The sequence below is a fragment of the Pinus tabuliformis genome, chromosome 1_2 (assembly GCF_031772625.1).
Source record: "Pinus tabuliformis cultivar Carrire ecotype Pingquan chromosome 1_2, CPIR1, whole genome shotgun sequence".
NCBI classification, from domain to species: Eukaryota; Viridiplantae; Streptophyta; class Pinopsida; order Pinales; family Pinaceae; genus Pinus; species Pinus tabuliformis.
The window spans coordinates 963,839,814-963,911,902 of NC_142298.1; the positions used below are offsets into that span (position 1 = coordinate 963,839,814).

At 38.7% G+C, this 72,089-nt stretch overlaps 1 long non-coding RNA gene and 2 pseudogenes across 1 annotated transcript; all 3 read right to left on the reverse strand.

The window, feature by feature from the left end:
• Positions 1–2,646: 2,646 nt before the first annotated feature.
• Positions 2,647–3,966, reverse strand: LOC149209190 (uncharacterized). The gene is made up of 2 exons (XR_016252191.1): positions 3,444–3,966; positions 2,647–3,294 (listed from the first exon to the last, which is right to left on the reverse strand). It is a non-coding gene; the product is annotated as an uncharacterized LOC149209190 (long non-coding RNA).
• A 17,683-nt stretch (positions 3,967–21,649) lies between these two features.
• On the reverse strand, positions 21,650–22,054 carry LOC149209191 (FAM10 family protein At4g22670 pseudogene; annotated as a pseudogene).
• A 4,324-nt stretch (positions 22,055–26,378) lies between these two features.
• LOC149209192 (FAM10 family protein At4g22670 pseudogene) lies at positions 26,379–26,783 on the reverse strand (annotated as a pseudogene).
• Between the last annotated feature and the right edge of the window lie 45,306 nt (positions 26,784–72,089).

Below are 72,089 nucleotides of genomic sequence, written 5' to 3' on the forward strand. Positions count from 1 at the left end.
ACTTGAAAACCTCTTCTATTTATAATAAAACGTTGAGGATAGATGGGGGTAATTTGGTTGCTGGAATTCCTTGACGAATTGTTACATAACACAAATAAATTCATATCTCCATGAATACATGTTGGAATCAGATGATCTTTAGATCAATCCTACACCTCTTGATGAGACTGTCCTATTGTGCCACTGCTGCACTATGTCATGGCTGTCCCGTTGTGCCACTACTGCACTATGTCATGGTTGTCTCGTTGTGCTTTGCCATACCATAACAACACCATGAATTTGCTGCACTAAATACTAGTTGTCCCATGTTGTACCATTGTACCATTGCTGTCCCATTGTGCACTATATGCCATTGACCATTGTTGTCTCATTGTTGTACCATATGCTACACCATACTACACCAAGTTGCCTTTACTGTCCCACTGTTGTATCATTACAATACCGTGTAGCATTGTTGTCACATTGCTGCACCATACATCTTGCTGTCCATTCTGCTGCACCATACATCTTGTTGTCCATACTGCTGCACCATTATTGCACCATACATCTTGATGTCATCGATAGTAATACTATGGTCCCTAACCCCATTTCCCTGCTCATTAATCAGATGAGAGGTACTTCCAATGAGTCTTAGACTACATTGGTAGGATGCCTCGATAGGGGAACTGATCATCTGTCCCACAGGATAACTAATCATTCTGGCTCACAGGAGAATGAATCATCCTATCCCAAAGTCACCTCGGGGTATCATAGGGGAAGGCTAAGCTATTCACCCTTTACACATCGCACCATTAAGGGAGGGTGAGTCACCCTATGGTCGTGTGTTGCTCCAGTAAGTACCCCAAGCCCCCCAGATCTCCCAGAGCTCAATGCATGCAACATGCAGGACCCTTATATGAAGGTCTTGTATCATTTTTTACATCTTCATATTTCCAAATTTCCAATTTGAACCATAAAATTTTCTACTATATAGACACTTAAAACATGCTTCTAACAAAGTGAAAAAAATGCAATTAATATCTTAGAGAAATGAACACAAAGCTTGTATAAATGTATATAGAAGTTAGTATGCAAGTACATGTTTGTATCTACAATATTGGTGACAATACCCATGTCTCATAATGTTCGAACTCATCAATAAATGTATACCTTCAATTCGCTAAAAGTGTTTTTCACTAATTTGAAAATTTTAGCCACTTGGAGAAAAATCCATGTAGGGTTATGAAAATGCATGTTGAGGCTAAGATAAAGACCCAATAAATGAGCAAGAAGTAGGAAATGATAGATCATGATGTGGAACACCTTTCCATGAGGTTATATGTCATGATTGAACCCTAAACGTCTCTCTAATAAAAGAGAAAGAGAAAACAATGTGACAAGTGTAAAATAACACTAACAAATTGCAAAAAATAAACCTTGTGCATGGTTGTTGACTTGGCTAGGGAGAGTTGCTCCTGCTATTATATTTGATTATTATCGCCCATGATGCTAACCTATGTAAGCCTCTCATGCATCTTTTGCAAAAATTAGATTTCTAGTTTGTTATATTGGGTTATCACACCATAATTGTCTTGGACCTAATACATCATCATCACTCCAATGATTTTGAATGTTTAAAAAAAAATTCCCTTCTAATACATGCCCCATGTTAACTTTCTCAAAACTATCTTTGAGTTTTCCTCAAACCTATAATTTTGTTAGAAAATCTCTACATGATTGTTTCCATAATTTTTCATATACAATAATCTTTACCAATAATATTATGATTTTTATTATACTTGTGATAATTGCAAGCTATAATATTTTATGATAATACCACATTTACAACCTATATAGTATGGGTGGTTATTGAAAATCATGTTGGAGACTCTGATGACCCTATTGATTTTCACCATTTTTAGATTTTGGCTTTTTATGCAATTTTCACAAGCTTCCAATCATTTTTTAAAATTATAATACATAAATAAAAAAACATAAATTTTATTTTCAATAAACTAAGATAGCCTAAATGAAGCCACAAGTATGAATTTACAGCTTTTGCCGAAGCTCACCTTTTTCATACAGCTGAGTTTTGTGTACCTCAACATCACACTCAATGCTAAGTACATATTATGGTAAAGGTTCATCTATTTTAAGACTTCTGCTTAAGAACTTGGAATTATACTTCCAACTCCTTTCTTTCAATAATAAAATTTCTTTTTCATAAAATTTTAAACAGACAGACAATGCCTTCATCCTTATGAACGAAATTTACAATGCAAAGGGATGCAATTAACGACCAGTTGACCAGAGAATGCAATCCCAGCTCTCAACATGGAAGAACTGTATAAAGCTGGTGTTATGATGCTACTTGTGTTCATGCCATCCCCAGTAACTGCTGCAAATTTATCACCCCCTGGGCAAATGTTCTTTTTGGCTTGATTTTGTTTTGAATGGACACACACTGGAGGAAGCTGATCAATTCCCATCATCCATTGAGGGCAAGGAGTTAAAAGCAGGGACTTGGAGGCTTTACTGTAATTATGAAAGGCAGTTAAATTCTGATATAATTGGAACACTGTCCAACTGGGTCATTGAGAATTCAAAGAATGTATGCTTGCGGAATGGTATTTCATGCAGACAACACATTAGAAGAGTGGTTGCCAATGCCATAATCTTCTTCAATTATAGGGTTGGAAGATACACTTTTCTCCATCTCTTGATAACCTCTCATTATTTGCATTTTGAATCTTTCATATAACATTTGACAGAAAGAATTTCATCACAGTTTGGACAGCTTAAAGCACTACTGGAATGTTAGTGACCTCACCTTTATTTCGCGATACGGCTCTATTCCAAAGGAATTGTCTAATTGCACACACTTTCAATGGATCCAAATTCCATATAACAACTTGTTGAATGGGACCATACCAACAGAATCTGATCGTTAGAGGGACCGCAGCACTGCACGCCTCTAGCTGGTAATATCTTTATGCATTTTTTCTTTGAAACGAAATCACAATCGAAGATTTGAATGTGTACCTGTTCGGATTTGTCTTCTCAGGGATGATTAGTCCAGAGAAATTGCTGAGGAAGAGGAACATGTATTTACCCTCCCAATTTGTTTGCATACAAATTCAATAATGGCAGGCTTTTAAGGCTTCCCATGCTAGTGTTAAACAATTATACTCTGTTCTTTCCACCGGATTTTCCAAATATTGATTGCAAATTCCCAGAACTTGTTATGGTGAATTTATTGTTGTATAAAACCAACACCATAACAAACAAGCTTCAAACTTCCCTTCAAATCAACACCTGCAAGATTATTATAATAACAAACAACTTAATTAGATCTGTAATCTAGGAATATAAAAACTGTGAGATCAGTGAAGAAAAACGAAAACCCAGTGCACAACTTAAAATTCTAAGATCGTTGAACAGGTACAACGTGCCAGGAAATTCACCTGTCAGTGCATTTTCCCATGTACCCATCTGCTTGATACAGTTAGCTCAAGACTCTCGTATAGTGGCCAAGAAGTGATTACAATGATGAAGACTGCTATAGAAGCTGGAAAGGCTGTGACTAGATTTCACTGAGCTGCAAGCTGGATACAGTTGGTCGAGGAACAATGAGCAGAGAAAACTGCCATAGATGCTGAAAAGACTGAGTCCAGATTTCCATTGAGTATCAATAGTAGCTTCCATGCAGATGGCCAAAATTCCGAAAATATTGGCAAAGATGTGATTAAAATGAGCACAGAGAATTGCCACAGATGTTGGAAAAATTGTATTCCGCTTAGATCTGGGACATTTTGCTCAGATCTGGGACACCTTGGTTCTTTGTAACTGTATCTATTTAACTACCATGTAATGAAATATTATGTAAACCATGAAATTTAAAGTTCAAATTCACATGAATCAGACCCACCAAAAAAATATACCTCACAACAAGTTACTTGCTTATATATAAGCTTCAACTTTCAGCTTGCATGTAGATTGGGGAATCACTATTCTCCATTTCACTTGTTTCCAGGAATGAGTCCCTCCTTGTTGTTTTCTATTTGATCTAATCTTGCTCATAGATTTGTCAAGGTTAACTCATGATGACTTCATAAATCTTGCCGGTGAGGCTAATTCTACACAGGTTTAGGAAGGCCAACTGACTCAAAGTGGCAATGGCTTTACGCCATGCTGTCCTTGAAGATACATGCCCATATAACATAAGATCTATTATTTACATAGGTGCCAATGTAATTGTGGTGTCTAGTTGAATGAATCCACAAACACTATCCCAAAATTACAGATATGTGGTTAAAGATGAGATTGATCTAGCCGGATCCAAGCCAAAAAGATGACAGAGAATCAACATGGGTTCAACAAGTCAAAGGAGTTGTAATACTTCCTTTAAGGCCATTCAAAGTATGGACCCTCTCAAACTTCCAAGTTTTTCCCCTTAAAAGTGAGTAGAATTAGACAGTTCCTTTGAAATAAAACCCCACTGCGAACTAAAACTAAGGTCATGTATTCCCAGGAGCACTTTAAGCTACACAAACTATGATGGAATTCTTTCAATGACATTTTTTTTTATAAGTTCCAGATTGCACAATAACTAGAGATTGTGAAGCAATGAGGAAAGGATACCTTCCAATCCTAATTTAGAGAATATTGTGGCAACCAATTTTCTGGTGTGTTGCATACACCAAATACCATTCCAAGGACATGCATTCTCTGAGTTTTCAGAGGTAAATTTGGACATCAATCAAGTTGAATCAGAAGGGCAAAAGAGCCCCCACGTCTCTGATTTCTCACCCCACCCGCGTCTATCGTTCATATGAACGGACTTACTTTCTCCAGCATGCGTTCATTCAAAACAAAAGCAAGTTACAAGAAAACTTCCACCCAGAAGAACATATATAAAATCTTCTTAATGATCTGAATATGGCTTCTCAGAGCGACTAATAGTTGCAACAGTTATGGTGGCTGGAGCCATGGTGGATGCCCGAAAACTTCCTGAAACATTGCGTTCTTTATTTCTTGTGTCCATAAATAGATACAGGTCTGATTAGACCTTTCTAGTGGGTGGAAATATCAAAACAGAATTGATAAGACCGATTTACTGTAGAGGGCTGAACTGGATGGCCAGTAGACTGAATGGTGTCCATAAATAGCTACAGGTATGATTAGACCTTTGTAGTGGGTGGAAATATGAATCCAGATCTGATAAGACTGATTTACTGTAGAGGGCTGAACTAGATAACCATTGAACACATAAAGTCTGGTCAGGTCAAGTCTGGATGCACCAAAGAGAATTGAACTCACACCTCGAAATACTTTATGGAGTTCAACCAACTAAATTATCCATAGCACTGGGTGGTGCCTTTATTTTGCTAAATAGTTCTAGAACACTACCTTTGCATGTTGTATATGTACTTGTATGTTTCTTTGGTAGAGATTTCTCCTCCATGAGAAAGACCGCCCCAAGAATTCCTATCTGCCCTCTTAGATAGAGCAATATCTGCGTGATAGAGATGAGATCTATAATTTTCCCATTTGACATTGAGTTCCATCAGAAGAGCCAAATTTTCAGCATGTGGCCAACTGGAAGAGGAGGAAATGACAAATTGTTGGCAGCCAATATCAACAAGAGTGAACAGCTCATGCCCGTGAAGAAACTGGATGATTGCGGGAGGAAGAATGTGATTCCCAACCAATCCAATGATTGCGTCAAGGCCAATGCGAATTATGTCACCACGTCTAACCATCCATATTATATATCCCTATATCCAAGGCTTAGATTTCGTCAAGCTATTCCAAATGAAAGACACATTATTCTTAACCAAAGCCCCAACTAGGATCCAGTCTTCCAAGGTAGCATGATTGAGATATTTTTTAATGATGATTTTTTGCTAAATACTAAGGCACTTGAAGGTCCTCCATATATTTTTGATGAGAAGTACAAGATTAAAAGTGTGAGTGTGTTTGATGCCCCAACCTCCATCAATGGGCTTGTAAATTGAGTCTAGTTTAGATAGGTGAAGCGTATTTTTGTAACCAGACCCAACCCATAAGGAATCTGCCATGGTGGAGTTGATTTTGTGACTAATTGACATTGGAAAATGAAACAAATGCATCCAGTAGACAATGATACCTTGTAGGACTACCTTTATCATGACTTTCCTATTGTCTAAAGAGAGCCATCTGTTTTCCCATAACCACAGTTTATTTTCAAAATTTTGAATGAGCCAATGCAAAAACCTCTTCTCATAGTTACTGGGCTTCAGCAAAAGGCCTGACTCTAATCCCAAATAGTTCTACAATTTTTTTAGTCTCCCCATCCTCCACACAGTGGAGAAATGATAGATTTTTGGCAGCTAATATCAGCAAGAGTGAACAGTTCATGCCCATGAAGAAACTGGATGATTAGGGGAGCAAGAGTGAATAGCTCATGCTCTAGGGTCCACTTGTTGTGCTTTCCCCTTTGTACATCTTTTTTTTCCCGGCATTTGCCTTTGGCACCTATTCTAAATGACAACAGACAAGTGATGCTATTCTAAATGACAACAAACAAGTGATGTTTTTCATTGACAATGATCTGCCTGATTGTTGTTCACTGTTCAATTTTGCAATTATCTTTAATGTTTGCACCTGTAAACTTTACTGAGATGACAACTAAATTGATTATATAGTTGTTTGCCTTAGTGCCTGTATTTCTGAACTTTACTCTGTTGGTAACTGTAGTAATGCTAGAGTTGTTTCCTTCTTGCCCGTGCTTTTCAGCTTTGTTTGGACAATAACATTACTACATTAACAGCTAGTTTGTAAACTGAGTCTGTCTTAAAGGAATTCATAATAGATCAAATCATGGTGATGGTGCTAAAAATGCTTTGTTTGATCATTTCTCTAATTTGTCTGCATAGGATGAGTGAAATGCTTACTAGAGAGCACGTGTGGATATTAGCCTTGGTCTAAGACTGCAAATTCTACTTTGATTTTTCATTCACACTCTATCTAGTACTAGAGGCATGGTTGGTTGGAGTCATGTATTGAGCTTGGACCCCACACCAACACAAGAGGATATATTTTTATACTTGATGCCCTTCTTTTTCTTAGTCAATCCAATTCCGGGGTGATCTAGATTAATAAAAGTCTTTTTTTTCCTGAAAGAAGGTCCTTTTGACTATTAGCAGCTCAAGACCCAACGATTCATCATTATTAAGGTTTTCCACATCTATATCTACTGATATAAGGGAAGTATCCATTTCTGTATTTTTATATAAGGGAGGAGATGAAGCCAAAGACCTCAGGTCTGGATATTGATTGGAATATTTTCCTTTGGAAATGTGTCAGTGTTGACTTGCCATATGAATGATAATATAATCTACAATATTCTCCATTATGCTATGTCTATGTGTCACGGATTGGGAGTCCATTCCAAGGATTATCTTTCCAAGAGCCATTTGACTAGTGTCCTTTATTCTGCAATTATGGATGGGAGCTTACTAGGCTTCAATAAAAGGCCTGACTCTAATCCCAAATAGTTCTACAATTTTTTTAGTCTCCCCATCCTCCACACAGTGGAGAAATGACAGATTGTTGGCAGCCAATATCAGCAAGAGTGAACAACTCATGCCTGTGAAGAAACTAGATGATTGGGGGAGCAAGAGTGAATAGCTCATGCTCTATTGCTTCGTAGTATTCATTGGAGGTGCCCAGATCAATGGATGGATAACGAGTTGCTTCAATGGTTTCATAAAATCATGTATTGAGCTTGGACCCCACACCAACACAAGAGGATATAATTTTATACTTGATGCCTTCTTTTTCCTAGTCAATCCAATTCTGGGGTAATCCAGATTAATAAACGTCTTTTTTTCCTGAAAGAAGGCCCTTTTGACTGTTAGCAGCTCAAGACCCAACGATTCATCATTATTTAGGTTTTCCACATCTGTATCTATATTGAGATAGGGGAAGTATCCATTTTTGTATTTTTATATAAGGGAGGAGATGAAGCTGAAGACCTCAAGTCTAGATATGGATTGGAATATCTACCTTTGGAAATGTGTCAGTGTTGACCTACCATATGAATGATAATATAATCTACATTATCTCCATTATGCTACGTCTATGTGGCACTGATTGGGAGTCCATTCCAAGGATTATCTTTCCAAGAGCCATTTGACTAGTGTCCTTTATTATGCAATTATGGATGGGAGCCTCCTTAAGCACAAACACATGTAGTTCATTTGAGGGCTCCTGAGGGGTGTGTTCCATATTATATAGAGTAGGAACCTGATTGAAACCAGGAGCCATTCCATTCCTTTTGATACGATCCCCACAAAATCTGAGTGAACATTCCAGTATTAGATGTCTGGTATTATGGCACCCCAAACATCTAATTGGGATTACCTAGTAATCCACTTGTTCTGTGGCTGAGTGAGGATCGTAGAAGATGTCAAGATTTTCTAGCATACCTCCTTTGTAATTGAATTCAATAAAAAACTAGGCAACCCGTTTGTCTAGTTCTCAATATACTGGCCCGTTGTAACAGATACCTCAACGAGTTAAAAATCAATCCATGGACCATTGAAGACTTAGATCCAGCATTCAGTATTGTAATGAGAATATATGAAAGACACCAATCTTATCTATTCATTCATAAGAAACATGTGATAAACACCTTTGGCAACTAGCCTTTAGTTTTTACTAGAGATGCATGAGAATATATGAAATACACCAACCTTATCTTATGCATTCATAAGCAACATCTGACAAACACATTTGGCATCTAGCCTTTAGTTTTTAACAAAGATGCATGAAGCATTATATAAACACAATGCAATCTTTTGGCAAGTCCATTCAAATATGGAACATTACTATGGAAGCCAAGTCAAGCATTGATTTTATACCTTGCATGCACATTTCATGGATTGTTGTAGTAGTGATATAAAAATGGACTAGGTCAGTTATATTATATATGTCAAAGATAGTTTAAGTCGAAGCATGAAACTGCCATTTAAGCTATAAACCTGACTAAATGGTCCAAACCTGAAACTGTGACCCTTCCTTGCAAATTACATGTGCTACCAATTAATCATAGTTAAATGGTTTTAGATTCAATACGAGAGTAATCTTATGGAGGAGCTATTGGGTTTGGAAAGTCACCATAGAGAAAAGGCTAGTGGGTTAATCTCATAAAACAAGGTGTTAACATAGTCTACCGAGAGGTACATTTTGCATCAGGATAACCCCTAGACTGCTATCTTTTTATGAGGAAGCAAAAACATGGAAAATGTTTGGTTAGGTAGGAATACAACTTGTCAATTTGGTCTAGATTGAGTGATTAAAAGAGAAGGTTGTTAGGCTCTCCACCATTTCATGGATTGATATAGTGATGAGACAAAAGAGGCTCTCTCTTGAGACTTGACTAGGTGATTCATAACAGTTGTGGTGTTGGTGCCTTAACTTAACCAGAAAATGCCAAAACTCTTTTGATGCACAAAATTTATTACTGAATCTACCTTAGAGTATGCCATAGTCACTGAATATGACATGCACGGTTTTACCAAGGAGGCCCTAAACTTTTGAACAATGAAACTTTACATTGGTATCATGGCAATAGCTGCATTGGTCTTATTAGCATTACACCACTTTTAATATGGGTCTTCACAATAGAGAATCACCATTACACTTTCTTGATTTGTGTTAAAAAGAAACATAACACGCAATAGATTTCTTTTGGCATGCAATGTTGTTGTTGGTAGTTTTCTTGTATTTGTGCCACATGTAAAGCTAACATGCATTAAATTTCTTTCACCTTGCAATATTTTTATTGGAAACGTGCTTATGTTTGGGCTAGCAACTATGCTAGATTTCTTTTTATTTGCAATATTGTTGTCATCAATTTGGTTGTTTATGATTAAAGGAAATCTAGCAAGTGTTAGATTTCCTTCACCTTGGCAATGTTATTGGAAATGTTGTGCTTGTGTTTGGGCTAGAAGTTGTGCTAGATTTCTTTTGCTATGCAATATTGTTGTTTTCAATTTGGTTGTTTATTATAGAAGGAAATCTAACACGTGTTAAATTTCCTTCACCTTGGTAATGTGCTTTTGTTTGTGTTAAAAGGAAATATAGCATGCACTAGATTTCTTTTGGCATGAGATGTTGTTTTTGGTAGTATGCTTGTATTTATGCTACATGTAAAGCTAGCATGCGTTAAATTTATTTTACCTTGCGACATTGTTATTGGAAATGTGATTGCGTTTTTGATAGAAGTTGTTGGATTTTGTTGGATTTTGTTTTCCCTACAATGTTATTTTTGGCAATGTGCTTTTGTTTGTGCTAGAAGTAAATCAAGCGTATGCTAGATATCCTTCACACTGCAATGTTGTTTTTGGCAATGTGATTGTGTTTATGCTAGAATAAACTATAGAATGTGTAAGATTTCTTTTACTTTGAAATGTTTTTGTGAGTAATATGATTCTATTTACATTAGAAGGAAATTTAGCATGTGGTGGATTTCCTCCACCTTAGAATATTCTTATTGACAATGTGCTTGTTTGTCATAGAAGGAGATCTAGCATGTGCTAGATTTATTTGACTAGGTAATGTTGCTTCTAGCAATATGCTTATGTTTGTAGTAGAAGGAATGATATTGATTGTTAGCTTTCATTTGAGGAAACAATGTTTCATTACATACAATATTACTACCATACTATTTTAATTTTTGCATCTATATTACTTTTTTGTAAGTTGTGTGTTTTTGTGAAAATATAAAGTTGCACTTTACATGGTTCAACCTTTTAGTTACAAGTTACAATTTAATTGTTGTTACAGAAGTGATACAAGCTACAATGGAAAATATAATTTTGGCAAAAGGGGACTATGTTGATCTCCTTAATAATGATCAAGTCATTGGGCTAGGAAAGGTTGAATCTGCAGAGTTTGGAACTTATTATGTTGGAGAAAGGGTTAATGCTGGTTATGTTACAATTTTGATAATTGATGTAACTCCACCAGATTTTATTGATGAGGATGTTAATGAAGGGGACATACATCCATGGAAGATCATGGATTTGAGACACAACATAGGTAAATCAAAATATTGATGCATGTGTTATATATTATTGATAGGATAATAAATTTTTTTTTGAGTAAATAATAACCTTATTTACATTCGTTTATAGGTGAAAATGTTTCTTCCACATTTTCTATTGGAGCCAAGGTAGATCTTCTGCAACATGGAGTGAAGGTGGGCGAGGGCTCCATATTCAATAAAGAGCTTGGGCATAAAGTGCATGGAAAGATGGTAAAGAAAGGATGCATAGTGGTTAAAATCGAGGTGGTGTTAAAACATAATGCTCCTCTACCACATCCAACAGGATTTGAGCATACACTTGGGGGTGCATTAGAATCTTATGAAATTTGGCCAGAATCAGATTTGGAGCCTCACTGTCATGATCATGCCACAAATATTCCCCAAGATAGGGTTAGATTCATATGTACAAAGGTTTCTCTTACACATGAATGCATGGGAAAAAGAATGTGCATCGCCAAAGGAATGCTAGTTAATGTCCACGAGGATGACATTGTTGAGGGTGAAACACTACGTGAAATGGATTTTGGTGTTTTTCTAGAAGAGATAGATGGAAATTGTGAGATATGAAGAATTGGGGATAAGTCTATACATTGTTTGGTTAGATGGCCAATAAATAAGTTGGTGGACAACAAAGGTGTGATATTAAGGGTCAAGGAAAAGTTCAAGGAGCCACCCAAGGAAATGGTGATATGGGATGTTATAGAGGACACAAATCCCTTAAACAATTGGGATGGGTACTTTTGTAATGTAAAAGATAGAAACTCAATTCATATGCATGTAAAAAGGCCATATAAAAGGATTAAATGAGTTATGGCTACAAAAAAAAAAATTGCAAAATGTCAAACAAAAATAGATGAAGAGAAAGAAATTCGAGTTTTGGCAGCAGATGTATGTTGTAGAAAAGATTGTCTTCAACATGTGGATAGGAAGGCCATTGCAGGTGCTAGAAGGGATATGAGACAAATAAATAAAAATGGTATTAGAGAATTTGTCTTGAATTCACTCATGTCAAACACAGTCATGTCAAAGGGCCATGGCCATGGCCTACCACCTATTGCTAGAAATGTAAAGGACATGAGATTTAATGGGAATATTATTTGTAAGAAAGCATGGTATAAGATACACAAAATTCCTCAAAGCACATTCTATAACTACGAGCATTATTTCCAACATGGACAGATTGAAGCTATTCATGGTAACATCAACACATGCAAAGCAAGAGCTCACACAGTGGCAGCCATAGAAATATTGCACAAAATTGTAATGGATAATTCATATTTTTCACCAAACCAAACATGTCAAGTTGAAGAAGATGGAACATCTTCTCCTTTAAGATTTCTTCCTTCGACTTACACACCAAAATTCTTTGTTAAAGGAGATCAATGAGGCTCTTCAAAAGCTCAATTACACATCAATATCACAGTCAACAATGAGCAAGATCTGGAATACTAAGTTTCGAGATGTGGCATTTTCAAAGAACAAAAACTTCAGTAAATGCAGTGAATGTATTGTGTTGAAAGCACAAATGAAGTCAGCAACTAGAAAAGAGTTGGAAGAAAAGGCACAAGGTAGGTTGAAGAAACATAACAAGATTGTTATGTGTGGAAGATATTGCTACTATGCCCATAGAATTATGTCAGAGCGATTTCCAAAGGAGTATTTGAGCATTATCCATGATAAAATGGACAAAACAAAGACTTCAATCCCAAGGCTATGTGTCAAATCAAAATCTATTGTAGCAACAAATTTAGGTTTGTCATTGATAGGTATGCTTACACATGGGCATAAGGCAGGAGGTTTTGGTCATTTCTCCTTACCATTTGTCTGTATGGGATCATAATTTACTATTACATCCCTTGCAAAGTGCTTAAGGGGCCTTGAAGACCCACAAATGGATATGTATGGTGATCTACTTTATGAAAGTGGAATTTCAAGAAACCCACTTACAAATGCATTACTTGACACCTCTATTTACTCAAAATGTCAAGGGTACAAGGATGATTTTATATCTCATGGAAGTTCAAAAAGTCAAAATGTTGATTTTAAACCTCTTCCTCCACATTTGTTGTTACATTTGGACAATGCAGCAAGTGATAATAAGAATCACTATCTTTTCATGTTTCTATCTCTTTTAACTGCACTTGGTGTCTTCATCACTATTGAGGTTGGGTTCTTGCCTGTGGGGCACACCCATGAAGACATAGATGGAACCTACGGAAGAATGTCTTCCAACCTAAAAAGTAAAGATATTTATTCTTTACCTGAAATGATGGATACATATCGCACAATTGAAGAAAATCAAGTGTTTCCACCTACACTTATTGACAAGGTCTATGACTTCAAAAGTTTCCTTAATGGATACATCAAGGAGGGAAAAAATGCACTAGTTGGACATCTTAATGTCCAATACTTCCAATTTCTTGTACTCAATGATGTTCTAGTACTAAGGTACAAAGAATCAATTAGAGATATTGAGTGGTCAGAACCAGTTGAGTTATGGAATATAGATGATGAAGGCCAACCTATAATTCCCATAGGGAAGCCATCTTTATTAGCTTCCAAACAAAATGATGTCTATTTAAAAGAACTAAAGGAAGGGATAACATCATACATAAAAATGTGGAAAGAAACTATTGGGAATGAGGATTCACCAATTATTACAGAGGAATGGAAAAACAAAGTAGTGTATTGGGAAAAAGTTCTTGTTACATTAGATGGAATCTATAATGATCATAGAATAATAGATGGAAGTGATTCATCTTCTGAGGATTTTTGGCCCAGGAAAAGGCACATTGTTGATGTTGATTGTAATGCACTCCAAGTAATCTCAAGTATTATGGATGGAGATTTTGATAATGTGATAGATGAACCAATATATGTTGGACCCAAATGCAACAAGCCAAAACCAACTTTCAATCCGATGATTGATGTTGAGAAAGGAAAGATGTTGCTAGTTAGATCAAGAAATGAGGATGCAGGGGAGATGATTTGGATGGAAAAATCCATCTCAAATATCTTTAGGGATAATGAAAGTGAGAATATTCATGTAAAGGTTGACTTGTGGAAGCTTATGTCAAGGAAATACAATGGAAAAATTTTAGAGCAATATTGGGTACCAAATCTTGATGACACAAAACTTGGCTCTATTCCAATTAATACCATAGTGTGGGCATGGATGCCAAAGAAAGAACATTGCAAGAAGCCCAAGATAAATAAATATGGTGTAGAAGCCATTCTTGATATACTTGAGCTAATATCTTAAGAGTAGGTTTATGATTCGTGAATGTAAATTTTTTTGAAGGATCTATTAATATACATTCAGACACACTTTTCCATATTTGTTGTATATCAAATATTCTCTTCATATTATTTTTGGAGGAGTTTTATATTATTTAATATTTCAATGTAATCATGTGTTATACAAATTAAATGATAATGCCATAAAATATTTAATTTTTCAAAGCTTTATTTGACCAACATGACTTCTCACCATATCAAATATGCATAATCAAATTCAATAATGCACTTGAAAACATCTTCTAAACTTGGTCTATTAAAAAAACAATGGAGTACTTAATTAGTATTCTATTTAATATAAACCATTTAAACACTTAATGAATAAATTCTAGACACTTGATATAATGTTTGAGGTGAGTTTTCCTTATTATAATTGATATAAATCAAATTCTCTATTTTGTTGCCCTCTAATTTATAAAAAAAATATTTTGATCATTGAACAACACAACTAGAATTATAAAATATTTCCTCTTATAGATTTTGAATTGGTGCCAACATTGTACTAGTATAATTAATTTGTATTCAACTTAGGAAAAATAGTTAGTGTCAATTTAAAATGGTCAATAATAGTAATAAAAACAGTATTAGTATATTGTTAAATAACTTTATAGGTAAGATTTTGTTTTTTCGCAAAATCTACTATTCACGAATCAAATTTAATACATAAATATAAATGTTAATGATAATAGAAATAATGTAAGGAATCTAAGTTTTAGATGAATGTTAATATGTTCTTTTCAATATAATATCCTTAAACACTACAGGAATAAAAACTAAACATTTGTAATAAATATCTTAGTCAATTTTCTCTCTTTCCTGTTGTATTTGAAAATAATCAAATTGTACTACTTTGTTACTATTCTAATTCATGATTGATTTTGATCATTAAAATGATTAGTAATTGAGACGAGAGGCTCATTTTACAACCCAATATGGGGGGGAAATAAAAATTATGTTCTAAATAGAAAAGTAAAAAAAATGAATATTTTGTAAAGTAATTAGAAGTATATAAAATGTGTGAATTAGATGTTTAAATCTTATACTTTTCAAAAATATTTCAGCTAGAGATACAGAGAAACTATTTGAAGATTTATGTTAACTAATTTATGTCAATATCAACTTCATATATATCTATATATAAGAAAAAAGTTTTTATGGTTAAAATTTTTATTTGGTCGTATATATACTCTATTTAGCATTCAAAAATACAGTTTCAACAATGAAAAATAACACATTGTATCTTTCACTCAAAATGTTTGCACGTGAAGAAATTTGATCCCTATATCTGCACTTAAAATGGATCTATGATAGTATATATTGGACACATTACTATGGTCATTTGTCATTAAATAACTTTATACTTAATATATAGCTTGAATATTAATCTATTATTCATTAAGTAAGCCTCAAGTTTTTAACATAAAAGTACAAATAATAAATAAAAATAAATTATGCTACTACTCGCATTCAACATTTAATTTGATCCTAAAAAAATATTTTCTCCTCAACTCTAAAATGGTACAAACTTCCTACAATAGTATGTAATGTTGATGGTGATAATGATGATTATCATCCACTAAGACCAAATATGGTATATAAGAAGGTAAAAAGATATTACTAAATGTTATTTCGAATTTTATTGTTATGTTAAAAAAACATTAAAAGAAGTGTTTCAAGATCATCATATTTTCTTTTAGTTAAACAATCAAAAAGGTTGGTAGCATGACAAATATTTTGAAATTTAATTCCAATATGAGTATAAACTGGATGATCTATGAGAGTTTTTTAATCTTCAACCATATTACTAGTGTTGCAAAGGCGATAGACTTTTAAATTGTGCCAACACTTTCTTAGTAATAATTGTAGCTTAACACATACATGATATTTACTATATCTGATTATAATTAAATGGGTTAATTATAGTAACATACACATCATTATTTTCATAAAATAACCTTTATAAACTTATCTTTTAATATAAACCATAAAAAAATATTAAAATAGATAATGTAAGGAATCCAAGATTAAGATGTGAAAGATTTGTTTTAGCAAGTTTATATAATTTTTTTATAAAGTTTATCATGATAATTCTTACACAAAAAATGGCGAGTATCTACATTAAAATTAGTGAACTAAGTGACTTTCTAATTCCTCATTTTGAAAAAAATTAATCTAGTTAAAGTTTTAAATTCTAGATCCACTGAATACTTCCAAATTTAATGAAATATGTGTTCTATGCTCTATGTTGAAAGAAAATCATCCCTCTTTCTTTAGTAGCTAGGATTTTCATTGCAAGAAGAAGATTAAACGATTGTTTATCATCTTAGATTGCATTTTAGGAATTGTATATCTACATCACGCGGTGAACCTGAAAGGAAAATTTCTTAAGCAAGATCAACTATAAAATAAATTCAATGAATCTAAAAACGCTTTGGAACCTAACGCACAACATTTAGAAGTCTAGGCTAGAGACGTGTTCCAGCATCGTAAAATGTGGTAACTGTTGTTTTCATTGTTGGTTGGGTGATTCCTCCACTTTGAGATGGCAAGTGCCAATACGGACTTGTGCTCCCATGTACCATCGAGTATATATTGGGAGACCATAATAGGCTTTATCATTTATCCATAGGAAGTTGTGTATGCCGCCCTATCGATCGCAATGCACTGAACACAGCATTCGGGAAGATTGACTGCCGTACCGTAAAAAGTATTCTGGAGTTTTGCGATTGGTTTGGTAATCCCTCTGTCTAGACTTCCAGAGCAGTACCTTTCATTCCTTTTCAGACTCCTTAAAGGAAAAGGTCCATCTGAGCGCTTGTCACTTCAAGCTCATTAAAAATCGAAGGCGACTAGCATCATCTTTTTTTTTTCTCGACTCTTAAAAATTGAAAAAATAAGTTGTGTCAAAGCGTCTAAAATTTATTTTAAATGGAATAAATATCACCTTTCCTACGTTGATCTTAGGTTGAGGAAAATGGATTCCACCAACCAAGGGGTTCCCCTCGGGGGAAACCCTAGTCCTTTCTCCTCTTGGGGAGATGTTGGTGCACCTCATATGGACACATTGTCACTTCCTGGATTGACGATCGGCTTGCCCATATGGATTTTCTCAACTTTTGTCATTCAGAATACTGTAACTCCTGAGCAATCAAGTCAGCAACTAAATGATACCATAGTTACCCCCCAACCTTCTACTTCGTCCAATTCTTCCTCTCCTCCTTCCTCTTCGCTTGATGAAGCTGGTAAAGTCTAGACTCAAGTAACTGAGAAGAAGAAGGAGAAGAAGAAGAAGAAAGAGAAGAAGAAAAAGGAGCCAAAGGCAAAAAGGGGCAACCAAACATCATCTAGTGAAAATCCACACACTACACCGATCAGGCCTAAATCGCCATGTGTCATTTGCAATGGATACCACTATCATCGAGATTTTCCTTGTATCCCTCGGGTCTTAAGGGACTGGTCTCCTCGTTGGCACAATCCGGTGTCATCAACCTCTGATGATCATGTTGAGAACACACCATCAACTAGTGAAAGTGAAGTCTTCAGACAGAAAGGGAATTGCAGATTTCCTTGTAAACTGTGTGAAGGCGATCACGCCATCCCCCATTGTCCCTTCCTAGACAAGGCTAAAAGAGTTTTGGACGAACGTCCGGTTTCACCATTACGGCTTCCACCAGGATATAAGAAACTCTTGCCAAGTCCATCACTAGTTGAAAATCCGGCTGGCACGCCATTGTGGTCGGCCGAAACATCTATCGTTGAAGATGAACCCTCTGAATCCATATCAGATGAAAGTCAAAAGGTTGAGACGGTAGTTGACCCGGTCTTGCCTTCAGAAGATCCATATTTAGATGATACAATCACTGAAGAAAATAAGAAGGACACCGTTCAAATTCTCTTCGTAAACACAGACTCTGATGAACATACGGATAGTCTACTCGTTCCTTTACCGCAGGAAGGAAGTTTGTTAGAGTCATATTCAGTTGTATATTCGGTCCCATCTCCAAGAAACCTAGTTGTTTCCTTCGACTAGAATTTGCTAGGCAGACCACGTTTACCGGCTAGTGTGCCATTTCGAATTATTGTACAAGCATACAAAATGGTCATGGCCGATACCATCATAGATGAAGGAGCGCCTGTGAGTATCCTTTCCTCAATAGCTTGGGAAGTGCTTGGTTCGCCATCGCTTCTACCTGAGATGAGAAATCTAACAGGCTTCGACAAAGGAACCAGTCGACCATTAGGGATCCTTCCCAATGTGCCCATAACGTTGAGAAGGAAAACCGTTCACATAAACGTAATGGTATTCCTAGGACCCTTGGATTATAATCTACTCCTTGGACGTGACTATATTTATAGCATGGGAGCCATTGTCTCCTCACTCTTTAGAGTAATGTGTTTTCCGCATGAAGGCAGAGTGGTCACGCTCATAGATCAGTTGTCATTTCCTGGCTCATGCATAGCTAATAGTCAGATACCATCCCTGAATGGTCTTTTCACGCAAGGAATGTCTCATCAATCCCCGCTCCGTCCACCTGATGAGCGCGAGTGACTCGGGAGGACGTGACTGAAACCCATGGGGCATGCACCCTAGTCTGCCTCGGCAGGAAAACTTCAGGTATAGGGTAGGTTCCAGCGAAGGATATATGACTAGCTTATGAGATTAGACTGGAATAAGATACCTCTCTCAGAAGGTAGGCCTTTCCCGATAGAACAAATGTTTTGTCTGCAAATTGAGGGGTAACCTGTAAAAGGTAGGCCTTTCTCGATAAAACAAATGTTTTGTCTGCAAATTGAGGGGTAACCTGGGAGACTCTACTTCACTATACCTGGGGGCATGCAAACCTTTTGGCATGCAAGCGAAGAGCGACCATTGATTTTTTAAATTTATAGGTCCTCTAACCCTTTAAACTCGTAGGATTGGTCGTTTCCTAACTTGCATAAAGAAAGGATCCGGAGCAAAGCTTTGTAAGGTGCAAGCTCCATAAAAATGGCATCTTAGATGAGATATCCTTATTATACGACTAGATCGAGCAGTTTTAACGCGGAACTCACGCTCGTTAAAAAATAAACATAAGCAATGAGCAAACGTTTCCCCCAGAGTTTAAGCTCATTAAAAAATGAACCAATTGCTGGTAAATAACCATCGTGAATGCATTATCATCAACCTTTGAAGCCTTGGTCGTGTTCTCATCATCACCTCTGTTATCTCAAAATCAAGCCCTGGAAGGCTGCAACCCAGGTAGACTTCAAGTAACTATTTCACACCAATCTTTTGACTAAGGCTTAGCCTCCTTAGCCTGAGAGGGCTCTCTCAAAGGTTATTGATTTTGACTAATGATTAGATGGCTAACTCTTGTGAAATAACAATGACAAATATAAAGGCTGGACAAACATTAGACAAGTTTCCATTGGGCCTATGGAGTCAAGCATACTTTAGTAAACAATGATGATGCCTTACATAGAAGTCAGGGCATTTAGCATTTAGATGCTCAGAACACAACTCATATAAAACCACAGCTTACAAATGCATACAGGAAATCAGAGCATAATCAATGAATTTTGAGTGATTATGCATTTATACAACTGTAAAAAGAAAACACTAAAGAGAGTATACCATAACACATTCTGAACATGAAAATCCCTTATGAATCCTGAGAAGTAAAACAGCCAACTTATATTACTGAACTCTGTTTTTTACATAAGCCAAAACAGTACTCTGTTTTATAAAATATCCAACCCCCATTACATTGTTGTTTCAGCTATATATAAAATTCTTATTCTAACTGATCGAGATTCCTCCTCCAGCATGAGGGAAATTTGATCACTAACTCTAATGACACTTTATCAGCTATTTAACTAACTAATAAATACTACTGACTGATGACTGGAGTTGAGGAGACCTAAATCAATTAGGACTCTAGCACCGTGTTATGCATGATGGCTTTAATTACAATGGTTCTCGTTCTTTGACATCTTCTCTCCTTCTGGCGGTGGCTGTGATGGGTCTTCAAGGTTCCATGTTTTCCAATCCCCTGAAACATAGGAAACTGCCACCTGTGTACCGGTCTTTAGTTTGCCTTAACTGACAGCTCTCCTTTGGACTGAAATCCATTCAAGCATTTAAAGTTTATGGCATTTTCTGGAGTTTTCTTGACTTTCATCAACAGAATCACACTGATCCTTACAAACCTCATGCCAATCAACATTATATTCAACATCCTGTACACTGGATTGAAGATATACGAGCTGTTCATTGAACTGAAGGTTCTGCATTTCCGGCTTTCTTGAAACTTTGAGGGCATGAACATAGGCCTCGTAATAGGTAGATTTGAACATTTCTTTCCTTAAGTTTTCTAAGATCCCGGTCCGAAACTAATGCCCAAAAAATGTCATGAACCAATCGCTGGAAATACAGAGCAAGGAATTGTTCATCAGAAGTTTTGAATTCTCCCAATCGACTTGGACACCACTTTTTACATCAAAGGAAACACCATAATCCACACCATCGCGACCTGCTCTCATGCCAACATATCTAACGGACCTGTATACTTGAATATCACATAACCTTCTCTGCTTTTGCAGCCCGGAATTATTGCAGGGCTTTTCTACTGAGTATATCGTGCTGTCCGCAGCATTTCTAGCATCGACTAATGCCTTCTTTTCCTGATCTTTTTGTGCATGCATCTCAGCCTCTCTCACCATTTTCTGTATCTTGTCTTCTGTCAGTCCTCCAGATGACCGGATAGTGATATTCTGCTCCTTATTCGTGGGTTTACCTGCCCAGAATTTTACGATTGTGCCAACGTAGAGTTTTGGGATGATTGGGTAGGTGCGATTGTATTTAAAAGAGCTACACCAACATGAGCTTTTTACATTAAAATAATACCGTGAACCAAAACTTTGCAAAAGAATTTGATGCTTAATGCATGCACTACGAGCCATCTGAAGGATTTGCCACACCATGATCTCTGTAAATCTCAAACTCATCAGGACTCCACCGGCATACAAGTTTGAGGTGGAATGTAGCCATTTGAACACCCATAACGCCACACATTTATGCTTGCCATGTGCTTCCATAACAACAGTGTAAAAGTCGAGGTAAAAGCTACTCGAAGACTGGTATATGAACACCTGGAGGTGGTGAGTAAACAGGATTCATTGAAGGACTAGAAACCATCATAGGAGTACCTGGCGTGCCCACACCCCTTGTAGTCAATACACCAGTATGTTTGCAACGGGTAAGGAAAAGAAGTGTTTCTGTAAAAATGTTTAGTCCATTCAAGGCAGCCTCTTCCCAGTGACCAAGAATTGCTCTTGCCATTTGTAACCTTTTGCAGAGTCTGGATTTATCTTGATAGCAGCATTAGCATGAATGGCAGCATTAGGTTTCTTCATCTTCACAAGCACACTAGCTCTAGTAGCATAAATGATCGCGGATGTGGGATTGCATTCAATAGCCTCTGTGAGATGATTTATAGCCTCATACAAATCACCATCTGCCATTGCTTCCATTGCTTTTGACTTTGCCATTTCACCCTTGATGTATGCAGAATCCGGTAATTTGGCGCCGAGCTTTTCAAGATAGTCCCTGAAAAATTTCAGAGCTGGGTCCTGAAGAACGGCGGGATTGCTGTCGCATTGTTTGATAAAGAGCTTCAGTTGATTCACTTTGCTGACGTCCATGACACATTCGTTTCCAAAGCGCCTAAATCCTCCCTCAGTCGATGAAAAAAAACCAAACCATGCATGCATTTAAACTAAACTATCATCAGAACTTGGGAGAAAAAGACAAACTGAAAGAACCTGAGCTTCGGTATTGTTTATTTGATAAATGCCATTCGTCCAAGATGCAAAATTAATTAGCTGCTCTTAACAGGGCAACTAACCTGCTCCCGGACCAAATTAAAGACTCTGAACCAAGATACCGTTCATTTTCCAGCAAACTTGCCTATCATTTTAGCAATGACAGGTGCAATCTTTGGATTTGCCTGATACTTTGCCAAGTTTGCAGGATTCTTCATTAAAGGCCAAAGAGTTAACTTCACTCTGATGAGCTACAACTGATTGTTGAGGCTTGTTAGGTGCAGGTGTACGCATGTCCCATATGAGCAAATGACAATCATCTCCAACAGAGCCAAAAAAATATTCGTGCTTCAAATGTCCTGTAACATCCTCAACTGTAATATTTCCCTTCAGATTCAGAACTGATGACAAGCATACACGCAGGAGCTTGAGAGCATGCCTCCTATAAAATGCATCCACCCCAGAGCTATTTTGCATGACAGTTGCTATGTATTCGAACAAATTCGCAATTTTGTAGCGCAGCCTAAAACATGTTGCGCTGCGAAACTACAAAAAGGCTTTATGCGCTTTGTCCTCAAGCTAGTATGAGAAATTTTGGCATTAGAATTTTCAGTGATAACAGTGGCTCCACTTGGGATAGTGTGTCCTTGTGGTACACTAAGAACTCTCAGGTCCAGTGCCTTATCCTTTATGATAAACAGAAATTTGCTTGACGAACATCCCTTTCCAGCTTCTTGGGCCTTCACCTCGGGCTTAAACTTGATGATCACTGTAGGAGAAAGAAATCTACATCTACTGAAAAATGCTCAGTTGACCTTGAGCTTATTTGCATTTTCCTACCTACCTACCCTATCAGCTGCAAGTTACACTTGTAGCTCAAGCAACATGATATTTCCAATAAAGCCAATCAATTGTCTTTTCTGATATTGGAGGCTCTTCACTGCATTCAACCTCAAAATAACCATGGTAGTGTGACAACCAAACCAACTCATAATATACTTGATCTTCATAATGAAAATGAAAATGAAAGATCGGAGTGCAAAGCTTGTCCATATATTCACTTATAGGGTCAAAGAATACATGATTATGTTGATGATCATCATAACATTCTATATCTTTAGACAACTGATTCTCAACCACACAAGATTCTTTTGATATGCTATCGAACTGCTTTTCTGAAGGCTGCCTACAAACAATGTAATTTTCCTCTTTCTTATGATCATTTATTGTTGTAAGCTGCTGAGAAGTTTGACATAAAAAACCAACCTTTTCCTCTGCCTGAGGTTCGTAAAAGCTATCTTCCAGTACTTCTTCTTGCTGTTTGCAATCAATTTCATACTCTTTATGACCAAAAGACTGGCAAGTTTGTTGCATCTTCTCATTCATATCAGGGGATTGAACATGGTTTTCACAAATAAACCCCTGCTGATCTTCATGCTGCTTTTCATAGGATGTTATACTTTCTTCTTGGTGCTGAAATGCATTGTTATGAAGAGCCTCTAAAATTTCTTCATCCATAAATTCATCACCATCATAACAATCCTCCAAGTACTGAATAAGACTTAAAGAATGTCTACAGCAATCTTTGAGCAACAATAAGGATGGATAACATTCTTTATACATCTCATAGAATTCATCATGAAAACTAGCAAGCGAATATATTGAACCATTTTCCAAATTTTTATACCAAGACCATGCTTTTCCTTCTAACGTGGTCATAAACATCTTCATGAGACAATCTTCAGGGAAATGAACCTTCAGACTACGTACATGCATATGAAACCTAACCAAGTGAAGAGCAGCATTGTCTTTCTTTTCATCTTTGAATATTGGAAGATCATCTAACCAATCAACCTTGGGCATAGGATTTGGAAAACCAGGGATATGAGACCGACTCATAGGAGCATACCTGGCATTCATTCTTGCAGTGAAACTCATCTTGAAACTTCATCAAGCTACTGATCTTCTAGCAGTGGAGTCACCTTCAAATTTCTTATTCGATGTGTGGAGTCGCCAAGGTAGTTTTGCAGCCTCAAAATGATGTCTGAGCTCCTGCTACCTTCAGAAGTTCAGTCTCTTGATTTCGGGAATGAATAATCTTCAGACTCCCGGCAGACGCACCAAAATGTTATCTCAAAATCAAGCCCTGGAAGGTTGCAACCCAGGTAGACTTCAAGTAACTATTTCACACCAATCTTTTGACTAAGGCTTAGCCTCCTTAGCCTAAGAGGGCTCTCTCAAAGGTTATTGATTTTGACTAATTATTAGATGGCTAACTCTTGTGAAATAACAATGACAAATATAAAGGCTGGACAAACATTAGACAAGTTTCCATTGGGCCTATGGAGTCAAGCATACTTCAGTAAACAATGATGATGCCTTACATAGAAGTCAGGGCATTTAGCATTTAGATGCTCAGAACACAACTCATATAAAACCACAGCTTACAAATGCATACAGGAAATCAGAGCATAATCAATGAATTCTGAGTGATTATGCATTTATACAACTGTAAAAAGAAAACACTAAAGAGAGTATACCATAACACATTCTGAACATGAAAATCCCTTATGAATCTTGAGAAGTAAAACAACCAACTTATATTACTGAACTTTGTTTTTTACATAAGCCAAAACAGTACTCTGTTTTATAAAATATCCAACCCCCATTACATTGTTGCTTCAGCTATATATAAAATTCTTATTCTAACTGATCGAGATTCCTCCTCCAGCATGAGGGAAATTCGATCACTAACTCTAATGACACTTTATCAGCTATTTAACTAACTAATAAATACTACTGACTGTTGACTGGAGTTGAGGAGATCTAAATCAAGTAGGACTCTAGCACCGTGTTATGCATGATGGCTTTAATTACAATGGTTCTCGTTCTTTGACATCTGCTCTCCTTCTGGCGGTGGCTGTGATGGGTCTTCAAGGTTCCATGTTTTCCAATCCCCTAAAACATAGGAAACTGCCACCTGTGTACCGGTCTTTAGTTTGCCTTAACTGACAGCTCTCCTTTGGACTGAAATCCATTCAAGCATTTAAAGTTTATGGTGTTTTCTAGAGTTTTCTTGACTTTCATCAACAGAATCACACTGATCCTTACAAACCTCACGCCAATCAACATTATATTCAACATCCTGTACACTGGATTTAAGATATACGAGCTGTTCATTGAACTGAAGGTTCTGCATTTCCGGCTTTCTTGAAACTTTGAGGGCATGAACATAGGCCTCGTAATAGGTAGATTCAAACATTTCTTTCCTTAAGTTTTCTAAGATCCCGGTCTGAAACTAATGCCCAAAAAATGTCATGAACCAATCGCTGGAAACACAGAGCAAGGAATTGTTCATCAGAAGTTTTGAATTCTCCCAATCGACTTGGACACCACTTTTGACATCAAAGGAAACACCATAATCCACACCATCGCGACCTGCTCTCATGCCAACATATCTAACAGACCTGTATACTTGAATATCACATAACCTTCACTGCTTTTGCAGCCCGGAATTATTGCAGGGCTTTTCTACTGAGTATATCGTGCTGTCCGCAGCATTTCTAGCATCGATTAATGCCTTCTTTTCCTGATCTTTTTGCGAATGCATCTCAGCCTCTCTCACCATTTTCTATATCTCCTCTTCTGTCAGTCCTCCAGACGACCGGATAGTGATATTCTGCTCCTTATTCGTGGGTTTACCTGCCCAGAATTTTATGATTGTGCCAACATAGAGTTTTGGGATGATTGGGCAGCTGCGATTGTATTTAAAAGAGCTACACCAACATGAGCTTGTTACATTAAAATAATACCGTGAACCAAAACTTTGCAAAAGAATTTGATGCTTAATGCATGCACTACGAGCCATCTGAAGGATTTGCAACACCATGATCTCTGTAAATCTCAAACTCATCAGGACTCCACCGGCATACAAGTTTGAGGTGGAATGTAGCCATTTGAACACCCATAACACCACGCATTTATGCTTGCCATGTGCTTCCATAACAACAGTGTAAAAGTCGATGTAAAAGCTACTCAAAGACTGGTATACGAACACCTGGAGGTGGTGAGTAAACAGGATTCATTGAAGGACTAGAAACCATCATAGGAGTACCTGGCGTGCCCACACCCCTTGTAGTCAATACACCAGTATGTTTGCAACGGGAAAGGAAAAGAAGTGTTTCTGTAAAAATGTTTAGTCCATTCAAGGCAGCCTCTTCCTAGTGACCAAGCATTGCTCTTGCCATTTGTAACCTTTTGCAGAGTCTGGATTTATCTTGATAGCAACATTAGCATGAATGGCAGCATTAGGTTTCTTCATCTTCACAAGCACACTAGCTCTAGTAGCATAAATGATCGCGGATGTGGGATTGCATTCAATAGCCTCTGTGAGATGATTTACAGCCTCATCCAAATCACCATCTGCCATTGCTTCCATTGCTTTTGACTTTGCCATTTCACCCTTGCTATATGCAGGATCCGGTAATTTGGCGCCGAGCTTTTCAAGATAGTCCCTGAAAAATTTCAGAGCTGGGTCCTGAAGAACGGCGGGATTGCTGTCGCATTGTTTGATAAAAAGCTTTAGTTGATTCACTTTGCTGACGTCCATGACAAATTCGTTTCCAAAGCACCTAAATCCTCCCTCAGTCGATGAAAAAAACCAAACCATGCATGCATTTAAACTAAACTATCATCAAAACTTGGGAGAAAAAGACAAACTGAAAGAACCTGAGCTTCGGTATTGTTTATTTGATAAATGCCATTCGTCCAAGATGCAAAATTAATTAGCTACTCTTAACAGGGCAACTAACCTGCTCCCGGACCAAATTAAAGACTCTGAACCAAGATACCGTTCATTTTCCAGCAAACTTGCCTATCATTTTAGCAATGACAGGTGCAATCCTTGGATTTGCCTGATACTTTGCCAAGTTGCAGGATTCTTCATTAAAGGCCAAAGAGTTAACTTCACTCTGATGAGATACAACTGATTGTTGAGGCTTGTTAGGTGCAGGTGTACGCATGTCTCATATGAGAAAATGACAATCATCTCCAACAGAGCCAAAAAAGTATTCGTGCTTCAAATGTCCTGTAACATCCTCAACTGTAATATTTCCCTTCAGATTCAGAACTGATGACAAGCATACACGCAGGAGCTTGAGAGCATGCCTCCTGTAAAATTCATCCACCGGAGAGCTATTTTGCATGACAGTTGCTATGTATTTGAACAAATTCGCAATTTTGTAGTGCAGCCTAAAACATGTTGCGCTGCGAAACTACAAAAAGGCTTTATGCGCTTTGTCCTCAAGCTAGTATGAGAAATTTTGGCATTAGAATTTTCAGTGATAACAACCTCCACTCTATATTGGCCGATCATTCACCTCCATTTGATTGTTTACCCTTTTGAGGAACACGTGTGAAAAGTGATACAGTTAGCCATCCTTGTGACACTGTCGTGATTGGAAAATTCCAAACCTTACCTGGAATCAGTTGCTATCCAAAATTATCACTCGTTCCTCAAAAAACTAGTCTCCTTTAAGCTCTTTTCATCTGAATCGTAAAAAATGAAAAGATTTCTGAGCAATCGGCCTTTCCATCTCGTTAAAGTGACCGGAAGTGCTATCCCTCCTTTAGATTTTAATCTTTTCAGACCCGAGGGATTATTACACAAAAAGATCGAGCGCTTGTCTTGTTCGGCTTGTTAAAATTACCAAAAATTATCCCTTTCGTATTGTTTTATACTTTTTCAGACCTAAGGGATTATATGACAGAAAAGGGATTGTTGGAGTTTCCTTTACGTCCCTTTCAGACTCTCTAAAATTGAAAAGGACTGAGTTATCTTTGTCGTTAAACTCGTTAAAACCTAATAGCGACAAACTTGTCCTTACAGACAAGAACGAGTTTCACTATCGCTAGGCTCGTTAAAACATAGCGATGGGTTTGCCCAAAGGGTAGATTATAAAACAAGCATATGTTATCCTCCTCAAGCTTGAAAAAAATAAAGAGGTACTGGTCAGCAATGACTGGGGAAAATTGGGAAGAAAACTTGAAAAATTTTGTTGGTAGCAAGTCGCTCTTGAACATGACACTTTCACTCCGCATCCAAGTCAGGTTGGGTTGTTCCATTCACCGGTCACATCACCATTGGTCCATCACACCACCCACATTTGGGGGTTAACGCTACCAATCCATCATGTCAGTGTCACCAGTATGTTCAAGAGAAGTCGCTCAGAGAATTCACCTGTGTCTCATTTGCTGCAATACACTTACGCTCCATCTTTTCATGACTGCCACCCTAAACCTTGTATCGTCAGATCGTTTTCACCTCCATTAAAATCATTTGCTCCGTTCTGTGTCATAGATGTGGGATTCATTAAGGCCCTCTTATGACAGATCACTTCTTGTCGACATTAGCTCATTATCTAGGAAGTCGATTTAGGAACAACCCTTTCAGTACTTTGAAGCTTGCATGCCTCAATGGCAAGCTTCTCACTTCCGGCGACAGGTTTACATCACTGGCCTTCGACCGAAAGATTTTGCATGGTTTTCGATGCCAAGTCCCTTTTTCACACCATGCAAATTTTACTGCAGTACCTTGAGGGTCATCATCATTATCGGTGATTCCTCTCATGCCTGTTAACAGCTTGCATCATTGGCTGGTAATCAGGCAATGACTTTCCATGTTCGACTCCAGAACATCTCTCACATGGATTGACTTGTACTTCAAGTGAAGATCGAACGAGATTGAAGACCCCGGATCTAGTTTCATCCATCCGGGCTGCGATATATATTCATGGAAATAAAGACATCAAATGTACATCATTGCTACACAGATAATCATCCAACCTAAGGGATGATGGCTCTACTAGGATCATCAGTCTGCACTCAGACAATTGTCTGTCCTACATACATGAAAATGAATTTATAAAGCTGAGCATGGGAATGCCCGACTCAACCAGGAAATGAAAAATATTATGAAGATAATGTATTGTATTGTATCTTATTATAGGTTGCCTTCCAGCTCGAAAAACTTCGGATCCTCATGATAAAGCATTTCACTCGACATCAAAAATTAAGTAACGACCTCATGCTTTAGGGGGCAACTGTTATAGACATTTTTGGGCACTACAACCCCAATCCTAAATGTTCATAAACCAAGGGTTCCTAAGTCCCTAAAAGTGTTGTTCCAACCCATAAAAGAACAAGGTCAGCTGATCACATCATCTCCCAGAAGTTCTCCATGAAAAACTACTCAGAACTGGTCAAAACTAGACCATCTCACCTGCTCCATGGACAACGTGCGATGCATCCCACCTAAATACACATAGAGGGTGCGATGCATACTAAAAAGCCCTTCTATGGGGTGCGATGGGTGAGAATGGACAGATGGCAGAGGCAGTTTGTGAGGTGGAAAATCATGGAATCTTCCAGAAACTTCTCCTGTGACACTTGCCTCCCTGAATTTGCCCAGGGATGAGTAAGAGATCATCATTCTCCAAGTGGAATCAAGAACTATCAGAGAGAGGACACTAATCAAACCCCAGAAGATGACTCACCCCCTTGCAAACATCTATATATGGATCCCTCATCCTAGAGATCCAGAGGCTGGAATTTTGTATCTTGTGAGGAAGTGTTGTTGGTTTCTTGCTGTAACATCATAGTGTTGGGTGATCTAAGATTTTCATGAGGTGAAGAAGGGCTTCCTGTTGAGACGATGATGCTGGGTTAGAACAAGTGGTTATAATCCTCTCTGCTTTTTCTTGATATCAATAAAGCTATTCAAGTTTTCCTCCATATTCTTGCATATTTTATGATATATGTTTGTGTGTGGTCAATATACATCTGGTCCTATATTGTTTATGATAGTAGATCTCTGTTCTCAGATAGCATTGTGCTACTTTGATTCCACAGGTGCTCTTTGAAGCTGGGCTAACGAGGAAGCGAGTGGTGAAGATCTATCAGAAGGGAGAGGAATCAAGTGAGGAACCAAGCGCAAGATTGAGGTTGGTGTCCTCGTTCGCCTCTTATCTATTTATCATAAAGGAATACAAAAGTAGCTTTACTTTGTTTGTTTCTAAGGTAGCTACCATCCTTAGTGGGACTAGCAGTTCTGCATAGACACTAGATTTCCTGGTAACACAAAGGTCGACCTGGTAGTATTTCATTTCCTGACTGCTCGGAGCTCCATGCTGAGAAATTAATTCTTTGGTGACCTGTACATTGTTTCCTGAGTCCCATACCTCCATTTATCTCACTAAAGATGTGTATCGAAGCATAAATATGGCTTGTATCACTTCAAGGCAGACCCAACACTCTTTCCTACTAATTGTGGTCCTTTCTGCCTTGAGTGAGTGATATTTCATATTTTCCATTACTCCTTAGGCATACTCCTTTGTTCCTGCAGTCAATCTTGCAACTACCGACCGATATGCCTTTAACTCAATGTACCATGCTTATCGGAGAAATTCCATATCGTAATCTTAATAGTGGTGTAGCATTCTAATCTTTCAATTTTTGACCTCTGATATGACGAGCTCCTTCTGCTTAGCCCTTCCCTCATTTCTCACCATAGGACTGAGGGTCCAATGTAGGCATTGAGTCCTTCTGCGGTTTGGGGTATGACTGCAAGCTTCTCTACTCTTTTGCATTCTTTTGACATCACTTGGCATCATTCGAACAATTTTGATGTAAGTGATAACAGTATGTATAATTTTGACAATTAAGATTATAACTTTAAAAAGGAAAAGTTAGAAGATACTCTAAAGCTTAAGGACATTCTAGTTCAATAATTAAAGGACAAACAAAAGAGTCATGATATAATAGAGGATGAAAATGAAGTCTTGAAAATAGAATTATAAAAAAGGCAAGGAAATACTAGTTTGGATGCATATGATGGAGATATCATCTCTTTCAAAACTCAACACGAAGAAGAAATAAGAAAAGAGGAGTTTCTTATGAACCAAGTAGTTGAATGGGAAGAGATATTCCAAGAGTTAGAGGCATAAATTGTATCTCTAAGAACAAATCTCCTGAAGATCATGTCCAAGATGGATTTACACCTCATATTTACTAAGGGTTCAGAAGAATTAGATGATATCCTCAGCTTTTAAAGACCATAAACACATAAATATGGTCCAGGATATAAAGAATTTCAGTAGATTTTGAAAGTAGAATCGAGCTCCAAGTCCCTTAGAAACAAGAAGCCTCAAGGTGACGCAAAATCTCTCAAAGGAAGAGCTAGTAAGGATGAAAGGGTGACAAAAAGAAGGAAAATAAAAAAGATGACAACCCATACAAGAACAAGAATGCACTTTAGAGAAGACCTACCAATTATCAAACAAGGCAATAGAATCTCAATAGATCTACCAAACCTCGGTAGAATCATTACTTCATGAACCCAAGGTTATTATATAGAAATTATTTTACGTGTCAAAACTTTGGTTATAAAGTTGTTAACTGCAAAGTCATTAAAGTTGAAAGAGATGAAAATTATATATCTATAAAATTCTCTACTACACAAAGAAACACATTCTCATGCTTATGAATGATATTAAGTGTTATTTCCTCCACAAGTATGGGCAAAAATCTAATGATTTCAGGAGTGAATTTTTTTATCCTACTAAAAAAAATAAGTTTGAACAACTAGCTCCCAAAAAGAACATAAAATGGTGGAAAAAAAATATAGGAAATGAAGAATGTGGTGTTCTACTATATGCAAATGAAAGAGAGGATGATTGCTAGTTGGACAATAGTTACTCAAATAACATGACTAGAGACAAGAGTAGGTTATTATTTCTGAATGAAAATAGAAAAGGCAGTGTTATGTTTGGAAACAATTCCCCAATAGAAATCAAAGGGAAGGTAACAATCAACCTAGATAAGAAGAATAAGGCTCATTGCATCTATCTGGACAACATCAAACACAATCTTCTCAACATTGGCTAGATTTGTGATAAGGACTACAATGTCATTTTTTCATCGAAGGATTGTGAAATTAGAATGGTATCGAATGAAAATTTAGTTGAGAAAGAAATTTGAACTCCCAACAAAATATATGTATTTTATGATTCTAGGGAAAAGTGTTATGTGAGAAAAACTAATGAAACAAGGCTTTGGCATAAAAGGATGGGTGATGTTAAATTTGATAGTTTGGTGAAGGTTATCAAAATAGAGGTAGTAAGGGGCTTACCAAAGCTATCAAAATGAGACAGTTTATTATGTAAGTATTTTTAGTGTGGTAAACAGACAAGGGTACAATTCAAAACTAAGGAGTATTCCACATCCTAACCTCTATAATTGGTTCATACATACAATTGTGGTCCCATACAATTGTGGTCCAACCGAGAAAGATGTCTAAGAGGTGAAAGGTATATTTTTTTCATTGATGACTTCAGTAAAGCCACATTGATCATGCTATTGAAAGAGGAATAAGAAGAATTGAGAATATTTAAGATATTTAGAGCACATGTTGATAATGAAAAGGATCTAGAGATCAAATAAATGAGATCATACAGAGGTGGTGATGTCGCTTCAAGGGAGTTTGAATATTTTCTCGGGAACATGGTATGCCTAGATGGATGAAGGAAAAGTGGCAAACATATTCTAGGGTGAAGGCACTCATTAAAATTGTTGTCTACTTGGAAAAGAAAACTAATCTAAGACCAAACATGATAACACCCCCTTTGAACTATGGAAATGAAGATGAGCCTCAGTGAAGCACCTCAAAGTGTTCAAAAACAAGTGTTATATCAAGAGCAATGACAAAAATCTTGGTAAGCTTGATTCTTGTACAAATGAAGGAATTTTCCTTGGGTACATATTCAAAAGAAAATGAAACTAGCATTATACAAAAAGGACTAAGAGGATTGAATAATGCATAGATGTTAGAGTGGATGAATATGTACACCATATAACAAAGCCTCAGGAGAAATCAGATGTGGATGGTAATTTTGTGTACAAAAATGAAGGAACTAAAGAGATGGAGGAAGAAGATGATGAAGATTTATAAGAAGATAAAAATGAGGATTTACAAAAATCCTCTCATAAATACAAAACTCCATTGAGATATGTGTAGAAGAAAACTATTGAGAGTTAGAAAATTCGAAGTAAATATTTTTTTGTGCAAGTTAGAAGAAGATTTAAGGGCAATCCCATACAAGAAAAAATTGCATTGTTCTCAAAGATAGAGCCCAAGAATTTCAGCTAGGAAAGTGAAGAGAACTGTTGGATTAAGGAAATGGACAAAGAACTAGATTAGATAGAGAAGAAAAATATGTGGGAATTGGTTCTAAGGCTGAAGGATAAGAATGTCATTGGCACAAAAAGGGTGTTCAAGAATAAACCAAATGAAGATGATCATGTTGTTATGAACAAGGCCGGATTGGTATATAAAGGATATGCTGAAGTAAAAAGTACAGATTTTGAGGAAACCTTTTCCTTTGTAGCCAAACTTGAAGCCATTAGAATTCTTTTGGTATTTTCTAGTTACAAGAACTTTAAAGGGTTCAAAAGAGGAAAAACATAGAACAATTTATATATTAAATCTGAAAATAACAGTTTGCTAATTATTGTTTCATATATAGATAACATCATATTTGGAAGTGATTTGGAGCACAAGTGACATAAATCCACTGAGGCAATGTAAAAGGAATTTGAGATGTTTGTTCTAAAAGAGCTATCATACTTTCCTGGGTTGCAAATAACTCAATTAGCCAAAGGTATTTTCTTCTCCTTATCAAAATACTTAAAACAAACTTTGAAAAAGTTTGCAATGGATGATTGTAAGCCCGTGTGTACACCTATGGTGATTGGTTGTAAACCAAGAAAAGAATATGAGTCCTCCACTGTCAATCAAATGACAAATAGATCCATAATTGGAAGTTCATTATACCTAACTACTTCTAGGCCAGATATCATGCATGCAGTTTGACTAGATTTTCAAGCAAACCCAAAAGAAAGTCATGTTAATGCAGTTACAAGGATATTCAATTATCTTCAAGGTACAATATAATATGTTCTATTGTGTGAAATAGGCACAATTTTTTTTTAAAGGCCTACACTGATGTTGATTGGGCTAGTAGTGTTGATGATAAGAAGAATACCATTGGAGCATCATTCTTTTGTGCTAACTTTCTAGTGTCATGCTTACAGCAGCTTCAATGGGGGAGTAATACCATACCACGTGTTCATATTGGAGGATATATATTGTGGAAAAAATGGCATAATATATTGAACATATAATAGGGTGTAAAGGGTTGTTTATATTGGCAAGTATAAAAAAATGGAGCTCAACATTAATGAGAAAATATTAAGGGGTATAAATTTTTTTAATGAAAACATGGATACCTACAATATCTAGTGAAAGTAGTGGTTTTCTAAATTGAGAAGATGGGGTTCATATTGGTAGGGGGTTAAATAATGTGATTGTTAGATGTATTTTCCAATTTGTATTCAAATTAAGGGTATTGTTTAGTATGCCATTGATCCAAGTCGATATTGGTGGCCACCTGCCAATTCCACTTGCACCCCCACCATTGTTTCTTTCAGTTTTTCAATTTCCTTAATTATAACATAGTTTACTATTTTTAGCAGTTTTTCAGGTCCTGAATTTCTGGAGCCATTTTAAGGCCCTAAATGATGTTTTTGGGAAAACTGGGAGCAATATGGGTCCATGGATCAATGTTTCTCTTCCCAAAGTTGTAGTTCTTAGATAGATCTTTCTAACGAGATATTGTGCGCATCAAATGGAGATTGTATACCAAAGTTACGACCTCGGGAAGTTGATGTACCTATTTACCCAAACGGGGCCCATAGTTTGGTGTTTCATCTTCTAGGGTTAGATTTTTGGATGTTTAGGGTTTTCCATTATTTATAAACAATAAATAGGCCTTTAACCCTCATTGTAACATAGTTCAAAGGCATGTAGCTGCCACATCTCTTCTCATAGATAAGCTACCATCGCCCTAGCTGGTTTATTTCAATTGTTGTTTGTAAGCATATTTTAGTATTTTACATTAATGAAATGAAGTATTATTTCCACTGCATCTTTGTGTTTATGGTTATCTCTATAATTTGTTGCGTTCCTGTTTAAATCTGGATCAGTGGTATCAGGGTGTTCTGCTTTTTCTCTATTTTTCTTTGCATGTCCCCAACGAGGTCGAGATATAAGGAGTTAGGACTTGAACTGGTTGAACCTTTGCAAGACCAACCTTGCAAATCCCGATGGCCTCCCATGGCAGATGAAAAGAAAGATGAGGGGGAAGGAGATCCTATCAAAATCTTGCTTGAAGAAGCCCTCGAGTGACAAAGGAACGCGATGATGGATAACTTTGCCCAGATCCTTCAACGGCTACCCAGGGGTGACACATCGACTTCCAATGGCTACTCTGGAAATGCCACACCATTTAAGGTACAAGTTAATTTTGAAATCCCCTTATTCAAGGGTTAGATAGATGCAGATTTCATCGATAAATGGTTAAATCTGCTAGAGGGTTATTTTTCTATTCATGATTTCTCAGTTGAAAAAAGATTATTTTCACTCTTCTCAAAGTAGCCCCCCATGTCATGGACTGGTGGGAAACCTACTGCTAGCTGAAGGATAAAAGTATAGGATGACTATTTTCTACCACACCCACTTGGAACTCATTCCGAGATGCCATTAAGGAGTAGTACTACCCTCTCGGAAGCTATAAGGACAAATACATAAAGTGGACCATGTTGTGGCAAGGAAGGGACCAAGACGTGCCGGAGTTTACCAATATTTTCCATACCCTTCACACAAAGTTAGGTATCAAGATCAAAACATCATTTGGTACTCAAATACAACAACTTCGTACACAAGTACATCCAGGAAAAAATAGAATTCTTGAACATCCCCTTGCTCAGAACGGCATACCGATATGTCATCAAGGTCAAGCAAAAGTTTAAACAAAAGAAGCGAGACTTTGGATCTATGAATCCTAAGCAAGGAAAAGGTGCCCCCAAACTACAGAACAAAGGACAAAGCCAAGGCGGGGCTACCCAAGACAACTCGCCAAAGCTGCAAGAAAAGAACAACACTGTGAAGCCGGAAAAGGACACTGGAAAGTGGTGTGAGTTCCATAAGAGCTCCACTCACAAGACAAGTGAGTGTTGGGCCAAGCAGTCACTAGTGGCTGAGCTAAAGGTTTCAGAATTAGATGCATGTTCCAACTCTGAGTCAGAACCTAACAAGGGGAATGACAAAGGTAAGAAAATTATCGATGCAGATCCCAACGCCATTTTTTCAACCACAAAGATCCAGAAGGAGGAACCCAAAGATCTAGAGGAGGAGGAGTGTCTCTTCCACTCCCAGATTTGGATAAAGGGCTCCTTGCTACAATTCATTGTCTACAGTGGGAGCCAAAAGAACCTCATTTCGGTATAGATCGTGAAGCGGTTGGGCTTACTAACCACAACACATCCAAAACCGTACACCATTGGCTGGCTTCACTAAGGACACGATCTTTTCATGAGCCAACAGTGTTGCCTTCCATACAACATCAAGCCCTTCACAGAAGAGGTATTATGTGACATTGCTCCCCTTGAATTTTGTGATGTATTGTTAGGACAACCATACTTGTGGAAGCGGCATGCTGTGTATGAATTAAGGCCCCGTGATTTTGTTGTTACTTTGGGAAATAAGTTGTATAGGATACTGGAGGTAGCGCTGCCTACCGCCATCTCTTTGATTACTGCAAAACAATGCAGTAAGCTTGTTTCCAAAATGGGGAAATTTGTTTTCTTGATGATACACCCTCAAGGAAAGAAGTGTTAGAAAATTATATATTACATAGCAATGAAACACATAAAATATTGCAGAAATATAAACACAAAAAATGCATAAAACAAGAGAGACACAGATATAAGTGGTTCACCCAATTTGGGCTACATCCACAGAGAAACAACCAGTCCTTCTTTTATTATATTATCCAACAAACTTAAGAGATACAACTTACAACAAATCCACTATAACTCCCTCTTCTCTCTCAATCTCCTCTCTTTTCCTCACTCTAAATAAAGAGATACATAGACGCAATACAATGCCCTCATATATAGTGAGGGGTTGCCTTCTAGGGCAAAAAATAACCCTAAATTAAACATAAATTCTACTATCAGATCATCCGCTTAATGAACGACCCAGATTGACTAGAAATTACTATACTTTTACAAGGAAATTTTACATCTATTTTTAGCTTCGGGGGCGCTACCCCCGAACCCCTGTCGTGGGACCGCTGGCCCCTGGACCCCCCAGCCAGGGGGAATTAGCCCCCTCGAACCCCGCGGGGGGCACAAGTCCCCCCCATGTGGAGGGGTGTACAATCTTCCTAGGGTATACATCCGAATGAGACCTTTGAATACAGAAGATAATCAAGCTCCACACCCAACAAGAAGAAGACAGTGGCCATGACCTCTAGACAGGGCCCCTCCACACAACAACTACAGATGGACAAGGTCGTGGAGGAGTACAAGGACATCCTCACCTCCCCCGCAGGGGTTCCTCTGCATTGTTAGGTCAAGCACTCCATCAATCTGACTCCAGGTGCACTGCTTCCTAATGGACCAATCTATTAGTGCTCCGTTCTGGAGAATGATGAAATCAAGAGGCAGATTCAGGATCTCTTGCAGAAAGGTCACATCCATCCAAGCTCATTGCCCTATGGGAGCTTGATTGTGTTGGTACAAAAGAAGGATGGGACTTGGAGACTCTGTATTGACTATTGGGCATTGAACAAGATCACTGTCTGTAATAGGTACCCGGTCCCATGGATTGATGAACTCTTGGACCAACTAAAGGGGAAAAGATATTTCAGCAAGAGTGATTTGAAGTCAGGATATCACCAGGTACCAATTGAACCCTCTGATGTGTGGAAGAATTCCTTCAAAGCCAGGGAGGTCCTTTTCGAATGGTTGATTATGCCTTTTGGATTGACGAATGCTCATGCAACTTTCATGAGGCTAATGGATGACATCTTGTGGCCATTCACCAACTCATTTGTAGTGGTACACCGCGTGGAGGGGTGTACAATCTTCCTGGGGTATACATCTGGCTGAGACCTTTGAATACAGAGGATAATCAAGCTCCACACCCAACAATCTCCCACTTGGAGACTGATTATAGCAACTACACCACTGGTTCATTTGCTAGATAATGACTTCACTTTGGACCTGGTTGCTTCTCATCTTCTTTATCATACTTGAAGACTAATTGAAACTGAGAAGATTCTCAGTTTCTCCCTAGCTACAACTTTTGTTAACATATCTACAGGATTCTAGCTAGTGTGTATCTTTTCCAGCTTCAACTGTCCATCTTCCATTGCTGACCGTATGAAATGGTACTTGAGCTATATATGCTTAGTCTTGGAATGAAATGTAGAGTTATTTGCAAGATGTATGGCACTCTAACTATCACTATATAGCCTACCCAACTCCTACTTCTTACCCAATTCATCTAGAAACCTTTGTAACCAAATCATTTATTTACTAGCCTCTGTAGCAGCAACATACTCTACTTCTGTTGTTGAAAGTGAACAACACTTTTGATTTTTGAAACCCAATTGACAATTGTTCCACCTACAGTAAATACATATCCTATAGTGCTCCTCCTGTTATCTTTGTCACCTACCATATCTGCATCAACATATCCCTGTAGAGCAATGTTTGAACCACCAAAGCATAATGCTTGATGTGTGGTACTTCTCAAATACCTGAGAATCCACTTCACCGCCATCCAATGTTCTTTTCTTGGATTGTTCATGCACCTACTTACAACTCCCATTGCATGTGCAATATCAGGCCTTGTGCAAACCATTGCGTACATTAAGCTTCCAACTACTGATGCATATGGAACTTTAGACATATGAGCCATTTCTTCCTAAGCCTTGGGACGCACCTCCTTGATTAATTTGAAATGGTTAGCCAGAGGTATACCAACTGGTTTTGCATTCTGCATATTAAACCTTTTCAACACCTTTTCTATGTACTCACTTTGAGACAACGTTAATTTTCGATTCTTCCTATCTCTAGTTATTGTCATACCAAGGATTTTTTTTGTAGCACCCAAATCCTTCATTGCAAATGTGTTTGCCAATTTCCTTTTGAGAACATTTATTTCCTAAATGTTAGAACCTGCAACAAGCATGTAATCTACATACAATAACAATATAATATAGTTGCCATCATTTTGCCTTTTGAGATAAACACAATGGTCAAAGTGACATCTAGTATAACCTTTTTCAGACATAAACCTGTCAAATTTTAGATACCACTGCCTTGGAGCCCGTTTTAAGCCATACAAGCTCTTCTTCAACCTACACACTAGTTTCTCCTTCCTTTTTACCTCATATCCCGGTGGCTACTTGTTACAGGGAAAAGTGTCTACTTAGAACTGCTTATCCCACTAAGGTGTGACAGCTGCCTTAGAAACAAACAGAGTAAAGCTACTTTCGTTTTTCCGTTATGAATTATAGATAGACAGGAACAGAAAGACCAACCTCTGTCTTGCGCTAATCTCCTGATTTGATTCCTCTCTTCCTTGATAGTCTTTCGCTACTTGTTCCCTTGCATGCCCAGTTTCACAAAGTACCTGTAAGATCACAGTAGCATAGCACTATACAAAGACATGGATCTATAATCATAAACAATCTAGGATCAGATGTAAATTGACCATACAAATGCAGCAAATATCAATGACACAAGAGTATGGAGGAAAACTTGAATAGATTTTATTGATAAACAAGAAAGATCCAAGAGGAGTTACAACCAGTTGTTCTGACCCAGCATCAACCTCTCAGCAAGGAAGCCCCTCTTCACCTCATACAAAGCTTAGATCACCCAACAATCTGATGTTTGTCTCAAGAAACCAACAACAATTCCTTATAATATGCAAAATTCCAGCCTCCGGATCTCTGGGATGAGGGATCCATATATAGATATCTATAATGGAGATGAGTCAGCTTATGATTTGATTAGTGTCTTCCCTCTGATAGTTCTTGCTTCCACTTGGAGATTGATGATCTCTTACTCATCCTTGGTCGAATTCAGAGAGGCAAGTGTCACAGGAGAAGTTTCTGGAAGCTTCCATTGCCTCTCCACCTTGTGGAATGACACTGCCATTTGTCATTTCTCGCCCATCACACCCCATAGAAGGGCTTTTTGAAATGCAACGCACCCACACAGTGTGCTTAGGTGAGATGAAACGCACTTGGCCAGTGGAGCAGCTGAAATGATCCTGTTTTGACTAATTATGAGCATTTTTTCATGGAGAACTTCTGGGAGAAGCTGTAATCTGTTGACCTTGTTCCTTTAGGGGTTAGAACAACACTTTTAGGGACTTAGGAGCCCTTGGTTTATGGACATTTCATGCTTGGGGTTGTAGTGCCCAAAAATGTCTATAATAGTTGCCCCCTAAAGCATGAGGTCGTTAATCTTTTGATGTCGGGTGAAATGCTTTATCATGAGGATCTGAAGTGCTTTCAAGCTGGGAGGAGACCTGTAATAAGATACAATACAATACATTATCTTCGTAATATTTTCATGATCTAGCTGAGGCGGGCATTCCCATGCTCAACTTTATAAATTCATTTTCATGTACATAGGACAGACAATCATCTGAGTGTAGACTGATGATTCTGATAGAGACATCATCCCTTTGATTGGATGATTATCTGTGCAGCAATGATGTACATTTGATGTTTTTATTTTCCTGAATGTATATCGCAGCCCGAATGGATGAAACTAGATTCGGGGTCTTTAATCTCGTTCGATCTTCACTTGAAGTACAAGTCTATCCATGTGAGAAATGTTCTGAAGTCGAACATGGAAAGACATCGCTTGATTGCCAGCCAATGATATAAGCTGTTAACAAGCGCGAGAGGAATCACCGATAATGATAATGACCCTCAAGGTACTGCAGTACAATTCACATGGTGTGAATAAAGGACTTGGCATCGAACACCATGCAAAATCTTTCGGTCGAAGGTCATTGATGTAAACCTGTCGTCGGAAGTGAGAAACTTGCCATTGAGGCATGCAAGCTTCAAAGTACTGAATGGGGTGTTCCTAGATCAACTTCTTGGATAATGAGCTGATGTCGACAAGAAGTGGTCCGTCATAGGAGGGCCTTAATGAATCCCACATCAATGACACGGAACAGAGCAAATGATTTTAATGGAGGTGAAAATTATCTGGTGATATAAGGTTCAGGGTGGTGGTCATGAAAGAATGGAGTATAAATGTATTGTAGTGGGTGAGACACAGGTGAATTCTCTGAATGACTTCTTTTGAACATATCGGCGACACTGACGTGATGGATTGGTAGCATTAACCCCAAATGTGGATGGTATGATGGGACCATGGTGATGTGACCGGTGAATGAAACAACCCAACCCGACTTGGATGCGGAGTGAAAGTGTCATATTCAAGAGCGACTTGCTACCAACAAAGTTTTTTCAAGTTTTCTTCCCAATTTTTCCCCAGTCATTTCTGACCAGTACCTCTTTATTTTTATCAAGATTGAGGAGGATAACATATGCTTGTTCTATAATTTTCCCTTCGGGAAAACCCATCGCTATGTTTTAACGAACCTAGCGATAGTGAAACTCGTTCTCGTCTATAGACAAGTTTGTCGCTATTAAAATTTTAACGAGTTTAACGACAAAGATAACTCAGTCCTTTTTTATTTTAGAGAGTCTGAAAAGGAACGTAAAGGAAACTCCAAAATTCCTTTTTCGTCATCTAATCCCTCAAGTCCTAAAAAGTATAAAACAATACAGAAGAAATGAATTTTCGATACTTTTAATGAGTCGAACAAAACAAGCGCTCGATATTTTTGTGTAATAATCCCTCAGGTCCAAAAAGATTAAAATTTAGAGGAGGTATAGCACTTCCGGTCCCTTTAACGAGCTGGAGAGGCCAATGGCTCGACAATCTTTTCATATTTTACGAGTCAGTTGAAAAGAGCTTAAAGGAGACTCGTCTTTTGAGGAACGAGTGATAAAATGGGTAGCAACTGATTCCAGGTAAGGTTTGGAATTTTCCAATCACGGCAGTGTTACAAGGATGGCTAGTGAGATCACTCTTCGCAGTTGTTCCTCAAAATGGGTAACCAATCAAATGGAGGTGAATGATCGGCCAATGCAAAAGTGGAGGTGATGGTGTAAACACGACCAAGGCTTTATTGGCTGAAGTACTACATTCATGATGGTTATTTACCGGGGAATAGTTCATTTTTTAATGAGCTTAAACGCGGGGGGGGAACATTTGCTCATGGCTTATGTTTATTTTTTAACGAGCTTGAACTATGTGCTAAAACTGCTCGATTAATCCAGTCGTGTGATAAGAATGTATCATATATAAACGGCAATTTTTAGAGTTTTGCCCCACATCCTTTCTTTATGCAAGTTAGGAAACGACCAATCCAAAAAACAGATAAATGATCGCTCTTTGCTTGCATGCCAAAAGGTTTGCATGCCCCCAGGTATAAAACAGAGCTTCAAGGTTACCTCTTCTTCTTTCCTTTAAAACATTTGTTTTACCGGGAGAGGTCTACCTCTTACAGGTTACCAAAGATTGTTCTATTTACGGCGTAAACAAAACACTTCTTCGGCGATGTCTACCGAAATAGACAAAGGTGAGTGGAGGAGGCTACTTCACTCACGTAACTTTGACAAGAGAATCTTGTTCTAGAATAACCCCCTCTTCCAATCATGGACGGGAGTATAGACTAGTCATATTCTCTCGCGGAAACCTACCCTATACCCGAAGTTTTCCTGCTGAAGCAGACCAGGGTGCATGGACCCTGGGTTTCAGTCATGTCCCCCGAATCACTCGCACTCATCAGGCGGGCGGACTGGAGATTGAGACATTTCTTGCGTGAAAAGACCATTTAGGGATGGTATATGACTATTTTCTATGTGTGAACTGGGGAATGAAAGCTGGTCTACGAGCTTGACCACTCTTCCTTCGTGCGGAAAACACATTACTCTAAAGAGTGAGGAGACAATCGCTCCCATGCAATAAATATAGTCTCGTCCAAGGAGTAGATTATAATCTAGGGGTCCTTGAACTACCATTACGTTCATTTGAACGGTTTTCCCCCTCAATGTTATGGGCACATTGGGAAGGATCCCTAACGGTCGACTGGTTCCTTTATCAAATCCTGTTAGATTTCTCATCTCAGGAAAAAGCGATGGTGAACCAAGCGCTTTCCAAGCAGTCGAGGAAAGGATACTCACAGAAGCCCCTTCATCTATGATGGTACCGGCCATAACCATTCTATATATTTGAACAATGATTCGGAATGGTATACTAGCTAGTAAACGGGGTCTGCCTAGTTGATTCCAATCAAAGGATACAACAAGGTTGCTTGGAGGTGGGACCAAATAGACGGCCAGGTATGACTCTGACGAACTTCCTTCCTGCGGTAAAGGAACGGGTAAATTTCCCCCATGTTCATTGGAGTCTGTGCTTATGAAAAGAATTTGGATGGTGTCATCCTTGTTCTCTTCGGTAACTATATCATCTGAAGATGGAACCTTTGAAGGCAAGACCGGGTCAACTACCGCCTCGACCTTTTGACTTTTGTCTGGTATGGGTTCAGGTGGTTTGTCTTCAATGATAGATGCTTCAGCCGACCACCTGAGCGGGCCAGCCGGATTTTCAACTAGTGACGGACTCGGCAAAAGTTTTTTATATCTAGGAGGAAGTCGTAGCGGTGAAACTGGACGATCATCCAAAACTCTTTTAGCCTCGTCTAAGAAGAGACAACGATGGACGACGTGTTCGCCTTCACATAGTTTACAAGGAAATCGATATTTTCCTTTTTGTCCTGGGGCTTCACTTTCACTAGTCGACGGTGTGTTTTCAACATGATCACCAGAGGTTGACGACACCGGGTTGTGCAAACGAGGAGACCAATCCCTTAAGATCCAAGGGATGCAAGGACAATCTCTATGATAGTGGTCTCCTTTGCAAATGACACATGGCGATTTAGGCCTGGTCGGTGCAGTGTGTGGATTTTCGTTAGACGACGCTCATTTGCCCCCATTCGCTTTTGGCTCCTTCTTCTTCTTCTCTTTCTTCTTCTTTTCCTTCTTCTTCTCGGGTACTTGACTTTTGGCTTTACCAGCCTCATCAAGCGAAGAGGAAGGAGGAGAGAAAGAATTAGAGGAAGTAGAAGGTTGGTGGGTAACTCTGGACTCGTCTAGTTGTTGATTTGATTGTTCAGGAATTGTGGTGTTCTGAACGACAGAGGTTGAGAAGAGCCATACAGGCAAGCCGATTGTTAGTCCTGGAAGCGACAACGTGGCCATATGGGGTGCACCAACATCTCCCCAAGAGGAGAAGGGACTAGGATTTCCTCCAAGGGGAATTCCTTGGTTGGTGGACTCCATTTTCTCAACCCAAGATCAACGTAGGAAAGGGTAATGAATATTCTGTTTAAAATAAATTTTAGACGCTTTGACACAACTTGTTTTTTCAATTTTTAAGAGTCGAGAAAAAACAAAAGATGACTCTAGTCTCCTTCGATTTTTAATGAGCCTGAAGTGACAAGTGCTCAAATGGACCTTTTATGTTAAGGAGTCTGAAAAGGAACGAAAGGGACTGCTCTGGAAATCTAGGTAGAGGGATTACCAAACCAATCGCAAAACTGCAGAATACTTTTTACGGTACGGTAGTCAATCTTCCCGAATGCTATGTTCAGTGCATTGCGATCGATAGGGCGGCAGACACGGCTTCCTATGGATAAAGGATTAAGCCTATTGGGGTCTCCCAAAACATACTCGACGGTACATGGGAGCATAAGTCCATACTGGCACTTATCATCTCAAAGTGGAGGAATCACCCAACCATCAGTGAGAACAACAGTTACCAGGCTTTACAACGCCGAAATACGTCTCTAGCCTAGACTTCTAAATGTTGTGCGTTAAGTTCCAAAGCGTTGTTAGATTCATTGAATTTATTTTATAGTTGATCTTGTTTATGAAGTTTGCCTTTCAGGTTCACCGCGAGATGTAGATGTAATTCCTAAAATGAAATCTAAGATGATAAACAATCTTTTTATCTTCTTTGTGCAATGAAAATCCTAGCTACTAAGGAAAGAAAGACAGAATCTTTTCACAAAGAGCAAAGAGCACACTCTAAATGCACTTTCCTAAATCAAACCAATCAGACTGTCTATATGAAAATGCACATGCATGTATTTGTTTTCGACTTTCTTAGTATATGAATGATAAAAAGAAAGTTGATGCACAAATCTGAATTTCTTTTCAAGCGACAAATATCAACAAGTTTCTTTTCGAAATCAAAAAATGGAGACGATCACAACACCTTATGATTTTGAAATGAATACTTGTTTTCGACACTAGAAAAATTACAAATTCAGACCAAAAACAATAGTAACAGGATAATCGACCATCAACAGCAATCAAACTCTTTCCTATGATTGAAGTCGGCACTTGCGACAGTTTCAAATCAAAGGACGACAGTACGATTACGCTACTTTTGCAAAGGAGAACTGAAAATGACCTAACAAACACACAAAAACATTTATAGTTCTTTCGTACAAAGGAGGCGGAATAACAGCAAGGAAAAGGGGTTTCAAACAGACATATACTGATCACAGGCAGCAAAATTCAGGAATAGAACTGGAAAGAATGAATCACAGAAACCAAAACTGCACAAAGCCTAGTCTGATCAGCGCACCTGTAACACAGGGAATTTGAAATGCAGCGCACCTTCTCCACTCGGGAAGTGCGCTAAAGTTCAGATTCTCTGAACAGTACCTACGTTGGGCCAGAAACGAGACTGTGTTTGGGTTCCAGGTCACAGTTTGCAGTTCAGTTCATGGGTTTTGGCCAAGAAAAAGGTAATCAGTAACTCAACAATCAGGGGTAGATCTAAGGAGGATCTAAGAGCTATCACAAGGGTAATCAGAGAGTTTGTGAATCAGTTGTTTAAATCATAAACAGATCTTGTAGATGGACTGAAATAGCATTTATCTACTTTGCATTTGCTATGGCAAATGCAGTTCGAATGCTACCTGTGAGTTTATGAAATAGACAACAAGGAAGATAAACAAACAAACTAATTCATCCCCAGTGGAGTCGCCATTTTGTTACAGGGAAAAGTGTCTACTCAGAACTGCTTATCCCACTAAGGTGTGACAGCTGCCTTAGAAACAAACAGAGTAAAGCTACTTTCGTTTTTCCTTTATGAATTATAGATAGAGAGGAACAGAAAGACCAACCTCTGTCTTGCGCTAATCTCCTGATTTGATTCCTCTCTTCCGTGATAGTCTTTCGCTACTTGTTCCCTTGCATGCCCAGCTTCACAAAGTACCTATAAGATCATAGTAGCATAGCACCATACAAAGACATGGATCTATAATCATAAACAATCTAGGATCAGATGTAAATTGACCATACAAATGCATCAAATATCAATGACACAAGAGTATGGAGGAAAACTTGAATAGATTTTATTGATAAACAAGAAAGAGCCAAGAGGAGTTACAACTAGTTGTTCTGACCCAGCATCAACCTCTCAGAAAGGAAGCCCCTCTTCACCTCATACAAAGCTTAGATCACCCAAAAATCTGATGTTTGTCTCAAGAAACCAACAACAATTCCTTACAATATGCAAAATTCCAGCCTCCGGATATCTGGGATGAGGGATCCATATATAGATATCTGTAATGGAGATGAGTCAGCTTATGATTTGATTAGTGTCATCCCTTTGATATTTCTTGCTTCCACTTGGAGATTGATGATCTCTTACTCATCCTTGGTCGAATTCAGAGAGGCAAGTGTCACAGGAGAAGTTTCTGGAAGCTTCTATTACCTCTCCACCTCGCGGAATGACACTACCATTTGTCATTTCTCGCCCATCGCACCCCATAGAAGGGATTTTTGAAATGCAACGCACCCACACAGTGTACTTAGGTGAGATGCAACACACTTGGCCAGTGGAACAACTGAAATGATCATGTTTTGACCAATTCTGAGCAGTTTTTCATGGAGAACTTCTGGGAGAAGCTATAATCTATTGACCTTGTTCCTTTAAGGGTTAGAACAACACTTTTAGGGACTTAGGAGCCCTTGGTTTATGGACATTTCATGCTTGGGGTTGTAGTGCCCAAAAATGTCTATAACACTACTACATATGTGTCTCTTCCTCCAAATCCCCATGGGGAAAGGTTGTCTTTACATCTACCTGCTCAAGATGTAAATATTCAGTAGCTACTAGACTTAGAATAGTTATGATTGAAGTCATTTTCACAATAGGAGAAAATATCTCATCAAAGTCTATACCCTTTTTCTGTGCAAACCCTTTCACCACAAGTCTAGCTTTATACCTTTTTCTACCTCCATCGTCTTCCTTCAACTTGTAAACCCATTTATTTTGTAATGTTGTTTTACCTGCAGGCAACCTAAATAAGTTCCAAGTCTGGTTATGTGCTAAGGAGTCCATCTCTTCTTTCATGGATTGCTCCCACTTCTTCTTGGTTTCTACTTGCACTGCTTCTTCATAAAATTCTAGTTCACCAGAATCAGTCAACAATACATAATATAATAAAGGAGAGCATCGTTCAGGGGGTCTACTTATCCTAGTGGATATTCTAACACCACTTTCAAGTGTTTGAGGTGCTTGTTGTTTTTGTGGTTGTTGTTCTAGCTGTTGATCATTATGATTTTCAGGCACCATCACTTTTCCTGTGATATCGTCAAGCGCTGTGTATTCTTTGTTTTCTTTGTCTTGTTTCTTTTCCTGCAACTAATTCTTATACAAGACCTTTTCATTGAATATTACATCTCTACTCCTAATGATTTTGTGATTTTCATAATCATATAAGCGATAACCAAAATCATTAACACCATATCCAATAAAGGTACATTTCTTTGATTTTGCCTCAAGCTTTGTTCTATTTTCTTTATTAATGTGGACAAAGGCTTCACAACCAAAAGTTTTAAAAATAATTAGTTTACCTTTTTACCTGTCCATGCCTCCTCTAGAATACCACCACCCAAGGAACTTGAAGGCCCTCTGTTTATTAGATAAACAGTAGTGTCTACAACATCTTCCCAAAATTGTAAAGGCAATCATGCATGCAATCTCATGCACCTTGCACGCTCCATGATTGTCCTGTTCATCCTTTCTGACACACCATTTTCTTGTGGTGTTCTTCGAATTGTCTTCTCTGTATGAATTCCATTCTCTGAACAGTACCTATCAAACTCTTTGCTGCAATATTCACCTCCATTATCTGATCTAACACACTTCAACCTTTTCCCTGTCTCATTTTCAACCAAAGCTTTCCATTTCTTGAATGTATCAAATACATCATATTTATTTCAAATACAATAAATCCAAGTTTTTCTGGTTGCATCATGTTATAGACATTTTTGTGCCTTACAGCATGAAGCATGAAATGTCCATAATCAAAGGGATCCAAAGTCCCTAAACATGTTGTTCTTACCCCTAGAGGAACAAGGTCAGCAAACCACAGCACTTCAAATCAGTTCTCCACCTGAAAACGCTCAAAAACAAGGCAATTCTGGATCATGTCAACTGCTACACTGGCTACCTGCACTGAATGTCAACTGCTACACTGGCTACCTGCACTGAATGTCAACTGCTACACTGGCTACCTGCGCTGAATGTCAACTCCAACACTAGCTACCTGCGCTGAACGTGTTTGGACAAGTGGCAGGCTCATTTCTCAAGGTGTCAATGCCCAGGAAGCTTCCAAAATGACACTTGGATCAGGGAATTCGCCCAGTGATGAGTAAGAGGTTCTTAAACTCCAAGTGGAAGCAAGGATCTCCAAGTGGACTCAAGAACTGAAGTATAACTGAAGTGGGAGAGGACACTAGTCAGCTTGAAGCCAGCCTCAAGATGACTCATCCTTTCTCCAAATCTCCTATATATAGAGCTCTTCTATGAGGTCTAGGGAGGCTGGAATTTTGTGCAAAGCAAGGAAGTGCTGTTGGTTTACAGTTAGAGCTATTGGGTGATTGCTTTTATAGAGGAGAAGAGGAGATTTCTTGCTGCTGGGGAGGTGCTGCTGGATTGGAGCCATTTATGGTTGTAACCTTCTCAGAACCTTTTTCTTCTATCAATAAAGCTTTTGATGTTCTCCTATATACTTGTATTGCAATGATGTATTGTTTTTATCTGTATATTTGATTCATCCTAATCCATGCATCAGTTATGAGTACATGTTTCTTGTAGTTTCCCTCTCTTGTTTTTGCAGGATCTTTGTGTAGCTGGGCCGGCAAAGGGAGCAAAGAGCTGGGAACAAGAGGCAAAGAGAGAAGACAGGATCGACAAAAGCGAAAGACATCGGTTGGTCATTCTTTTCTTCCTTCTCTGTACTTTCATAAAGGAAAACTATCAAAGCTTTACTTTCAGTTGTTGCTAAGGAACTATCACCCTTAGAGTCGGGATAGGGTCATTCCGAGTCAGATACTTTTCCCCACAACAAACTGGCGACTCCGCTGGGGAACCCTAGTATCTTGTTGGTTTATTGTGTTTCTTGCTATTCATCTCATAAACAAGGAGAGCACCAAATCGAACTGCAATTGAGTCCTTCAATTGCAAAGTAGAGGGCAGCTGCTCTGGCTCAGTTTCTGAGCAAGTTTATGATTTGAAGAGCTGATCCACAAGGACTCTTGTGCTCTTTGTGATAGCTTTTCATCCTCTTGATCATCCCTTAGCTTGTACTTGACCTATAGCTTTTTATTTCAGCAAAAACAGTGAATTTTTGAGTTTTTTATGACCCGGAAACCCTTGTAAACGCAACTCTCGTGTCTCAGTGCAGGCTGCCCAAAGGCAGTCTGCATTTCAGCGCAGGTACTCCCTTCGGGAACTGCGCTGAAAGTCAGTTTGACAGACCAGAGCCTGCGCTGGACCAGTTAGCCAGTGTCTTGCTGAGGTTTCCTACTGAGTCTTGGCCCTGTTTTCACTGTTGTTTTGCTGCTGATTACTTGTCATTTGTACTTGCTGTAAACCAACTTTCCTTGACATTATTCCGCCTCAGTTGTGTGATGAAACTGTGATTTTTCTTTCAATATTTCTTGTTTCAGTTACAGTTTCCCATTGTGAAAAGCAAACCAGTATAGCTGTGGCCTCTTAGATCTTGAACTGTAAAAGTGTCGTCGTGATCTTAAGAGCTAGTTTTATTACTGTTCATGGCTGTTTGAGTTTGTTTGTTTTTCATTTTATGGTTTGAATTCATACATTTTTAGTGTCGAAACAAGTACCTGTAAGGCATCTTTTGATTTTAGACAAAACTTGTTTGTTTACGCTTCAAATTGAATTCGAAAATTATACGACAGTTTCCTTTTGTCTACATCAACATTAAGGGAAAAGAAAAGAAATACATGCATCTTGCATTTGCATTTTTTGATAAGTTTGCGTGATTGATCTAGGGGAAAGTGCATTAGTTTGTGCTTTGTGCTCTGTGTGGAAAGATAATGTTTTTCTCTCCCCTCAGTAGTTAGGATTTTCAAAGCTAAAAAGATTGTAAAGCTTGCTTATCATTTTAGCTGCATTTAGGAATTTGTACCAATACATCTCGTGGTGATCCTGAAAGAAAAACTGCTAAGCAAGATCAACTTAAAATATATTGAATGAATCTAAAAACGCTTTGTAACATAACGCTCACAATAGAGGTCTAGGTAGAGACGTGTTCCGGCGTCGTTAAACGTAGTGACTGTCGATCTCTACGAAGGTGGGTGATTCCTCCTGAGAGTCGGTGGCACTAATACGGACTTGTGCTCCCACGTACCGTCGAGTATATATTGGGAGACCCCTATAGGCATATATCCTTTATCCTTAGGAAGCCGTGTCGACCGCCTTACTGATCGCAATGCAGTGAACACAGCATTCACGAAGATTGACCACACGTACCGTAAAACGTATTCCATGGTTTTGCGAAAGGTTTGGCACACCCTCTGACTAGATCTCCAGAGAAGTTTCTTTTGGCCTTTTTCAAACTCTATAATTGAAAAAGTCCAACCGAGCATTTGTCACTTCGGGCTCGTTAATACATCGAAGGAGACTAGAGTCATCTTTAGCTTTTTTCTCGACTCTTAAAAAATGAAAAAGCAAGTTGTGTCTAAAGCGTCGTTAATAAATTCATTTTAAGCGGAATAATCATCACCTTTCCCTCGTTGATCTTCGAAGTTAGTCTACCACAAGTGTAAGTTCTTGTAGAATCGCGAGAAAATCTCTTGGATAGACTAGATATGTCTGAACAACCGTCGACATCCAGGACTGTGTCATCCGACACAGCAGCGGCAGAGCCTCCTGCTGCTATCCCAACAATGTTCGATGGTATACCATCTATCCCGGCAAGTTATCAACAACAAGCCGGAGTCCCATCAGGGACGATGACATGGTTAGTTCCTATTTCTTCATCCGGATTATCATCTGGTATTTCTTATGTTGAAACTCAACAAATCAATCCAACGTGTCTTCAAAGGCCAATCTGCCCTTTAAGTACTGGATTGCCACCATATGGAGGACAGTATGCCTTTTCATTGTTCCCCCCTGGAGAACAACCATATGGGAGTTTACAACAAAATTCAGGTCAAACTGGAATTACATCCAGCGGTTGGGTACCAATACTGCCTCAACAACCAGGAGTTGTATATTCTATGCAACCAGTCCACCCTGTGTCGAATGTTGCCACTATACATGGTATGGTGATTGCGTCGCAAGTACAAGCGCTGCCTACTGTATGTCAACCCCAAGTTTCTCAGGTTGCCATACAACAGCCTCTTGTCTCGACATCTCAATCGCAACCTCAGGTTAGTGCCTCCTTATCTGGAGCGACTCAGGATCAAACAAGTACTGTGACTCCTCATCTTGGTCAATCATCTAGTATTGGGCATCAGCAAATGGTCCAACAACCAGAGCTGGTTAGAACTCAACAACTGCAATTCCAGCAATCATATCAAGGACCTGAGCAACAAGTCTTTGTAAGTAATGGGCAACCATACTATAATGGTTATACCCATCAACCTTGTCAAAGTTGCCAACATTATGCTGGTATGCAAAGACCCACTGCTCAGGCGATTCCATCTTATCCTGGATATGCTTCGCCTAACCTGAATCAACAGTTGCCCTTTGTAGCAACTCTAGAAGTACCAGATCTAAACCGGCTGACGAATGATCCAATTGCTTATGCCCCTTGGTGGCCAGCGATTCCACACAAACTTCCATCAGACATTCCTAAATTTAATGGAAATCCAGGTGAAGACCCGTCGAATCACGTGATGACATTCCATCTATGGTGTTCATCAAACACCCTGAATGATGATTCGATAAGACTTCGCCTTTTTCAGAGGACGTTAACGGGTCCAGCGGCAAAATGGTATATTGAATTGCCTAGAGCTTCGTTTGACAACTTCAATACCTTAGCTACAACCTTTTTTAACCCATTTTCAATTACCGATAAGGTATGAAACGGGAACAGAACTCCTTACCAACTTCAAACAGACAACGGCCACTCATATATCTGATCATATACATGAATGGCGACGTCGTCGTAGGATGGTAAAAACATATGTTCCCGATCAGCTATTAGCTGAATGGTTTATAAAGTCATTACTTCCGGCCATAACAGAAGATGTGGCCAAGGGGGGAGTCGTAACAGAAGAGCAAGTTATAGCTCGTGCGCAATATCTAGACTTGGTTTATACTCAGTCTGGCACGCTCTACGACAAAATACCTGACGCCCCTAGACCGGAATTCTCAATTCCTCCTCCTCCTAAATCAAACAATGACTCTCACGCCGGCGATGACGTGATTGGCAAGCACAAAATTTACAGTCAAAATGCAAATGAAAAACTTCTTGCCTCAGAAGTAAATGCCATGTCGACCGACAAGGGCAAACAACTGAAGCAACCAGGGGGCAAGAAGAAAAAGACAGGAAGAAAAAGGAAACCCCCGGCAGGGTGTCATATATGCGATGAGGATCATTGGACGAAATATTGTCCACATATAGCTGAAGTTAAGAAACTCTTCAAGAGTTCAAAAACCCCAGCAGTATTGACTGATCCATTTCCTAATCCAAGTCAAAATCTGGTTGCTAATCAAAATGCTTCCGGATCCCAAGTGCTTATGTTGTCTACCTCGAAGCAACAGAATAATGCTTTGACAAGGAGTAAAGATTACGGGAATCCAAAGTTGTCGAACAACAAGGTTAATGAACGACCTAGTAGTTCAACAACAACTTTGACCGAAGTTGTGCCACCCATCGTTCCTGAGCCAATGATAAAGTTGCCAAAGGGAGTAGTACACAAATCGACATGTAATCCTCGTGCCAAAATAGCACAGAATTATAATATAATAGAGGACCTGGCCCAATCGCCGTCCGCTATGTCGACGCTTGAGGTACCACAAAATTGCCCCTCCCAAGAGCAAACTTTATTACCAGCAATAGGTGGGATTGGCCCAATGGATTCCAATCTTGTGGCCTTTGATCATAAAGGATATGACCCTAAGTTACCAGCTCAACTAGCTTTCCTTATTCAAGTGAAAGCCCTCAACAAAACTGTTCATCGAACAATTATTGATGAGGGGGCATCTACATGTCTTATGTCGATGAGTTGCTGGAAAGATTTAGGCTCACCACCCTTGTCGAAATCGTCAACGACGTTAAAAGCATTTGATGGACGATCATACACTCCATAGGGGATTTTGAGTAACTTGCAAGTTGAACTGGGGGGCAAAACAGTAGGAATTGATGTTGAAGTAATTGATGGAAACCTCGATTACAACATCCTACTTGGAAGACCATGGATCTATGCCATGGCCACAGTTGTGTCGACCTACTTCAGGAAGATTGCATTCCCCTTCCAAGGAGGAATTACAATCGTCGACCAACAAACTTTTCTCCACAATAGTTCACAAGTTACAAGAAGCATTCCAATGATCCATGAAAGGAATCATTTGCTCCAAAATATCGGAGTAGGTCTCCTAAAAGACCCTGCCTTAATGGGTACTTTCGCCCTACCGCCTCCAAATAATCTGGCGGGAGTGACCACGGTGGAAACCTACAAAATGAAATCTAATCCAATCTTCTGGTTGGATTCGGAAGATTCCTAAATATTTTGTCGACATGGATCATTCCCGAGGACGATTCTTATCTTGTGTCAACCTCGTTAAAAAATGAAAACAAGGACCCGAGGACGGTTCTTATCTTGTGTCAACCTCGTTAAAAAATGAAACAATCCCCTTTCAAAACTCAAAGGTAAACCTTCATTCCAACCACCAAATTGAATGCAATGAAGCTTGGGGGGCACCCTCCTTTGACATGCGTTATTATGATGCTGGGGGCATGCAAAACAAAACGAGCAGTTTTAGCATAAAGTTCATGCTCGTTAAAAAATAAACGCAAGGTTCGAGCAGTTTTGTACAGAGTTCATGCTCGTTAAAAAATAAACACAAGTTGTGAGCAATCTTTCCCTACAGTTCAAGCTCATCCAGAAAAAATGAACCGGTAAACAACCTCGAGAAATGTAACCTTTGAAAGCCCTTGGTCATGTTTATATGCCATCACCTCCATCTGTTCATTTGGCCAATCGTTCACCTCCATATGTTTTTTTACCCATTTTGAGGAATAGCTGCGAAGAGTGATTTCACTTAGCCATCCTTGTGACACTGCCGTGATTGGAGAATTCCAACCTGTACCTGGAATCTGCTGCTATCCCTGTTTATCACTCGTTCCTCAAAAGACGAGTCTTCTTTGAGCTCTTTTCTCCTGACTCGTAAAATATGAAAAGTTTGCCGAGTTTTGGCCTTCCAGCTCGTTAAACGACCGGAAGAGCTATCCCTCCTCTAGATTTTAATCTTTTTGGACCTGAGGGATTATTGCACAAAAAGATCGAGCGCTTGTTTTGTTCGGCTCGTTAAAGCAATCGAAAATTCATCCCTTCTGTATTGTTTTATACTTTTTCGGACTTAAGGGATTAGATGACGAAAAAGGAATTCTGGAGTTGACTTTATGTACCTTTTTAGACTCTCTAAAAATGAAAAGGACCGAGTTTTCCTTGTCGTTAGACTCGTTAAAATGATTAAATAGCGACAAACTTGTCTTTAGACGAGAACGAGTTTCCCTATCACTAAGCTCGTTAAATCATAGCGATGGGCTTGCCCGAAGGGCAGGTTATAGAACAAGCATATGTTATCCTCCTCAAGCTTGACAAAAATAAAGAGGTACTGGTCAGAAATGACTGGGGAAAAATTGGGAGAACATCAAAGCTTAATGGTAGCAAGTCGCTCTTGAACATGACACTTTTCTTCCTTACCACATCGGGTTGGGTTGTTTCATTCACCGGTCTCATCACCATGGTCTTCGCCAAACCATCCACATTTTGGGGTAATGCTACCGATCCATCGCATCAGTGTCGTTATATGTTCAAGAGAGGTCATTCTGAAAGTGTCAACCGTGTCCCATCCACTGCCATACATTATCCTTCATCCATTCATGATCGCCACCCTGAATCATATGTCACAGTTTGTTTTCACCTCCACTAAAATCATTAGCTCCGTTCCGTGTCATTGATGTGGGATTCATTAAGGCCCTCCTTTGACGGATCGCTTCTTGTCGACTTCAGCTCATTATCCAAGAAGTTGATCTAGGAACAACCCCATCAGTACTTTGAAGCTTGCATGCCTCAATGGCAAGTTTCTCACTTCCGGCAACAGGTATACATCAATGACCTTCGACCAGAAGATTTTGCGTGGCGTTCGACGCCAGGTCCTTTATTCACGCCACGTGAACTGTATTGCAGTACCTTGAGGGTCATTATCATTATCGGTGATTCCTCTCACGCTTGTTAACGGTTTTCATCACTGACCGGTAATCAAGCGATGTCTTTCCATGTTCGACTTCAGTGCAATTCTCACATGGATCGACTTGTACTTAGAGTGAAGATCGAGCGAGTTTGAAGACCCCGGATCTAGTTTCATCCATCCAGGCTGCGAAATATATTCAGGAAATATAAAAACATTTGTCATGTACATCATTGCAACAGATGATCATCCTATTCAAAGGATGATAATTTCAGCAGAGAATTATCAGTCTACCATCAGACGATCGTCTGTTCTATGTACCAAAATGTATTTATAAAGCTGAGCATGGGAATGCCCGCCTCAGCTAGATCATGAAAACAGAATGAAAAATAATGTATTGTATTGTATCGTATTACAGGGCACTCCTCAGCACTGGAATGAACTTCGGACCCTCTAGATAAAGCATTTCACCCGATAAACGGCCTCATACTTTAGGGGGCAACTGTTATAGACATTTTTGTGCCTTACAGCATGAAGCATGAAATGTCCATAATCAAAGGGATCCAAAGTCCCTAAACATGTTGTTCTTACCCCTAGAGGAACAAGGTCAGCAAACCACAGCACTTCAAATCAGTTCTCCACCTGAAAACGCTCAAAAACAAGGCAATTCTGGATCATGTCAACTGCTACACTGGCTACCTGCACTGAATGTCAACTGCTACACTGGCTACCTGCACTGAATGTCAACTGCTACACTGGCTACCTGCGCTGAATGTCAACTCCAACACTAGCTACCTGCGCTGAACGTGTTTGGACAAGTGGCAGGCTCATTTCTCAAGGTGTCAATGCCCAGGAAGCTTCCAAAATGACACTTGGATCAGGGAATTCGCCCAGTGATGAGTAAGAGGTTCTTAAACTCCAAGTGGAAGCAAGGATCTCCAAGTGGACTCAAGAACTGAGGTATAACTGAAGTGGGAGAGGACACTAGTCAGCTTGAAGCCAGCCTCAAGATGACTCATCCTTTCTCCAAATCTCCTATATATAGAGCTCTTCTATGAGGTCTAGGGAGGCTGGAATTTTGTGCAAAGCAAGGAAGTGCTGTTGGTTTACAGTTAGAGCTATTGGGTGATTGCTTTTATAGAGGAGAAGAGGAGATTTCTTGCTGCTGGGGAGGTGCTGCTGGATTGGAGCCATTTATGGTTGTAACCTTCTCAGAACCTTTTTCTTCTATCAATAAAGCTTTTGATGTTCTCCTATACACTTGTATTGCAATGATGTATTGTTTTTATCTGTATATTTGATTCATCCTAATCCATGCATCAGTTATGAGTACATGTTTCTTGTAGTTTCCCTCTCTTGTTTTTGCGGGATCTTTGTGTAGCTGGGCCGGCAAAGGGAGCAAAGAGCTGGGAACAAGAGGCAAAGAGAGAAGACAGGATCGACAAAAGCGAAAGACATCGGTTGGTCATTCTTTTCTTCCTTCTCTGTACTTTCATAAAGGAAAACTATCAAAGCTTTACTTTCAGTTGTTGCTAAGGAACTATCACCCTTAGAGTCGGGATAGGGTCATTCCGAGTCGGATACTTTTCCCCACAACACATCATCAATAAAAGTAACATAATAATGAGAGCCACCAAGAGATGATACCTGAGCAGGTCCCCATACGTCTGTATGCATAAGCTCTATTTTTTCGCTCTTCTTTTCTTTCCCAACTCTAAGGAATCTGACTCTCTTTTGTTTTCCATAAACACAATTTTCATAGAATTTTAAATCAACATGCTTCAAACCTGGCAACAAATTTCTTGAGTGAAGAATCTACATCCCCTTTTCATTCATGTGCTCGAGCCTATGATGCCACAATACCGTATCTCCTCCTGTAGAGGTTAAAGCATTAACAAAATTATAAATACCATTGCATAAATACAATGTACCAACCTTTCCTCCTTTCGCTATTACCAAGGATCCTTTAGTGACCTTCCAGGTTTTATCTATGAAAGTACTTACGCAACCTTCACCTCCCAACTGCCCTATTGAAATCATATTTTTCTTCAGATCTGGAACATGCATTACCTCCTTCAATAGCCATTGATTTCCATTATGTTCTTTTATGAAAATTGTACCCATTCCAACGATTTTACAGGGTTTATCATCACCCAGTTGAACCAGTCCAAAATCTCCTTGAACATAATAATGAAAATGTTTCTTATCAGGTGTGGCATGGAATGAGGCCCCTGAATCTACCACCCAAGCATCAATAATATTTTCTAATGAAGGAATCAAAGCATCTTGCAACACATCACCTGTTACATTCGCTTCATGATTAGTTTCTTGCTGCGCGTCTCCTTCTTTTCCCTTCCAAGACTTGTAATCTTTCTTTAGGTGTCCTTTCTTCCCACATTTCCAGCACACTATCCCTGATCTGGACTTGGATCTACCTTTTCTTGAATTACTGTGATATCTTGGTCTCTTTCCTCTTTCCATTTATCTTCCCCTAGTCTCTGCAGTCAAAGCATTGCCTAATATCTCACCAGAGCTTTTCCGTTGCATTTCCTCGCTAAGGATTGCACCGACAATATCATCAAACTTTGAAGTACTAGATCTAGAGACAGAGTTACTAATGGCCATAACTAATCCATTCCAACTTTCTGGAAATGAGAACAGAAATAACAGAGCCCTAACTTCATCATCAAAATTTACCCCATATAACTTAACTGACTTGTAACTATATTAAAATCATTTAAATGGTTTGCAACAGATCCACCTTCTGACATCCTCATATTAAATAAATGTTTCATAAGAAATACCTTATTTGAGGCCGAGGTTTTTTCATATAGTTTGGCCAATTGCGACATTAAACCCTCTGTTGTCATTTCCTTTGAAATATTAAACGCTACCGACACTGCTAGGCATGGCGATATTGTTCCAAGTGCCTTTTTGTCGAGAATATCCCATTCTGTGTCTGTCATACTCATCGACTTGTTTGTCTTTCTGCTCAATTGTAGGTACAGATCTCTCTGATACAGATAATCTTCCATTTGCATCTTCCACACCTGGTAGTTTTGACTGTTGAATTTTTTGACCCTAAACCTACCATCTTCCGCCATTGCTCCCACTTGAACCAAGAACCCTTCTCTCATGAGAGTTTATCAACCAAATAGACCTTCAGCTCTAATACCAGTTGTTAAAAAATTATATACTACAAAGTAATGGAACACATAAAATATTTCAGAAATATAAACGTAGAAAACGCATAAAACAAGAGAGACACAGATATACGTGGTTCACCTAGTTTGGGCTATGTCCACAGAGAAACAACCAATCCTTCTTTTATTATATTATCCAACAAACTGAAGAGATACAACCTACAGCAGATCCGTTGTAACTCCCTCTTCACTCTCAATCTCCTCTCTTTTCCTCACTCCGAATATAGAGATACATAGACGCAATACAATTCCCTCATATATAGTGAGGGGCTGCCTTCTAGGGCCAAAAACCCTAAAGTAAACATAACTTCTATCATCAGATAATCCGCCTAATGAACGGCCCAGATTGACTAGAAATTACTATACTTTTACAAGGCAATTTCACATCTATTTTTAGCTTTGGGGGCGCTACCCCTGAACCCCTGCCAGGGGACCGCTAGCCCCCAGACCCCCCCAGTCGGGGGGGATTGGCACCTCCAAACCCTCGCGGGGGGGACAAGTCCCCCCCGCATGGAGGGGTGTACAATCTTCCTGGGGTATACATCCGGCTGAGACCTTTGAATACAGAAGATAATCAGGCTCCACACCCAATAAGAAGGATACGGTAGCCACGACCTCTAGACAAGGCCCTTCCACATGACAACTACAGATGGACAAGATTATGGAGGAGTACAAGGACATCTTCACCTCCCCCGCAGGGGTTCCTCTGCACTATCAGGTCAAGCGCTCCATTAATATAACCCCAGGTGTGCCACTTCCTAATGGAACAATCTATCAGTGCTCCATTTTGGATAATGATGAAATCAAGAGGCAGATTCAGGAGCTCCTGCAGAAAGGTCACATCCGTCCAAGTTCATCACCCTGTGGGAGCTCGATCGTGTTGGTACAGAAGAAGGATGGGACTTGGAGACTCTGTATTGACTATCGGGTGCTGAACAAGATCGTTTTCCGTAATAGGTATCTGGTCCCACGGATTGATGACCTCTTCGACCAACTAAAGGGAACAAAATATTTTAGCAAGATCGATTTGAAGTCAGGATATCACCAGGTACCAATCGAACCCTCCGATGTGTGGAAAACTTCCTTCAAAGCCAAAGAGGGCCTTTTCGAATGGTTGGTTATGCCTTTTATATTGATGAATGCTCCTGCAACCTTCATGAGGCTAATGGATAACATCTTGCGGCCATTCACCAACTCATTTGTAGTGGTATACTTGGATGACATCCTGATCTTCAGCCAGAGTGAGCACCTCCACCACATTCGACAGGTTCTCCAAACACTACGGCAACACAAGTTATGTGCCAATAGAAATGCACTTTTGACATGACCCAGGTTTAGTATCTGGGATACATTATTGATGAAAAAGGGGTGCATGTGGATCCATCCAAGATCTAATTCATTCGAGATTGGCCATTTCCAACCACTCTAACAGAGCTCCACATCTTTCTAGGTCTTGCCAACTTCTACCGCAGGTTCGTGTTGGGATTTTCTCATATCACTTGGCCCTTGAGTCAAGTCACCAAGGGAGGAGTGAAAGAAAAATCCATTTGGTCTAAATCTCAACAAAAGGAATTCACAAAGTTGAAAGATCGCATCTACATGACACCAATGCTCGCATTACCAGACTTGCAAAAACCATTTGAGGTCGAGACAGATGCCTCTGACTATGCTCTTGGGGCAATCCTTACTCAACACGAGTATCCAGTGGCATATCACAGTGAGACAATTCCAGACACAGTCTGGAAGTATACCACTTATGACAAAGAGATGTATTCCATTATGCAGGCCTGTCAGCAATGGAAGCATTACATTTTGGGGAAGTGTTGATGCCCCGAAAATCGTTGCAACAACATTGGGGGATAACCACCCGGTCCGGACCTTAGTACAACTCCTTTTCCGTTTGGAATGGTGGCTCCGACTGGGGATAATGGGACCAGTTTCCCAGTAATGGATAAATGGGATGAATGAATGATTGTTTAACTAATCTAATGATAGGCGAATAACTAAATCTATCAGCAAAAATAAAAGACTATTATTTATCCCGGGAACTACTGTATTTTTCTTAGTGTAGCGCTTGATGATCTATGTTTTCAAACAGGCATATAGATGACTCCATCTGACAGACATAGACATTAATTCATTCAAGGATTACTTCACTTAAATAGTTAAGCAAAGCGATTAAAGCAATAATACTACACTCATCATTTATATCATCAACACATATATGATTAAAAGAAAAGCATACCATAAACATCCAATAGTGGAAAGAATACAAAACTGCTGTTAAAATGCATACATATATCCGATAATAGCAAAGGAAATCAAATAACAATTCATATGAAAAGAATGGACTCAGACATAGATAATAGTACCATATGAGCTGATCAAACACTCCCAATATCAATCGCTATCTGTGATTCTTCCTTCAACGCAGATATGCTTTCAAACAAAGACAATAGTGCACATTTACATAAAAGCTGCCATGTTGAAATTAGAATAACTGGTCCAGTTTTATAAAAGAATATGGCTGAAGCACAATAGTGTGACTTCAGTCTTTAAGTCAAGTACAAAACTTTACGACCCTTTCCAAAACAATGAAAGGGTCTATAAATACCTAATTAAGATAACTATCTATGAAACTGAAATCCTACTAAACTGGTATCAATCAATTTTGATCATATTTTTCCTCAGCGATCTGGCAGTCGGCGGCATGAATCATCAAGTAGGCTGCTTGCCTTTAAATCTGAGCTGACTTGTAGCAAGAATTGGCTCCACTTCGGGTGGTCTTTTGAGGTGAGCGCTGAGCTGGGCGGTGTATGTGGCATCCTGAATATCAGGGATAATATACCCGATTGCATCTGTAAGGCACTTGAGGGCAGCTCTTTGTGTGTGTGGTTTTACCAAGAAAAACCAATATGTGTCCCAGGTTAAACTGTTAATTCCAGCGATTAATCTTCCTTTTTCCTCTAAATTTGGATAACATGATTGCTCCAATGTTTTTACTGCTGTCAATTTTCCTGGTGTACATTGGGTAATCATATTTGACAAGTAGAGGGTGTTATTAACTAATTCAACCAAATTGCTTGAAGTTGATTTGCATCTTGAAACCGCCCTCTCTGCTTTCATTAACTGGGACTGCCATTCTGTAAAGAGTATATCTTTATATGACTCTAAGATTCTTGGTAAATTAGCCGCTTTTCCTTGATCAGTATCTTGCCAGTCGAGAAATGCAGCTATCGTTTCTTCGGCCTAATCCAATTCAGTCCTAGCCTTGTCTACTTTATTACTTATGGATGTCGTTAATTCACATAGAGGCTCTGCCTGGGCGATTTGTTGACATAGAAGCTTAATTTGGGCTATCAATGCAATATTTATCTCTAGTGCTTCTATTCTGAATTCAGCCACTTGTGGAACACCCTTTGTCTTTTCAATCTGCGCTGATAGTTGAGCAATTTTCTCGTCTTTTGATTTCAACATTTTCTCATTCGCCACCTTCAGTTGTGCTAAAGCCTCTGACAATTCCTTTTGCTTCTGGATTGTGCTTTGGTTGACCCGCTGTTTCTCTGCCTGCAATTTTTGAGTTAGTTGATTGTTTAATTGCTGTTGCGTCAACAACTACTGTTCTGCCTGCTCCGTTTTTTGTTTTGCTTCATTTAACTGTGCCTGCAATGAGAAGATTTCTTGGTCCTTTGTTTTTAACAAAAGGCTTACCTCTGATGCCTTGTCTATTTTCGCCGCTGAATAGGCTCCAACGTATTGAGACAGTTTTTCCAGGTCATCAGAGGGGTCAAATTCCTCCTTCCAAACCACATTGCCCATGGCTGTCTACTCTGGGAAAAGGGAAGGTTGATCAGTCCTTCTTCTTTTCCTCTGTCGTTTTACTACAGCTTTATGCCTCGGGCTGTAGAAGACATCCAAGGGAGGAATGTCTTCTACCTACAAAATGATTTGATTGGAGGGGTATTTTGGTATAACTTCTACCTATTTTGAAATGGGTGGGCCACTGGTTCCACTTTGAACCTGTTGTGAAGTGGTTTCATGTGTGTCTGTTGCTCTTGAAGACTCAGTGTTCTTTGAACATTCCAGACCGCTGATAATAGAATCAAATTGCTTCCATTCCTGGAGAAATTTGGGATCAATATGTGTATCCACATTTATTTCAATGCTGGTCTGCTTCTGCTCTTTCATCTGGGTCTCTTCCTGCACTTTCTCCTTCTCTTTAGTCTGAGTTTCCTCCTGCGTTTTTCCTTGTTCTTTTTTTGTAAGCGGAGGTTGCTTTGACTGCTCCCGTTCAGGCTCGCTTGTCGATGTTGTGGGGGTTGTTGCTAATAGATCTAGAGGCAGAGTTTGCAACCTCTCCTCTCTAAGCCTATTGAATTCAACTAACCCTTCATCTTGATATCTCGTTCGGGCGAATCTCTTAACTTGCGATATTGACTTAGCTGAGGAGAACAGGTCATCAAACATATCTTCTTTATGATCAAATTTTGACAATTTGGCCTGTTCTAGTGCATTATAGGCAACTTTGTTTGGATCAAATTGCCTATTGGGAAGAGTTGCTAGAGTTAATGATTGAATCTTTGTAGCTTCTTTTTCTGCATGTTTGAGATCATGCAAGGTATAGACACCGCATCTCAAAGGAAAAGAGGGCCAGCCTTGCTTCTTATTTTTCTTGAGAGTCTGTGTAACACTCTCAGCAATGATTTGGTAAGCGATTTCCCTCGCCAGCAGTTTATCAGGTATGTATAAAGGGAGGACATGAGGTTTGGCTTGGCTACCGAAAACTCTTATATAGGTAAATTTCTCCTCCTCGAACCATCTCCCTACTGCTGTTAAATCAATTTCTGCTTGGTAGGAAATCTTGGGAAGAGGTTTATCGAAAATGGAATAATAAATAGGCAACATAAAGCCATTACAAACTTGGTATAGATGATGTTTATAAGAAGATTTCCATAATTTCTGATGATATATATGAATAGGCATGGGGTCTTGCGATGTCCACCTCCAGCCGAGTACAGAGAATTCAGAGTTAAAACACAGGGTATCTAGAATATAGGCACTGTAGTACAATGGGGGAATTATCCTTTCAGAAATACGGGTCTTGCCTCTAAACTCAAGCACAACTGTTGCTAATTTGTCTGAGAGAATAGTGGCCCAATCCATTATTATGCTATTGCATGCCACTTCCATTAAAGGAACCATTTCTATAGTGAAATTAGAAGAGTCATGCAATCCCCACAATCTACACATCATTATTCCAGCGTAGCAATAAGGAGAAGCCAGGGAATCAACCGAGTACTTACCGGAAGATTCATGTTTGTGCTTTGCCAGATTTTGTCTCCAATCCTGGATGGGTTCGGATTCAACTTCGTTATCATCTCGGAATTTCTCTAGGAATGCCTTAATGTATTTCTTCTCTGGCTCAGGCAAATGATACATTTGCCTTAAATCATCAACCTTAAATGACCCGAAAATTCTCCCATCTCTGGTGCTGAAAGTTCTGTCCATGATAGGAATCTCCTCAATTGCCCACCGCACCACATCTGTATATGGGAGGATTTGTTCCCTAGCTGCTATCCGATGAAGGAAGGAGTCAGCTAAGTCCTTTAGAGTACCCTCAGATTTCTGGGTTGAATCCACAGTAGCTTGGACTGTTGTCACTTCAGGCTCTTCGGCTTCAATCAAGTTGTAGGAACTTTGCCAAGTAGTCCTGCTGAGACCAGCGCATGTTGTATCAGATATCAGTCCCTTCTTCTTATTTGTTGGGTCAGCGATGGCTTGTGTTGTGGATGGCGCAGCAGCAGTGGCTGTAGTTTTCTTGGACTTCTTCCCCATTCTGTTTGAGTTTTCTTCTTTGGAAGAATTCTGCATAGAAGCGAAATAAATGTAACACAGAGAAATGATAATGAAAATCCAATATGGGAAAGATATATTGATCATAGCGTGCTGAGAGATTAACTCTAAAAAATGGCTGCGGATACAATCCATGGGAAGATCTTACAATCACATTAAATGGCCGTTTAAAACCTGCCAATCCTTAAATGCCCATTATATCATTATTCAGCCGAATGACCCATTTAAGCATGCTGTGGATGTTTTGGCGGTTGAGTGTAGGTGAATCATTGTTTAACAGATCAAGCTTTAAATATGATTCGATCGTAATATCCCTCCACTTTAACGGCTTTTTGAAATCTGCGCTTTATCGCAATCGGCCATCGGGGAGAGCTTAACCTCTTATATTGACACCATTTGAAATCCCCGACCGCCGATAGCGATATCGCATCGCATCGGGAGAATAGGCATTACATGTGACATGGATAGCATATCGCCGATTTGCCGATAGCGATATCGCATCGCATCGGGCTGCATTACCTGGGCACCTTAACAATATGCATAGAGTATTGCCGATTGCCGATTACGATATCGCATCGCATCGGGGTGAATGGCTTGGGGCGCTTTAAGAATGCATATAGAGTATTGCCGATAGCCGACAGCGATATCGCATCGGTGGAAACCAACGTGCCATTTATTTATGTTCCCTATGTCATTGTGATATGCGATCTTGCGATCGCTTTATCGCAATGATAAAATATTGATTTATTTAATCAAAGATCAAAAATGGGATTATTGAAAAAGGTTTTTATAATGTTTTCATTTGGTTTTCGGACCTTTTTGAACAATACAATATTGATACCAATCAAACTCTTAAGGGACCCATTTCATATGAAAACTTTGTGAATAAAAATGATATGAAATGGGGGGTTGTTGTAGAGCACAACAATTGGCGATTCGCTGGAAGAACCAGTTATCTCTGAAAAGTATAGAAATACTTACACTTTCTCAAAATAGAGTTCTAATCAAAGGGGAAAATTCTAATATAACTAGGTATATATGCATTCCAAGTAAAATGAACCTATTTTTGCTAATTTCCTCTCTTTTTAAGAAAATAGATACATTCTAAGTTTTAAATAGGCCTCTATTGGTTTATAATGATAAAGCAGAAACCTTTCCAAATTAGCTTTTATAGTGAACTCTTCTGTGATAGGTAGAGCCTCTGCTGCCAGCAAACGTTTATAGTTTCGACAGGGATACCTTTTAACCATGCTATTGTCCATTGTTCCATCCAATTAAGAGTGTGATTAACAGAATGAATTCAAAACATGTTTTCATATTTTGTATTTCTTTTCCTTTTTCTGTTATTAATAAGATAAAAAGCCATTGTCCTGGTTTGGTGGCCAGTTATTGACAATGCCAATCACTGGTAGTAATCTAACCAAACAAGTTGGCTCGTGATGACACCCCTTGTCTTATAATTCTAAGCCATTACCCTGTTATGGTATGCAGTATTGGTAATGTCGGTTAAACTATTTCCCGATGATCATGGTAAGCAGGATTGTAATAAGACCTCTTATCTTTTATATCAAATATTTTTAGAATTACACTCTGAGTAATCATAAACTTTAGTGAATGGGATGGACAATTTTCTCCTTAATAGTAAATGGATGACAGGGTAAGAGTTGAAGATTCTGAAGTTGGATTAGCTTCTATCTTGATATTGATAACCTTTAGAGACCAATTTGAAAACAGAAAATGATTTATAATACTTCTAAATTTTGAGAGGAGTTCACAAAACTTGAAGTGTGGTTTCAGAATACAATGATACCTAATTTCCAAGAAATTATCCCTTTTGGTTAAGAGCTCTATTATTTAAAAGCAAATATCCATACTACTTATGTTGAGCAACCTTCAAATCCAGCAAAGGTCAATGGGAAATACCTTACAACTTTATTTTCTAAAGATTCTACAAACTACAAAACTCTATTAAACTAAAAAGGAGAAGGGGTTACCTTCTCAATTAAAGAATTTCTTCAAGATAAGGCCATTAACAGGGAGATAATCTCTCGAACCTGATAAATCTTGCAATATAAAGGTCGAATGGCCTATCTTTTCACAGATCTGAAATGGTCCAAGCCACATCTTCTGGAACTTGGTGTGTTTTCCCTTGTCCTCATGGGCTTTGTCCCATTTCAGAACTAAATCACCGACTTGGAATTGTTTTGAACCGGATGAGACTGAATTAAAAGCTGCTTTGATGATTTGCTGATGTTTGGCATGAATAACCCTAGATTTTTCTCTTTCCTCTTCTAGTTTTAGAATTTGATCATGTCTAAGCTGAATAGAAGAAGAAGGAGTTTCCTCAATGAACTGAACTAGGGCTAGAGAACGAAGAACAAGATTTGTAGGTAGTACTGCTTCTTTTCCATACACAAGGTTGAACGGAGAAGATCCTATAGAAGCTTTTTGTGTTATCCTATCAGCCCATAATGCAAACATTAAGGATTTGTGCCAGTTTTTATGATTCTGTTCGATAGTTCGCTTAATGATTTTAATCAGATTTTTATTAGTAGACTCTGCTAAACCATTACCTTGGGGATAGTAATTAGCAGAATATTTCAATTTAAATCCTCTTTTAATAGCGAAATCAAACATAGCATTGCCTGATAAATAAGATGCATTATCAAAGACGAGAGCATTTGGGACACCAAACCTAGTAATGATGAATTGATCTATGAATTCAATGATTGCTTTAGAATTTGCTGTCTTCAAAGGAATTGCCTCAACCCACTTAGTAAAATAATCGGTAGCAGTAAGGATATACTTATGTTGTTTGGAAGAAGGTGGAGTAATCTCCCCAATGATGTCCAATCCCCATTGCTCAAATGGCTATTCAATGTTGACTGGTTGCAGAGGGAAAGCTGGTTTTCGTTGTCTTCCACTAGAAGTTTGACAATTGCGGCATTTCCTTACATACTCGTGGGCATCTCTAAACAGAGTGGGCCAATAGTATCCAGCATGAATAATTTTTTGAGCTGTTGTTTCAGCCCCAAAATGTCCTCCTGCTGGTCCATCATGTAATTCCTGCAAAACCTTTTGTGCTTCAGGTTTCTCAAGGCATCTTAATAGGATTGAATCATAATTCTGCCTAAAAACCACATCATCAATAATCGCAAAATTTTTCGCTTTTAACCTAATGGCCCTTTTGTTTTTGTAAGACAGGTTAGGAGGTGCATATCCATTTTTCAAATAAAAGATTAAATCTGCATATTGTGACTCAGAATCAGTAATACTTATCTGGTTGATTTCTTCAGTTTGATTTGCATCACCTGATTCTGGAATGTTGGATGCTCCTGCCAATAACCTGCAAAAACCTTGGCCCATAACAATCTTTGCTGGCTTAATTTCTAAGTCATATTCTTGAAGCGCTGTGACCCAATTTGCCCTTTTTTCACCTAGTTCTCTTTGGATTAATAGTTTCCTAACTGCAGGGAAAGGAACTATAAATTTTGTGTGGGTTTTCAAAAGGAAGGGTCTATAATGTTTGACTGCTTTAAATACAGCAAAGGCTTGTTTTTCTACTTCGGAGTAATTCAATTCAGCACCCTGAAGATTTGAACTAAAGAATGAAATGGGTGCTTCCAGATTGTGATCATTTAGTTGCGTGAGTACTGCGGCATAAGACAGGTTGGATGTGATAGTATACAATTTAAAATGATTAGAAAAATTGGGAGTATTTAAGGATGGGGCATTGATTATTGATTGCTTGATTAGATCAAACGCTTCTTTTTCCGCTGATCCCCACTTAAAGACTGAATTTTTCTTAATCATTATTTGAAGTGGTAAAATAATTTGAGAAAAATCTGGAACAAATATTTTAACAAAATTGATCTGGCCTAAAAATGACTGCATGGATTTTTTATTATGTGGGAAAGGGATTTCAGAGATTTCTTTGATCCGATCAGGATCAATATAAATGCCATCCTTTGACACAATAAAGCCCAAGAGCTTCCCTTGATCAAGAGAAAAGAAAGACTTTTTAGGGTTAAGAGAAATGCCATATCTTTTGCAACGCTCAAAGATTTGATTTAGATCATGCAAATGATTATATCTCTCCTTAGAGAATACAGTAATATCATCTAGATAGACGACTACTGTTCTATTAATCAACCCTTTAAAGACTATATCCATAGCTCTTTGGAATGTTGCTCCTGCATTTATAAGTCCAAAAGGCATTTTCTGATATGCATATGTTCCCCATTTTGTTCTGAATGTGGTTTTAAGCTAGTCATCAGGATGAACCAGGACTTGGTTATATCCTGAGAAACCATCTAGAAAGGACATCAATTCAGAGCCTGCTACTGATTGGAGTATTTGCTCCATAGTAGGTAATGGGAAATTATCTTTCAAGCTCGCTTTGTTTAAATTTCTGAAATCAATACAAATCCGAATGTTGCCATTTTTCTTTCTGACTGGCACCATATTAGAGACCCAGTTTGAGTGTCGGACAGGAAAAATAATCTTGGCTTTCAAGAGTTTGTTAAGTTCGGATTTTATCTGACCCTCTAAGTTTGGATGTATTTTTCTTAACTTCTGCTGAATTGGTTTTTGATCGGGAAGCATTGGAATAGTATGCTGGATAATGGATGTATCATATGTCTTCAAATCATCGTATTTTCAAGCAAAGACCTGTTTATTTTTCCTTAACAGTCTAATGAATGCCTCCTTTTCTTCCAAGGAAAGTCATAGTCTTAAGTTAATGTTTTGAGGAGTTTGCTCAGTGCCCAGATTTATCAATTCAAACCTAAGGGTAGAAATTTGGAGCTTTGCATTAGTTACAGGTTTAAACCTGTCTTTGATATCATAAAGATCCTCCAGTTTTACCATTGGCTTAGGGATTGAATTTTCCTGAGGCGTTTCTTTCATTTGTAGGTCATGGTCATTTTCCTCGATAATTTGGTCGTCATAGGACTTTTCAGAAGTTAAAAATTGTAAAATATCATCATCATGGTTGAATACTCTCCAATTAGTGACATTGTCAGGAATTGAGGGCCTAAAAAGCAATTCTACAGAAAATCTATCTGGGTTGTAGTCTTCAGAAGGTAGGAGTTTGGAAGCTACATTGGCTAACAGATCGGCTGCCGAGTTTTGAGACCTAGGGATGGAGGAAATGTTGAATGCGGAAAAGTGCGAGGTAAGTTCTTGTACTAGCAATTGATAATGCTTGAGGTGATTTGAAAGACAATGAATTGCATTCCTCACCTGCTTGACAATAATTTCAGAATCGCCGAATACTTTCAAATATTGCACTTTAAGACCGATTGCTTTATATAGTCCCTGGACTAAGGCTTCATACTCAGCTGTATTGTTAGTGCATTCGAATTCTAGCCTACAGGACAACATTCTTTTTTCTCCTTGTGGACTAACCAAAATACAACCTGCTCCTGAGCCCTTGCTGGACTTAGAGCCATCAAAATATAAAGACCAAAATTAAGAAATATTAACAGTTTTATTTACATTTTCCTTAGTGTCATTAAAACATCTTGACCGATCTATTTGTGAAAAAATTTCAATCTGAGATGTAGAATGGTTTATTGAGAAAGGAGAGGGTTGGGCAGTGAAGTTGCCAAAGAATGACTCTGATGAATAATTCCCCAAAATGTTATTATTGAATGCTACTGGTTGATTTTCTTGTTCGAATTCTGTAACTGTATGGGTCATATGTTTTTCCCGATCGATCCTTATTTGATTTGGCTTACCCTTGTAGGGAAGCCACATATGCGACCAATCAGTAGAAATATACCCATGCAATTTCTCAGACCAGTCCCTACTCAAAATTAAACCGTAAAATTCAGGTATATCGGCTATTAGGATATCAATCCTCTGTACTACTCTGGGATCAGCAGATAACCTAATAGTTACGGAATTAATTTCTCCCAAAACCTGCACTTTGGTCCTGTCCAACTGTACAATATGAATAACAGACTTCTGGGGTTCAATGTTCAGTTTGGAACAAATTGAAGCTGGAATTATGTTAGAAGATGCCCCTGAGTCAATTAAACAGTTGTGCAGGTTTCTGTTGTAAATCTCATAGGTCAAGAGGAAAGGTGGGGTATGAGAATTTGATCTATCGCCAATCAAAACCGCATCGGTAGCTTCAACCATACCAGGAGGAGGTTGCCCTGAACCATTAGAAGCTTTAGCACTGGGAAGAGGTGAAGAAGGAACAACATTCAATTCTTTGAGAAGCAATTTATGTTGATGTTTTAATTTACTAAGTTCAAACATTGTAATGTTTGCCTTAGTTTTCTTCATGTCATCAACAATATTGTACTCCATTGAATCGGATACCACTAGGGTTTTAGATGTTGAGGGAGTATTAGAGGTTGAATGTTGGTTTTGGGGAACTGCTGCAGGTGACTTCTTTGTAGGAGCTTTTTCCTTTGTTGTAGCAGCACCAGCACTCCTTTTCTTTGAGGTTGCCTGAATAGGTTCGGAGGTAGTTTTACTCCTAGTAGTGACAGGAAAAGCTTCGTCTTCATTATCTGTATCGGAGTTAGGCAGTATGAAATCCCACATTCCATGACATTCAACAACTTCTTCTTCAGCATCAGTTGATGAGATTGTTTCTTCTTCTTCTTCTTCTTGATCTGAATCTGCATTGGATATGACATTGGGTGGCTTTGATTCTGTTTTCTTATAAGTCCTAAAAGGTCTTTTGGTTGAGGTTTCGGCTACCTGTTTTTTTATTTCAACCATTTCGTTTGACAAAGTTTTTAGGACTTTTTGCAAACCCTCCATATCATATGGATCTTTTGGGGTTTTCTTCCTAGAATCATCTTTGAAAGAAACTTTTTTAGCTTTTCTGTCTTCTAGAGCAGCTTTCTTTTCTAGAGCATTGATGCGCTTCTCCACAGCAAGTGCTTCTTTCATGTTTTCGGCTAAGGTAGGTTTCCCAACCCTGTCTACAAAAATGGCTATATTGGCAGGTAGGGCGGTTATATACCATTCGCTTCGAATTTGTTCACTTGGTTTGGAGGCCATCGGGATTTTATTCA